Source organism: Tremella mesenterica (genome assembly GCF_000271645.1).
Source record: "Tremella mesenterica DSM 1558 unplaced genomic scaffold TREMEscaffold_25, whole genome shotgun sequence".
Classification (NCBI taxonomy): Eukaryota; Fungi; Basidiomycota; class Tremellomycetes; order Tremellales; family Tremellaceae; genus Tremella; species Tremella mesenterica.
This window is the reverse complement of record NW_006711249.1, coordinates 71,612-133,747: the sequence shown is the minus strand read 5'-3', so window position 1 is coordinate 133,747 and position 62,136 is coordinate 71,612. Positions and strand designations below refer to the sequence as shown.

The 62,136-nt window shown below is 48.7% G+C and overlaps 21 protein-coding genes across 21 annotated transcripts; 10 read left to right on the top strand and 11 right to left on the bottom strand.

The window, feature by feature from the left end:
* Positions 1–2,920: 2,920 nt before the first annotated feature.
* On the bottom strand, positions 2,921–5,290 carry TREMEDRAFT_66554 (uncharacterized protein; the record flags this gene model as incomplete). Its single annotated transcript, XM_007008590.1, has 5 exons — positions 2,921–4,229; positions 4,280–4,661; positions 4,751–4,888; positions 4,952–5,164; positions 5,218–5,290. 5 exons carry the CDS (start codon positions 5,288–5,290, stop codon positions 2,921–2,923), a joined length of 2,115 nt encoding a protein of 704 aa, XP_007008652.1.
* Positions 5,291–6,737: 1,447 nt separating this feature from the next.
* On the top strand, positions 6,738–8,195 carry TREMEDRAFT_66553 (uncharacterized protein; the record flags this gene model as incomplete). The annotated part of the gene is made up of 4 exons (XM_007008589.1): positions 6,738–6,819; positions 7,435–7,494; positions 7,622–7,645; positions 7,684–8,195. The coding sequence occupies 4 exons, from the start codon at positions 6,738–6,740 to the stop codon at positions 8,193–8,195; spliced, it is 678 nt and encodes a 225-aa protein (XP_007008651.1).
* Positions 8,196–8,715: 520 nt separating this feature from the next.
* Positions 8,716–11,377, top strand: TREMEDRAFT_36246 (uncharacterized protein; the record flags this gene model as incomplete). The annotated part of the gene is made up of 9 exons (XM_007008563.1): positions 8,716–8,785; positions 8,974–9,066; positions 9,265–9,385; positions 9,540–9,745; positions 10,001–10,171; positions 10,416–10,612; positions 10,769–10,907; positions 11,052–11,154; positions 11,248–11,377. 9 exons carry the CDS (start codon positions 8,716–8,718, stop codon positions 11,375–11,377), a joined length of 1,230 nt encoding a protein of 409 aa, XP_007008625.1.
* Positions 11,378–11,550: 173 nt separating this feature from the next.
* Positions 11,551–12,489, bottom strand: TREMEDRAFT_70561 (uncharacterized protein; the record flags this gene model as incomplete). Its single annotated transcript, XM_007008588.1, has 3 exons — positions 11,551–11,668; positions 11,944–12,022; positions 12,324–12,489. 3 exons carry the CDS (start codon positions 12,487–12,489, stop codon positions 11,551–11,553), a joined length of 363 nt encoding a protein of 120 aa, XP_007008650.1.
* A 1,331-nt stretch (positions 12,490–13,820) lies between these two features.
* TREMEDRAFT_46166 (uncharacterized protein) lies at positions 13,821–18,783 on the top strand (the record flags this gene model as incomplete). Its single annotated transcript, XM_007008568.1, has 13 exons — positions 13,821–14,175; positions 14,403–14,702; positions 14,796–14,924; positions 15,125–15,267; positions 15,518–15,692; positions 15,901–16,245; positions 16,419–16,594; positions 16,790–16,888; positions 16,935–17,012; positions 17,207–17,442; positions 17,742–17,952; positions 18,122–18,184; positions 18,264–18,783. Coding segments are annotated over 13 exons (2,830 nt in total), but the record flags the coding sequence as incomplete, so codon positions are not given.
* An 839-nt stretch (positions 18,784–19,622) lies between these two features.
* Positions 19,623–21,948, bottom strand: TREMEDRAFT_13495 (uncharacterized protein; the record flags this gene model as incomplete). Its single annotated transcript, XM_007008558.1, has 7 exons — positions 19,623–19,784; positions 20,004–20,137; positions 20,251–20,274; positions 20,449–20,855; positions 20,966–21,296; positions 21,346–21,768; positions 21,822–21,948. Coding segments are annotated over 7 exons (1,608 nt in total), but the record flags the coding sequence as incomplete, so codon positions are not given.
* A 1,303-nt stretch (positions 21,949–23,251) lies between these two features.
* On the bottom strand, positions 23,252–24,874 carry TREMEDRAFT_36224 (uncharacterized protein; the record flags this gene model as incomplete). The annotated part of the gene is made up of 1 exon (XM_007008560.1): positions 23,252–24,874. A coding segment is annotated over one exon (1,623 nt), but the record flags the coding sequence as incomplete, so codon positions are not given.
* Positions 24,875–25,747: 873 nt separating this feature from the next.
* Positions 25,748–26,792, top strand: TREMEDRAFT_36250 (uncharacterized protein; the record flags this gene model as incomplete). Its single annotated transcript, XM_007008564.1, has 3 exons — positions 25,748–25,990; positions 26,178–26,424; positions 26,590–26,792. The coding sequence occupies 3 exons, from the start codon at positions 25,748–25,750 to the stop codon at positions 26,790–26,792; spliced, it is 693 nt and encodes a 230-aa protein (XP_007008626.1).
* A 492-nt stretch (positions 26,793–27,284) lies between these two features.
* TREMEDRAFT_70556 (uncharacterized protein) lies at positions 27,285–29,104 on the top strand (the record flags this gene model as incomplete). Its single annotated transcript, XM_007008587.1, has 9 exons — positions 27,285–27,317; positions 27,484–27,543; positions 27,797–27,848; positions 28,004–28,113; positions 28,165–28,218; positions 28,468–28,632; positions 28,826–28,876; positions 28,922–28,984; positions 29,027–29,104. 9 exons carry the CDS (start codon positions 27,285–27,287, stop codon positions 29,102–29,104), a joined length of 666 nt encoding a protein of 221 aa, XP_007008649.1.
* A 34-nt stretch (positions 29,105–29,138) lies between these two features.
* On the bottom strand, positions 29,139–30,895 carry TREMEDRAFT_72592 (uncharacterized protein). Its single transcript, XM_007008586.1, has 8 exons — positions 30,851–30,895; positions 30,751–30,806; positions 30,387–30,644; positions 30,247–30,338; positions 30,173–30,202; positions 29,912–30,126; positions 29,356–29,851; positions 29,139–29,241 (listed from the first exon to the last, which is right to left on the bottom strand). Exons 1-8 carry the CDS (start codon positions 30,867–30,869, stop codon positions 29,172–29,174), a joined length of 1,236 nt encoding a protein of 411 aa, XP_007008648.1. The 5' UTR covers positions 30,870–30,895; the 3' UTR covers positions 29,139–29,171.
* A 153-nt stretch (positions 30,896–31,048) lies between these two features.
* Positions 31,049–33,278, top strand: TREMEDRAFT_72591 (uncharacterized protein). Its single transcript, XM_007008585.1, has 10 exons — positions 31,049–31,199; positions 31,317–31,404; positions 31,508–31,724; positions 31,786–31,882; positions 31,928–31,986; positions 32,028–32,081; positions 32,127–32,207; positions 32,251–32,476; positions 32,523–32,622; positions 32,693–33,278. Exons 1-10 carry the CDS (start codon positions 31,139–31,141, stop codon positions 33,225–33,227), a joined length of 1,518 nt encoding a protein of 505 aa, XP_007008647.1. The 5' UTR covers positions 31,049–31,138; the 3' UTR covers positions 33,228–33,278.
* Positions 33,279–34,360: 1,082 nt separating this feature from the next.
* TREMEDRAFT_72590 (uncharacterized protein) lies at positions 34,361–35,855 on the top strand. Its single transcript, XM_007008584.1, has 6 exons — positions 34,361–34,567; positions 34,840–34,856; positions 34,901–34,929; positions 35,124–35,484; positions 35,529–35,598; positions 35,678–35,855. The coding sequence occupies exons 1-6, from the start codon at positions 34,471–34,473 to the stop codon at positions 35,710–35,712; spliced, it is 609 nt and encodes a 202-aa protein (XP_007008646.1). The 5' UTR covers positions 34,361–34,470; the 3' UTR covers positions 35,713–35,855.
* Positions 35,856–35,981: 126 nt separating this feature from the next.
* Positions 35,982–36,949, bottom strand: TREMEDRAFT_66543 (uncharacterized protein; the record flags this gene model as incomplete). The annotated part of the gene is made up of 4 exons (XM_007008583.1): positions 35,982–36,100; positions 36,147–36,202; positions 36,322–36,774; positions 36,915–36,949. The coding sequence occupies 4 exons, from the start codon at positions 36,947–36,949 to the stop codon at positions 35,982–35,984; spliced, it is 663 nt and encodes a 220-aa protein (XP_007008645.1).
* Positions 36,950–37,222: 273 nt separating this feature from the next.
* On the top strand, positions 37,223–38,348 carry TREMEDRAFT_66542 (uncharacterized protein; the record flags this gene model as incomplete). Its single annotated transcript, XM_007008582.1, has 5 exons — positions 37,223–37,615; positions 37,689–37,957; positions 38,103–38,182; positions 38,228–38,272; positions 38,302–38,348. 5 exons carry the CDS (start codon positions 37,223–37,225, stop codon positions 38,346–38,348), a joined length of 834 nt encoding a protein of 277 aa, XP_007008644.1.
* A 318-nt stretch (positions 38,349–38,666) lies between these two features.
* TREMEDRAFT_74998 (uncharacterized protein) lies at positions 38,667–40,481 on the bottom strand (the record flags this gene model as incomplete). Its single annotated transcript, XM_007008581.1, has 3 exons — positions 39,813–40,481; positions 39,618–39,750; positions 38,667–39,454 (listed from the first exon to the last, which is right to left on the bottom strand). The coding sequence occupies exons 1-3, from the start codon at positions 40,176–40,178 to the stop codon at positions 38,667–38,669; spliced, it is 1,287 nt and encodes a 428-aa protein (XP_007008643.1). The 5' UTR covers positions 40,179–40,481.
* Positions 40,482–40,660: 179 nt separating this feature from the next.
* TREMEDRAFT_36218 (uncharacterized protein) lies at positions 40,661–42,976 on the bottom strand (the record flags this gene model as incomplete). Its single annotated transcript, XM_007008559.1, has 12 exons — positions 40,661–40,801; positions 40,854–40,965; positions 41,039–41,153; positions 41,205–41,271; positions 41,318–41,526; positions 41,569–41,650; positions 41,694–41,836; positions 41,983–42,097; positions 42,156–42,249; positions 42,352–42,441; positions 42,482–42,545; positions 42,658–42,976. 12 exons carry the CDS (start codon positions 42,974–42,976, stop codon positions 40,661–40,663), a joined length of 1,551 nt encoding a protein of 516 aa, XP_007008621.1.
* A 426-nt stretch (positions 42,977–43,402) lies between these two features.
* TREMEDRAFT_72589 (uncharacterized protein) lies at positions 43,403–45,547 on the bottom strand. Its single transcript, XM_007008580.1, has 9 exons — positions 45,379–45,547; positions 45,198–45,310; positions 44,927–45,144; positions 44,747–44,885; positions 44,591–44,702; positions 44,367–44,548; positions 43,762–44,317; positions 43,602–43,705; positions 43,403–43,550 (listed from the first exon to the last, which is right to left on the bottom strand). The coding sequence occupies exons 1-9, from the start codon at positions 45,477–45,479 to the stop codon at positions 43,507–43,509; spliced, it is 1,569 nt and encodes a 522-aa protein (XP_007008642.1). The 5' UTR covers positions 45,480–45,547; the 3' UTR covers positions 43,403–43,506.
* A 1,234-nt stretch (positions 45,548–46,781) lies between these two features.
* TREMEDRAFT_46158 (uncharacterized protein) lies at positions 46,782–49,402 on the top strand. Its single transcript, XM_007008567.1, has 12 exons — positions 46,782–46,943; positions 46,990–47,702; positions 47,746–47,844; positions 47,891–47,954; positions 47,999–48,138; positions 48,187–48,289; positions 48,327–48,421; positions 48,466–48,566; positions 48,608–48,763; positions 48,810–49,000; positions 49,044–49,092; positions 49,143–49,402. The coding sequence occupies exons 1-12, from the start codon at positions 46,834–46,836 to the stop codon at positions 49,266–49,268; spliced, it is 1,947 nt and encodes a 648-aa protein (XP_007008629.1). The 5' UTR covers positions 46,782–46,833; the 3' UTR covers positions 49,269–49,402.
* Positions 49,403–50,447: 1,045 nt separating this feature from the next.
* TREMEDRAFT_57997 (uncharacterized protein) lies at positions 50,448–51,808 on the bottom strand. Its single transcript, XM_007008571.1, has 7 exons — positions 51,643–51,808; positions 51,544–51,592; positions 51,446–51,495; positions 51,381–51,394; positions 51,266–51,329; positions 51,062–51,206; positions 50,448–51,009 (listed from the first exon to the last, which is right to left on the bottom strand). Exons 1-7 carry the CDS (start codon positions 51,765–51,767, stop codon positions 50,512–50,514), a joined length of 945 nt encoding a protein of 314 aa, XP_007008633.1. The 5' UTR covers positions 51,768–51,808; the 3' UTR covers positions 50,448–50,511.
* An 868-nt stretch (positions 51,809–52,676) lies between these two features.
* TREMEDRAFT_66537 (uncharacterized protein) lies at positions 52,677–53,626 on the top strand (the record flags this gene model as incomplete). Its single annotated transcript, XM_007008579.1, has 4 exons — positions 52,677–52,706; positions 52,865–53,006; positions 53,061–53,411; positions 53,565–53,626. 4 exons carry the CDS (start codon positions 52,677–52,679, stop codon positions 53,624–53,626), a joined length of 585 nt encoding a protein of 194 aa, XP_007008641.1.
* Positions 53,627–53,798: 172 nt separating this feature from the next.
* On the bottom strand, positions 53,799–54,359 carry TREMEDRAFT_66536 (uncharacterized protein; the record flags this gene model as incomplete). Its single annotated transcript, XM_007008578.1, has 2 exons — positions 53,799–54,158; positions 54,204–54,359. The coding sequence occupies 2 exons, from the start codon at positions 54,357–54,359 to the stop codon at positions 53,799–53,801; spliced, it is 516 nt and encodes a 171-aa protein (XP_007008640.1).
* Positions 54,360–62,136: the final 7,777 nt, after the last annotated feature.

The following is a 62,136-nucleotide window of genomic DNA, read 5'->3' as shown; positions in this document are numbered from 1 at the left end:
ATATGATGGGGGTTTCCGATTACACTCATACAAAAGGCCGAAGGACAATGGCGAATGGTCATCGACTATCGAAAACTGAACGAAGCGACCATACCAGATGCCTACCCTCTCCCTCTAATAGGTCAAATTACCGAAGAACTTGGAAAAGCAAGGTATTTCAGCAAACTAGATCTAATTGGAGCATACCAATTGTTGAGGGTGACAGGGGGACATGAACACCTGACGGCGTTCAGGACACAGTATGGTATGTTTGAATCTCTGGTTGTTCGTGATGGGCTGCGAAACGCCCCCGCGGTCTTCCAACACTTCCTAAATGAGGTGTTTAGAGAGCTACTAGGGAATGGAGTCGTGGTCTACATTGACGATATCCTCATTTATGGGAATACGTTGGAGGAATTACGAGGAACTACGGCGAAGGTCTTTGAGGTACTGCGGAAGGCGAGCCTGTACGTGAAAGCTAGTAAGTGCGAGTTCGAAAGAGATTCGGTGGTGTTTCTAGGTTTCGTGGTATCCTCTAAAGGTGTATCGGTGAACCCAGAATACATTGATGCCATCACTTCCTTCCCACGTCCTAAGAATCTACGAGAGTCAAGGGGATTCATTGGAGTTGTAAGCTATTACAGGCGCTTTGTCCCCAACTTCTCGAAGATTGCTAGACCTATCAATGACTTGACAAGGAAGGAGGTACCATTTGTATGGGGAGTTGAACAGGAGTCAGCCTTCAAAGAGTTGAAGGCTAGGATGTGTACTGCGCCGGTGTTAGCCCATTTTGACCCTACATTGAAGACGATATTACAGACAGATGCGTCGTTCTTCGGCTGGGGGTTCATAATTTCGCAGATCAACACGGCTGGTCAAGAACACCCGGTAGCTATTGAGTCTGGTGCTTTCAACACAGCTCAGCTGAATTATACGGTAGGAGAAAAGGAGTTCCTCGCTGTAGTGGAGGGTTTCAGAAGAAGGAGACACTTATTATTGCAGGTAGAAACCACAGTACTTACCGACCATCTAAACCTTACCTACTGGATGGAGCCGAAACAACTCAGTCCTCGGCAAGGTAGGTGGGTAGAGGAGCTAGCTAACTTCAGGTTTAAAATGGTTTATCGGCCAGGAACCCAGGCAAGTCTTCCAGATGGATTATCTAGACGGGCGGACTATCATTCCGGGAAAGGAAGTACCATGGTACAAGAGAGCAACCTTATCCAAGGTCTGCCGAAGTTCGACGAAGTTGACGCCACCACGTCGGAGTTGCGTCACCTCCTTCGAGCATTGCAAGGGACAAGGGAGGTAAAGGAAAATGATCTTGTGGACCCTATGGATCTAGTACTTGGAGTTCAGGAGGACGAAGACATAGAAGGGGTCAGAGAAGAATTATTAGGAGTCGTTTGCGCTGAGTGTTCTCATCCTACGTGTAACGATAACGTGCAGGAACCAGGATCAATCACCGAACTATGCCGTAGTTCGCGGTCTCCTCTAATCCTTCGTGGGGGGTGGAACTCAAGAGGTTTCCTCACATTCGACGATCGCATTTATGTGCCGAACTACGCCGAGGCTCGACTAAAGATAATGAAGACGCGGCATGACTCGGTCCTAGCGGGTCACCCAGGCTCAGCGAAGACTCTCGAGCTAGTCCTACGGGACTACGTTTGGGTTGGAGTAAGGAAGGATGTTGAAGATTACATCGCTGGATGTGCGGTGTGTCAGAGAGCAAAGACTAACAGGCAGAGACCCCATGGAGAGCTTAAACCACTGGAAGTGGCTACGAAGCCATGGTCCAGCATTTCGATGGATTTCATTGAAGAGCTCCCGAATTCCCATGGATACAATTCCATCTTAGTAGTGGTGGACCGGTTGACCAAATGGGCCATTTTTATCCCGACTACGACGAAGTTAACCGCAGCTGGCCTATCCGAGTTGATAATGGACTATGTGGTAGCTCAGCATGGGCTACCAGAGAACATAGTGTCTGACAGGGGATCGAAGTTTACCTCGAAATTTTGGAAGAACTTGACCGATAGTCTCGGGATAAGACTACATCTCTCTACTGCATATCATCCGCAGACTGATGGACAGACTGAACGAACCAACCAGTCCTTAGAGCTCTACCTTCGAATCTTCACTTCTTATCAGCAGAACGATTGGTCGAAGCTGCTTGCTCGAGCTAGCTTCGCCTACAACAACACCCATCATTCTGCGATAAATAAGACACCATTTTATGCGAACTATGGGTACCACCCTCGATGGGCTGAAGAAATCAAGGCCAGCGAAGTCGAAGTGCCCGCTGCTACGGTGGTGGTAAAAGACTTGACTGAAATACACAAAGATTGTATCGAAGGAATTGAGAAAGCTAATGAGAAGTACGCCGAAGGATACAATAGGAAACACCGGACTACGCCGAACTTCGCAGAAGGAGACCTAGTGATGCTGTCGTTAGAGAATATTAAGACGAAGAGACCAATGAAGAAGTTAGATGTTAAACAAAGTGGGCCGTACAAGGTAGTACGGCAGGTAGGTTCTCATGCTTGTAAATTGGAATTACCAGGAACGATGGCAGGTATCCATGATGTATTCCATGTCTCCTTGCTCCGTCCTTATCACCCTCCAATATTTCCTGGTCAGCAAGCTGAGCCACCTGGCCCAGTAGAAGTAGACAATGTGGGAGAGTCTTGGGAGGTAAAGGATATTGTAGACTCTAGAGTAAATAAGAGATCAGGAAAGTTAGAGTACTTGGTGGAGTGGTTAGGTTACGAAGGAACAGACGACTCAGTATCATGGGAACCAGTGGAGAACGTCGATGGAGCTGACGACATATTGGCGAAGTTCCACGAACTTCACCCTACTAAGCCGAAGGAGGGGCGACTGCGAAGGGCTAGGAGATAGAACGTACTGCATACAACATAGGATTACAGCTACGTACCGCTCACTTGTCCTTACTCTTACCCTTACCTTTTCCTTTTCCTTTCTCCTTCGATCTACTCGGTCCCGCGGGATTGGTGTGGAGGCTACCGATGACCGAAGGTAGATCGAGAGTCTCAGACGGAAACGCAGTAGAGAGAGAAGCATTCCATGCCCGATTCATAGCCCCGAAGAAGTCACCGAAGTCCTGGACATCTCGAGCAGCTTGCATGCTCGGAGTCCTCCACAGAGAACGTATGGTCCGTAGACACTCGAAGGGAAGACTGAGGAGGTCGAGAGCAGCCTGGGCGGAAGCTGGGACACGAGAACTACTACGGCGACCTAACCAGTCAAGGGACGGTGGTGGCTCATACGCCATAGGAGTGACCAGGAAGGGGGTGTCGAACAGTCTTCGGCGAACATCGGCTATCTCAGTAAGGCTTCGGCGAGAGACGTCCGCTAACCTCGTCCTTGCTCCGTCGTCCAGAGCCCCAGTGTTGACTGCATCTACTAACGCCGCAGTGAGATTGTTTAAAGCGTTAGCTTGACGAGAAGAGAAGTCAAGCAGGAGAGATGTATCATTTCGGGCGGCCTCGAGCTGAGTAGTGAGACCGAGGACGAGAGAACGATAAGTGGCAAATTCCTTTTCGTCCTCAGGAATACGGACGTCCAGGGAGATACGAGGGTGGACGAGGGACAACCGGGGAGCAGAGGGACCAGCACGCTGAGTATCTTCACCTTCCACATCACCATCATTGAAGGCAACCTCCTTCCCTTTAGATTTCCCTTTTGATTTCTTTAAAGAGGACTTCGGTGTCCTCTGGGAAGCAGAGGGAGGGGTGACGGGAGGGGCCGCCGAAGTGGCCGGAGGAACAGAAGGACGCCGACTTCGGGTGCTGTGAGCCGGAGGAGAAGCTACCACTGGAGAGGACGGACGTGGCGCCGAAGGACGGGAGGCCGAAGGACGGGAGGCCGAAGGAGCAGAGGCCGAAGGACGGCGAGAAGACGAAGGAGGAACAGCCGGGAGACGTGATGGGCCGGCCACAGGAGCGAAGGGCGACGGCGACGGAGGCGACGGGCGGAGGTCCGGCGAAGTACGGCGAACCGACCGGAGAGACGAAGACGGTACCCGCGAACGGGGGACAGACGCTGGAGTCTGGGGAGGGGGGAGAGGAGAAGCGTCGAAGGGACGGGGCGGGATGTCCCGGGCAGAGGAAACGGGACAGAAGGAGCAGGGGCCAGACGTGCATGAAGCACAACGGAGGGCCTTGTTGTGTGGCCTGACTGCCTTGAGGCAGGGCCAGTTTGGACGATTATACGTGATAATCTCACGTCTACTAATTAGCAGGAGTAACTCCGGCGTAGTACGAATAGGTGGACTCACCGGCAACGATCACACGCTTCGTCAACACCAACCGCGATCCAACGACCAGGCTCGGACTTCATCTTCTCCCACAAGTACTCTTCTTCCCGCAGTGATCTCTTCACCCGTTTGGGCGAAGGCTCCCCTCTGGGAGAAGGGGGGGGAGCAGCGACGGGGGCGGCGGGAGCAGGACCGGCGGCGGGAGCAGGACCGGCGGCGGCAGCAGGAGCGATAGCGGCGGCAGCGGCGGCAGCAGCGGCGGCAGCGGCGATGGCGTTGGGGGGGGGGAGAACCCCGGAAGAGGAAGAAGAAGAGGAAGAAGAAGAAGAGGAAGAAGAAGAAGAGGAGAGGGAACGGCGTCGTTTCTGGCCCACAATTTGAGCAGGGGGAGGGGCAGGAGCGGCTGCGAGTTAGCAATGTCTTGGAGAGCTAAAGAACAGATAAACAAGGCCAAGTTCGGCGAAGGTGTGAGAGGTTGGACGAAGAACTCACGCTCAGGACTATCTACGTTGTTGTCCTCTACACTAACCGCCACCATATCATCATCCGAGTGTTCCTCTAACTCGGTTTCACCCTCCGACACGATTCTATCATCCTCATCACTATAATCACCCCCTTTTCCTTCGAAGTCTGACTGATCGTCCGACTCCGAACCACTGAGCGACTCCTGGTCGGAGGAGGACGGAGACTCACCAGGACGAAAGGCGGGCGTCCTGCGGCGAGGGCTGGCGGCAGGAGGGGAAGCAGAGCGAGAACCAGGAGGAGGAGAAGCAGAGGGAGAACCAGCGGGAGGACCGACGGGAGGAGAAGCGGAGCGAGGAGGCGGGACATCGCCAGACGGCTCCCCCAAAGAGAGGGTGCCGAGGCCGAGGGAGGAGACTTGGCGAGATCTGTCGCCGAAGGAAACTGAACATCAGCCAAGTCCGGCGAAGTAAGGTAAGTGTCGAGGAATAACTCACGAGCAGACGACACCATACCACCAAAGTTCCTCATGGCGGCGAAAGGGTTAGAGGTGGGAGTAGGAGGGGCCATGACGTTAAAAATACTTAAAGAAATAAAAGATGATTCAAGGTAACAAATCTGTTTTCTAGGTAAGAGAGATAGAAAGTTTTGAAAGCAGATGGGAAAAAGAGAGAAGCTCGACGAACTGCTCAGTATTTAGTATAATCAAACCTAAACCCTCGTCGTCAACATGCGGCAAACTTCGCGTTTCATCAACAAAAGGCATCGCAGGGACGATCAAAATTCCCACGCTATAGTGTCTCATCTCAATATAAGCGAGGGTTACTTCGACAAACAACGGTGTTATTCGGCTGCCATTCAGGAAGCGTGTCTCACCTACAAAAGACACAGGGCTTCTTACGGCAAACCTCGACGAAGTTAGGGGAGTCTCATTGTCGGGTTTTGGAGTGAAAGGAGGCCCACCTACGAAGTGCGGCGCAAAGAGCAGAAGGGTGAAAGATGGTCATGGGGAGGGAGAGAATGGGGGTACTACGCTGCTAAGTTCTCTTGACACGACAGAGGTGTAATCGCTCACGAGGACGTTCGCGGCTAAAGAAGGGGGCGACTGTCACGAACTACGTCGTGACACCTCGATTATTCCACCAACAATGACCCTCCTTTGACCATCAAAACCCCCATCACGCCTTAACCTCTTTACTCTACACGTAACTCAGGACTTCTGAGACCAAGTGCGGCGAAGTTAGACGGAGTTAGGCTAGGTAGGGACAATGGGAGCAGAAGTGCGGCGATGTTAGGCGGAGTTAGTCTAAGTAGGGACAATGGGAGCAGAAGTACGGCGAAGTTAGACGGAGTTAGGCTAAGTAGGGACAATGGGAGCAGAAGTGCGGCGATGTTAGGCGGAGTTAGTCGAAGGAGGAAGAGGATGGCCGAGGGCTCGGGGAAGTTGGACGAAGTGCGTTGAAGTACGTCAAAGCACGAGAGGGTTGGATGAACGTCTAGGAAGAGTAGATAATATTAGCTGAGAAGATCGCTGAAGTTCTTCAGCGATCCTTGATTGTTGTCAGTAGTGAAAGACAGATAGAGATAGCTATAAATCAAGATACATCGCCATCAGTAGAACAAAACCCTAGTTAGAGTAACTACGCCGAAGTACGCCGTAGTTACACCCCTTTCGACGTCTGCGCCCTCCCGGTTGGGTGAGACATCGACTCAGAGCGTGAAGTTAGCCGAGGTTCGTCGACCGTCGGTCTATTAAGAAATAGTTGTTCGACGGCCGTGACAGGATCCTTCGCAAGTCACTCTAGTCGTCCGACCAAATCACAAGTCTACGAACAATATAATACTAACTGTCGTTGTTCAAGCTAACTAAACAGTTGTAGTCCACCTGTCTTTGATTCATTGAGGTCTGTCAAGGACAGGACCGTGACACCCACATTATGCAGATTTTGACTCAAAAATACCTGGTTCAGTCCTGGGGGTTCGGTAGAGGTTTGAGAGGTTCGAATAGAGGCTAAATATGCTTAGTAGAGTGGTTTTCGTTCTGGTTCTCTCAGTTGAGTCGTTCACACTGCTGAAAGAGATGAAACCTCTGACCATCAGTGCGTGCTTGTCAAGGATACTGCCCACCCTGGGACAGAGGACAAAGGACAAGGGGACAAGGACTAGGAGTGACAAGGAATATACTTAGATAACAAGACTGAGTCCAACAAGGAATGGGACTGTGACCCAAGGAATGTCTCTGGCTTGTCTAACAAGACTAGGTGTCACGAACTACGTCGTAACATCCCTGACAACCGCCATCACCGACCCTCCTTTCACCATCACCGACCCTCCTTTCACCATCACCGACCTTCCTTTCACCATCACCAACCTCCACTCGAACCACTGAGACGGAGTACGGCGAAGTTACGAGAACTAAGAGGGTATTATTTGTCACAATAACCCCGCCTAGCGGAGAACTACGGCGAAGTTAGGGGAAGGAAACCGAAGGAGAGCAGAGCAGGGGAAGTTAGGCGAAGTTAGTCGAAGTGAGTGGAGTAGGACATTGGGGATATGGCGAGGTACGGCGAAGTTGAACGAAGAGGACTGAGCGTGAGGCAGTGCAGGAGTTGAGGGACGTTCTATGAGAAGTGAGGAGTAGTATACATAGGTTACAGATCGCTGAACTTCTTCAGCGATTTTTGATTGTTGTCAGTAGCGAGCGATATATTCAGTAGCTACAACCATCGAGTTAAGGAGAGTTACCACCGAGCAGTTCGACGTACTACGGCAAAGTTAGCCGCAGTTCATCGACGATCATCTTATCACTTACCACTCGACCTATCACTACGCCGTAGTTAGCCGTAGTTCCCCGACGAGTACCCTGTCCTAGTGAGACATCGACGCCTCACTACGACGTAGTCAGCCGAGGTTTGTTGACCGTCGGTCAGTAGAAGAGAAGAAACGACGAATGTGACATGAAGATCGAGTTCACAACATAGTACCTGGTCTCATCTTTTGTATTTTGTATGGACCAAGTGCCTTGGACCCAGCTTCTTTGAGGAAAGAGAATAACACTGAGGTCCTCTCTGAAAGCCCTGAGATCAGCGCAGCTACAACATGTCAAGGATTGGAAGAAACATACCAGCAGAAAGTGTATGACCTTATTGCCGACTTTTTCGGCACCGAAACGAATGAGTCCATCGGGACCAGGGTCTGGTCTCAAGCGGGCCCATCCAGCATGGCTATAAGAGCTGCGGGACCCAGTATTATAGATTACTTTGCCCGTCTGCAGCGACCCGGAAGTAACGATTGGGAGATGAGCTCGCCAGAAACGGAGGGCCATAATGTGAAAGAGGTAGCTGACAAGTTAATCCCATCACTCAAGACTTTTCTCAGCGAAAAAGGCTATGATCCGAGTATCGCCATTGGTCAGGTACCTTCGGGGAGTGACTATGCACTGTCCGACTCGGGATTGACCATCGAGGAGGAGTAGAGATGACAGGTTGCACTGGTGGGCGGTAGCCAACGGTCATAGATCAATCAGTAAGAAGGAACGGAATGAGATGACAAGATGCATTTGACTTAAGGTCTGGCTTATTTGCGTAATTCACTACTAGCAGTACAAGTACTAATCGCAACTTTGAATTACCTTGGAAACGCGAGATTACTAAACCGATTAGTCTTTGGCTCCTGAGGCGGCGACCTCGTTACTTATTGGGGATTAACGAAATTCCTTATCTCGGCCCACATCAGGTCAGGCTTTCTAATACCATTTGATCCAAATTACTTACCATCAACTACTAATCTATCCACAACTCACGCTCATACATCTCGTCTTTCATGTCTGTTTTCGCACTATCAACTCTCCTTATACTCAGATAGATAGCTGACAGGGCCTTGCAGAAACATCGTTGGGGATCATACATCCTAAGCCAAGTCGAGAGAGGACACCGAAACTGGCACGGCTGTCGACGACTTACCCGCTTCTAACAGACAGCTGCACCCAGATCAAGATGAGGTTGAGCAAAGAAGAATACGAAAGGTATGGAAGACAAATGATCATGTCCCATTGGGGTCTACAAGGTGAGTGGGTGGCTATGTATCTTCGCTATATTCCCTATCTTCGCTATATCCCCCACACTCTTTCCTCTCATTCGGTCAAACTAACCTTTTTTCTCTTAGCTCAGGATTGGCATATCATTCTCTCTATCTTTCTACCTGTCATAACTCAGTATAGCCTGACCTTTTCCTGCTTGATCGCTAACCCCCAGGTCAACTCAAATTGAAATACTGTAAAATCGCCTTGGTCGGTGCAGGAGGATTAGGATGTCCATGTTTGGTTTACCTCGCTGGGGCTGGAGTGGGTGGGTGAATATCTTCTATAACGTCTTCTTCCTCCTCTAGTCCTAAAACCACTTCCAGATCCCAGTCCTTCTCTTTTCTTGAAAGCTGAGCATATGTTGTGCCCATGTCATCAACGTCCCTTCGCTTCTATCTCCATTTTTGTCCGGTTCAGTGCTCCTGACACTCTTGGTAGCTTAAGATCTCATGCTGATCCACAGGAACGATAGGTATATTCGATCATGACACTGTATCCCTTAGCAACCTTCACCGACAAGTCTTACATACCACCGAACGGGTAGGTATGAACAAATCCGATTCGGCTAGGTTGGGTCTTGAAGCGTTAGTCTCTTCTTTCCTGCTCTCCCCTCTCCTCGCTGCTTCCTCTGCTACTCTCCTCCACAATTCCCTCTGGTCAAGATTTCGAAATGCTCTCTTATCGAGATATTTGAGCAATCATGTCCGAATTAGCAGATGAGCAAGATCTGACGTCCAGATTGAACCCATTAACCCACATCATACCCCATCCCATCGCCCTCACACCGACAAACGCCTTATCCCATCTAACCCCATATGATCTCATAATAGATTGCACAGATCGTCCTCTCACCCGATATCTACTCAACGACGTCGCTGTGAAACTCGGTGTTCCTTTAGTATCAGGAGCGGCGGTATCTTCCGTTGGACAATGGTCCACTTATTGTTTTTCTTCTATCCCTCCCCGTCCTTTTTCCTATCCCTCCTGTGATTCAGTTCCTTCTACGTCTTCCTCGACCGTCCCAACTCCGATAGAGACCTCATCATCCAATATCACACCAAACACCTCACTTAGACTGCCTAGTAGATTCGCTTGGGAGACAGGAAGGGGCGGACCATCTGGGTCTAGGAAACGCGCGTCAGGACAAAATCGTAACGAGATAGACCACAAAAGCAGTGATGCAGAAGGGGAGGGGAAAGACAGTGATAGGTCAAACGGAAAAACAAGACGAAGAGCGTGTTACCGTTGCATGTGGCCAGAGGTCGTTGGTGAATCTGCCAAATGTGATGAACATGGGGTATGGGGTACGGTGACGGGTATGGTAGGTACTGGCATGGCTACTGAAGCTATAAAGGTTATCATGGGGCTAGGTGAGTCATTCGGCGACCATTCCACCCGTTATGTCTCTTTCACACACACGACACTCGAACTATTTGATTTCTCCTTATCCGCTCATGGCATCTGCCAAACACATCTTCAAGCTCATATCTCTACTCCCCTCTTCCGGATGAGTTGACAAGGTTGCTGCTCTTTATTCTCTGGCAGCTGGCTTGAACAAACAAAACAAATCTTACACATCGTCATGATGATGGAAAAGTGGGGTTGACCTAGCAGAAGAAGACTCCAATGGGACATTACACATACTCGACCTCCTATCCGTCCCGATGATCCGTTCTGTGAAATTACGTCCTCCACGAGTGAAATGTACTTTTTGTGGACCTTCGTCAACCCTTCCAGACGATCTCAATGAGGTGGACTACGAGACTTTCTGTGCTGGACTTGCCTCGTCAACTTTTGCCTCGGGCAGTGAGGTGAGACGAGTGCAGGTGAAGGTAAGTTATACTCTCACTTAATTTCTTTTCAGACCATCATGATCTGCCATGTGTAACTCTGAAGTTTTGTCCAACTTAAAACAAGATGGCAGTAGGAGTAGTGGAACACTCGAACAATCAACCAACGAGTGGAAGAAGGGGCGACACAGGGCGAGAAACGCGATGCTGAGACTTCAGAAACTTGTGGAGATTTTCGAGGATATGGAAAATACAGTGGTTATTGATACTAGACCAGAAGTGGAATATGATATGTGTCATTTACCTCTGACGATAAGTGAGTATCTTCTTTCCTCCTTCGCTGACATCCCTCGTTTCCCTTGTCCTTCTTTCTGCTCCGTCCTCTCTTCCCGTTTCCCTTTTTGATGGTTGGGCACTTGGGACTATTGTCAGTGAAAGTGACTGACTTACTGACACCGAGATATTCCTCTGAGTGACATTCTCCGCTCTCCATCGTCGATACCAAAATCCCAACAAGTGATTTTCATCTGTAAAAGAGGTAACGACTCACTCATCGCTGCTCGGTCGTATGAAACGTATCTTTCCAAAAATGTAATCCTATCCCATACCGAAAATTCGATTCCAGCTACACAAAGTGTATCAACCCCTTCAGCGAGTGACTCAGACGTCGGTTCAGCTGGGGATTGCGATGTAGAACAAAACATGGTCAACGTCTTGGTCACTGATGTTATTGGTGGTTTGGAAGCTTGGTCAAGAGAGGTAGATGAGACTTTTCCTATTTACTAGTTTTGCCTTTCCTGCACTCATGCACCCATCTTGACTTTGGTGCCAGATCTCATCACGAGTACCTTAATATCTCTAGAATACACGAGCTATGAAATGGATCCATGATTTCAAGACCTTAGTATATAGAGTTAGATGATCAAAGGATTTTTGAGATTCATTAAGCATACTCCGTCTCATATCTTTCCGGAGAACTTGAAGACCTCATCGCATGGACCTCTGACACACACAAAAGGTGGACCTTCACCCTCATCCCTCGGTCGATGATCGGGTATGACGCATTTGATATCTTCTCTATCCATCAGCTTGACTCTGCCTCACTCATCTCTCATTGGGCTCTTTCTGGAACGAATCACCTTTGAGCAGAATCATATGGATTTGAAGAGTTGGGTAAGGGTGATGAATGGTATAGACAACAAAGACATGAAGAGATCAAGTTAGGGATAGAGGAAGGTAAACCATTTTGAAAGAGGATGTCGAGGAATATCAAGACATAGAGAAAGGTTTGAGGGATAGATGAGAGCAAAGTTGGTAGAAAAGGATTAGACGAAGCGGTTAGAAAAACTCACGGATAAGGACATGGACAGTTTGCAGGTGTTGAAACACATGTTAAAGAAGAAGGACAAACGTATCCTGCTTTACAATGAACTATGTGGGTTGAGTAAATTCTCTCACGTTTTTTCCTCTTCATGAGCTGTGTCAAGTAATTTGACGGAACATATCATATATCAAGTTGTTATTTCCATTTGAGGTGGAGATTCGTTCTGAAATGAAGATGGTAGTACTATTTGAAGTGGAGATGGTAATTCTGTTTTGAAGTCAAGATGGTGATTTTGTGGAGAGTCAAGATGGTATGTTTGTTAGTTATAGAGTGGAGATGGTGACCTGTTCGAAAGTGAACGTGAAGATGTTGATGAACAGAAGATATACGAGTGAATTTCCAACGTACCATTATCCATCTCATCCCAACCTTTATGTCCCCTCCCTTGACCCTGTCCTGACGGTGGAGGTTGTTGTTGCTGTTGTTGGAAAGGATGAAACGGATTCCCTTGGAAGAAACCGAATTGAGCTAGACAGATGGGTAAGAGGAGTAGTAGTAGAGGGAATTTCCACATGTCGGCTGGAAGGTATTCGTTCGATAGTGTTCGTATTGGATAAAAAACGTTCGTGGGAGTCAAGAAAGGGAAAGAGGGAGAAGACTTGATCTGTACAATGGGACAATTGGTCCTTATGGAGGTTGCTGGCAGCTGGGTGAGTTTGATGATCCGGCGGTGGCTCTAGTAGAGACGCTAGTACGCCAGTGACCCAGAGAATATCCTTGATCTTTGAGTAGTATGCCGAGCGTCGAGTACGGTATGCAAACGTCAGTAGTAAGCAGGAAAGATGGAAGAAAGATGGAAAGAGATGAAACATGTCCCACTTTTACACTTTGCCTTTCCACCTTTTCTCAACAACACTTGACTGGCATCATGCCCACCGATTACCCAGGTATGACCTCTGCCTACATGGAGGTAAACCGGGGAAGAGGCTGACGACTAGGATACATCTACGCCGCTTTACTCATCAGTGGGGGTTTACTAGGAGCTATCAGAAGGGGTTCTCTGGTTTCTCTCCTGTACGTCTAGTCCTGACTTACCCGTGAACCCTTTACGTCCGACGACTCTAACCGTATGGTCACAATAATTGGTACGCGCTACGATATCGTCATGAAGAACAAGAAGGGCGGCTCATGTATAGTGCTGGAGGACTCAGTGGGATTGCAGCGGGATATGGAGCATATGTGAGGTTGCACCCTTTCTCTCTCCCCGTCTTAAATCATATCTTATTTCAGTATTTACTTAGGGCAACCTTCGAGTTGGAGTAAGGAAGTATGGCAGAGACAATGAACAAGGTCATCTCTGACATCTAGACATACTCCACCAACCCATCTGAAGTCAAGAAAGCTCTCAGTATGTCACATCGTCGCCCGCACTACTTATATCCACTGACGACCAGTCGTTCCCCTCGTCATGACACTCTTGATGGGTTATAGGTTCGCCAAATCTTCAAAGTTTATGCCAGCAGGAATGAGTGAGTACACGTTCTTCTCTATCCCTCAGGTAAGGTACAGTATGCTAATGGACAGTCACGGTGAGTACCCTTTCATCCACACTCACGAATAACGTCTTGACAAGAAACAGACTTTATCATTGATCATGGTCGTTCGTTATGGTGTTATCGCTCGTCAATCTGTATTACTTTGAGTGACATCTGGCCTCGACCACACATCTGTCTGTGCATAGTAGGTATACATTTTCGAAAAGTGGTATCCCTATGCATATCAAGGTTATGGTCTATGACGACATTATGTATGGAATGGACCATCACGTGATCACCTTCCTTGAGCCCCCCTACTATAACAAGTACTCACTCGTACTCTACACTCTAACCCTCTCACTCCTTACACCATGTCATTCCCAGAAACACCACCCAAACGTCCAGATAGACGTCCCCCTCAACCTACCCCTCTACGTCCTCGCGACCCAGCTATAGATAGAGCTCTTCAATTGTCAACTTTCGAATCCAATTATTCGACAGACGAATTCGTAGCCACTCTCTCTGATAAACTCATAGCTCAGTCAAAAGCAACTTCGGGGCCTTTTGATCCCAAACCTTTCTTACAGACTTTCTCTCCGGCTTTGGATAGTCTACTGGGATTGCGGGCTCAGGTGGCGGAGAGGACTAAGAGGATGGAGACGGAGGTTAGGAGGGCGGAGAGGGAGTATGGGAGAAGGTTGAGAGAGCTGGATGGAGGGTTTGAGGTGGGTGTCGGCATCTCTTCTTTCACATCCCAACCTTTCGACTTGCTTTCTTTATCCTCCCCTCCGTAACATCTATGTTCCTCAGATATCTATTGTTGAACGCTGTCTTTTCTCCCACTCTAGCCCATGTACTATCTCTTCTGTTGTCAAGGACAGGCCACTATACCCCATGAGCGAAGGGAGGAATATCCTTCAATGATGACACATGCACACAACTAACCTCTCAGGCAATAGGAAATTCCTTCTCTTCCCTCGAATCTAAAATAACAGACGTGGGTCAAACAGCGGTCCGTATAGGCGAGCAACTCGAATCTCTACATCAAACTCGTTCCACTGCTCAATCCACTTCTCTCCTTTTATCCTACTACCTTTCCCTCGTTCACATAACTTCCACCACTCCAGATCCTAATAACCCCAAGCCAGAAACGACAAACCCACTGGAACAACTCTTCGCAACTCGGACCTCTCGTGAAGGTAGGGCGAGGATATCAATCATATTACGACGTCTCATGGCAGTCGCAAAGGACGTGGCGGACAACGCGACGACGGCTTTGGTAGATGCTGAAAACGCTGAAGGGGAAGGTGAGACACCGGCAGGAAAGGGGAGAACGGTGTTGAAGAGAAGGACAGAGAAGGAAAAGGCAGAGAGGGTGAGAGATGAGGTGGAGAGATATTGTGAGAGGTTTGAAAAGGAATGTTTGCGGCTGTTCGATAGGAGTTATAGGAAAGGAGATCCGAGAATGATGGCTGTGAGTAAGACTTTCTTTAGGGTTGCCCCTCATCCGAGTAGTCATCATGAACTACTGAGCTAGTCGCGTTGGAGGGTAGATTGTCGTAGGGAATTTTACCCGGCTTGGGGTTGATGCGCGCTGGGGTTGGATCATACACACATTCTGAGAGGCTAGACAACAGAATGATCCAGAAGTATGATGGAAGTACTGACCCACAGCACTGCGCAAAGACCTTGCAAGATTTCAACGGTGGAGCGTCTTGCGTGCAGATATACGTCAATCAACACGATTTCTTCATCTCAAAAGATCGAGTATTGGAGGATGCCGCAAAGGGAGACGGAGATGGAACGAGGGCAGATATGTGAGTATTTCTTCGCGGTCCATCAGAGCAACTTCTTTGACGCATCCATTCCCCGCCTATGTCATCGGGAAAAACTCCAAGTAGCCGTTCAACTTCCCATGCCTGTCCGCACGGATACGCCTGCACAGCGATTGATGTATTCGTGTCCTGACTGTACCTCTCACGAGTATCCACCTGGGATTGTTGATTTCTCTTTCCGACGTCGACTTTGAAACCCGGATGAGAATGGCGAAAGTGGCTGATCATTTAGCTGGTCGACCATTGGCGACCCTGACAGTCCACCACCAACATCCGAACCAGGCATGGAAGCGCTATTCAAAGAGATCCGTTCTACTGTAGCTCAAGAAGCTCAGATTGTAAAAGCTGTCTTTCCCAGTCCTATTGCCGTCATGCAAGTTTTCTTGCAGCGGATATTTGCTCAGGTTGTGAGTCCGCTACAGCTCATACACCTACGTTGTTCTTCTCTCATCCCGACTTACATCCGTACCACGTTTCACTCTCATACACTACGTTACATTTCGTCGTCCCAAACTGGACGATCTTCGTTTCATCTCTCGATACTCAGCTCACGGCCCCTCGCCGTGTTATCCAACGCGACTTCCCAGAATGTGGAGAAGTCACAGCTCACCATAGATCCAACAACACCTCGAATCCCTCGTCTCAAGAGCCTCCACTATCTCCACCCTCGCCGTCCTACGTATCCTTTCCATGGTCCATTCGACATGTTCTACCCTTGTCGAAGATCTCAAGACATACGACGCGACTCTTTCCGGAAGCATGGGATCACTCGGTACGTCTACCATGTCGCTGTCCGTTGTGGGGGCAGCATCAGGAACTGGACCATTGGCAGTGATGTTGGATCATGCACTGGAGGAGATCTTCGTTCCGTGGCTCGAGGGGTCGAGGTATCTGGACAGCGAGACAAAGAATCTTGTGGAGTTGTATGCTGGGTTGTTGAGTCGATTCACACGGTATCATGTGGGTTTCTCCTCTTGTACCAATCCTCTCATCCCTTTGCTCCCCCGCTCTGGTCTCGCTCTTTCTATGTCATCGACCTGGTTTGAGACTAATTTGCAAACTCACTGCAAAGAGCATGGTCTCGGTACTCGAAACTGAAGTGGAGAAAGAGAGCTCGGAAAACTGACTTCTAGGAAACCGTCCTCAAGGCCAAACCCAACTCACTCCTTGACAAGGTAGTTCACCAACTCTCTTCCTCATCTTCCGCCGCCACATCATCCTCAACCGCCCAAGCGGCCGCAGCAGCCATGTCAAAATACGCAAACATGTTCACTGCTTCTGCCGAGCGAGCTACCAAAGCACTGCAAACGTCCAGTCAACCACCGTATCAACTCCCAGGATCGCAACGTACCAGTCAAATCTCTCAAGCTCCCGGATCGAAAATCTTGAGGGGTACCGACTCACCGAAAGGGGCTGTCACGCCTCTGGGCAAACCAGAGGTGAAGAGGCAAGATTCAATGAGGGGTGAGCTGGTGAATCGAGGGTTGGAAGATAAGGTTTGGAGTACAGATGGAGTGTTGACCGTTGAAATGAGTGAGAGGATGTTGAAATGGCATGCAGAGGCGGTGGGGAGGATCGTAGAGCTGAGTCCCAGTGGGGAAGTGTGAGTGATCGCCGCTGATTCCATGTAATGTGGAGCTGACTGTCAGACCCAAAAGCGCCTTTGCTTTATCGCGGACGTTGGCAGAAGCCATCGGTCGGTCTTTTGTTGAAACTGCTCTGGATTCGTGAGTGATGTCTTCCATCTCGACACTGTCTCCATGAGCTGTCACTTCCACCGCCATTGACTTTCGCCGAAAGGCCCGTGGTATCAGATTGACAATACCCTTTCCCCCTCGATGCTGGCCGCATCGTTACCTGTGAAAAGGGCCGGTTCACATGGTTTTAATCAGAGTTGTGGGTATGTATCGCTAACACGCAGCGCCCTCGCCCGGTTGGATCAACAAGATCCCAAGTCGGAACCTGATTTATCGCCTCTGGCAGTGCTCAAACCTGCCGACCTTATCTTTCACCTCTGGCAGAGGTACGCGACGACGGCGTTGTTACCTCTGGCAGGTAGCACCGCTACGTCTCGACGTGAGATAGGGAGTTTGAATTCTCATGGTGTGATGAGGATGGAAGGGAAGGTGAACGCTGTGATACAGCGAGGGTTGGATCGTGGGTTTCTCTTTTGATGCGATCCCATCATACACACCTACTCTCTCTCTACCGATGTTTCCCCTTGCCCCCCACCCTCTTATCAACCTCCCTCTCACTTTCTCCGGTCTTGTTGAAGCTTCGACCCATACATACACAATGATCAACTGCTATGACCCTACGCCACCTTGCTTCGTGCGTGAGCGTTGCATCATGGGAACAGTCTGTCAGGTATCTAGCGTAGCATATCTACCAATATCAAGAAAAAGCGTTGTCATGTTTTTGTTGCATCACATCTTCGGTCGATTTGCTGACATCAGTGATCCTCGGCTGGATCTCACAATTGCTCACGAAACAGAAGAAAAATGACTACAAGCCGAAAAACGACGAATTGTCTTTCGCGCGTACTACGACGGAACCGTGTGAGCTCATCTGTGAGTTTCTAGGAACGGTGAAGGAGGTGGTGGATGAGGGATTGAGTGGGAAGAATGCAGAGGTTTTCTTGACGGAATTAGGGGTGGCCTTTCACAGGTGTGTCGTCCTTCCTTCTACTTGATTTCTGAGATGATTCATCCTCTCTGTGGTCTTCTCGTTGCGATGAGGCATGTTTGAGTGTGTGTGTGTGTGTGAACTTGAGATTGTTTGGGAATTGCAAACGTATCTGAAAGTCGTGTTTAATCGAAGATAGTACTGACTATAGTCTTTTGTTGGATCATTACAAAAAGTTCCCAGTGAACCCAACTGGAGGGTTGATGTTGACAAAGTGAGTTACTCTCACCTCTTCTTGATCATATCAGACATCTAGCATATGTACACCGTCATGGACACTTGTTGATGCCCAGGGATCTAGCAACATACCAAGAGACGGTCGCTTCATTCGCCGTTCCTGCAATAAACGACAGATTCGACATGCTTCGACAACTCGGAAACTCATTCATCGTCCAACCTCACGTTTTGAAATCTTACATGACTGAATCGCATTTGGGTAGGATAGAACTTTCTCTCCTCCGACCTTATTTGCAACAACGTTCGGATTATTCTACTTTCTCAAGATCTTTGAATCTCGATTCGGATGATACGGTCGGTTCTACCGTCATCGCTTCTACATCATCTCACTCTCATGTCCATGGAGGAGTGGGAGGAAAAGGAATGTTCAACAATAGATTCAGTACGATGAGTGGAGTAGCAGGTGCTGGAATGGGTAAACTGAGAGAAATGTTACGTGAATTGGAAGGTGATACGGAAGAAGAAAGAAAAAAGAGGAAAGAAAAGTTGGATCAATGGGATAAAGATCATCCTAAAAGTGCAAGATTACCTCCTCAAGCATGGCAACCTATGCCTTTGTATTATAGTGGATTGTGATGTATATGTACGTTTCTGTGTGTGTGACGTACGTCCGATGAAATGTCTCCATTGCAGGATGAGGAATGTTGCAAGCCGCATACATGACGTTGAACGGATGGGGTTTTGTTACTTCTGTTCCTTCACACACAGTAACTTACTCGGTTGACGTGTGTAGTACTGATTCTACATGTATCATTCGTAGTAGAGTACTCGTATTCGTACTCTGCTCGTACTCTAGGCTCAAGCATGCTATGAGCATGTTGAGGACTGCTGATTTTGAGAATATTTGACAAGATGATAACTGAAGTAGCATTATTTGCATAGCATAAAATAGACAAGACTCGAACACGATCTAAGTGGTTTATATCACTTTCGCTACTCGCTACTCCCCTACTCGCTACTCCCCTCTTTCCCTCTTTCCCTCTTCTTTACGTTCCCCTAAGATCCCACTGAGATCTCACGTGGAATATGACTGACTCTCCTATCGAACCATTCAAATCATTCACTCTGAGGCACCTTGGGAAAGTCGACAGATCAAAAAGAAACAAGCCTCGAAGGAAAGAAGTACGAATAAATCACGAGTTACTTGCTCCGACCCCGATAAGACCCAACTCCAAATTGTAACGTTTTTTCCTTCTTCAAACAGGACTCTTCCCCTCTTGTTTGGCCAAAACGACCTGAGCATCTATCCCTCCATCCACAGCAGCATCCGGTACTGCACTAACAGCCGACATAGCTTCCGCTTCTTCTGCTTCTGTACGAGCAGATTGAGCATCATGTATGTCTTCTTGAGAAGGACCAGCTTTTTCGACAATCTGACCATCGGCTTGGGTTGGGTTTTCAAGGGCAGCTTTTTCTTTGGCTTCTCTGATAGCTGCTTCTTCTTCTTCTTTCGTTTGCATCCTAGAGTTCCTGATCAAGAATCCACCAAAGAAACCGAGGATGGCACATGGTACTCCGATTATGTATACGTCTCGAAGTGTTTCAGTGTATGCCATGAGGGTTGGTTCTCTCATTGCCTGGGCGTTAGCAAAGTTTTCAAGAGTGGAAGCACATCACGTGTGTCGTAGGATATACTTGACCCAATCATGTACCGGGGAGGACGAGCGGTAGAAAACATGCTACAACGATGTGCTATGACAAGAGGTTGAAGGGAAATTAGAGATCAGTGGAAGAGGAGGGAAGGAAAGGAAAAACAAGAGAAGGAGATAAGATGAAGAAATAGTGAAGAAACTCACCTCGGGTATCACGGTCCATACTGCTCTAGCATCATTGACGACGGATAAAACCAACTCTGGACTGAGGCCGGGTGCGTACTTGTGCAAGTTACGAGGGAGCATATTTTGGAATACACTGGTAGCGAGACTGATACCTAGAATGTCAGCTTATTGTATATTGTGATCATGATACGAGATGGCAGGGGAGTTTGATGTAGGGGTGATTGGGGTTATGAGTGAGGGAGCAGAGTGACGATGCAATACTAACCAATAATACGACCCATGAAACCCACTAAAATGTCAGCACTAATATTCTCAAAATGGAGATTCGGACGCCAAGCATAAAGCCAAGAAGATTTGACGACAGAATGGGAAAAGTGACAAGCACAGAGGTCGCTTTTGTTCACAATCAATGTCGGTAGGTATGACAGGAAGGAAGGACAGGATTTAGGAAACAAGGACTCACAGAAGATGACAGCACCAGTAGCAGCAGAAACCAACCAAGGTTCCTTCTTCACCTCAAACTGAACAGCCAACATGGAGTTCTGCATAGCCACCCCCAATCCTATCCCGAGCAAGACTTGGAAACCGTATATGTGACTTTGAGGAGTTCCATACTTCACACTGTACAAACATCCACTACCGATGGCGAGGAAACATGGACCGGCCAAGATGACATACTTGAATCTACCGATCCGACCGATGACTCTGGAAGAGGCGATGAGAGTGAAAACTTGAAGAAGGATGAGTGGAAGGAGTTTGACACCTGCAGCAGTTGCGGAATTATTGTATACGGCTTGGAAAGCTTCGGAAAGGTAGTAAACCTCGAGCATGAAGATTGCGAATAGGAAGAAAAGAACTAATGAGACTCCACTGCGAATTAGTTGGACCCTCATTCTTATTGCGGTTCCGTTCATATTACATACAATGAAAGGGTGGGAGAAGGGGGGGATGGGGGTAGGAGGGAGAAAAAGCAGACTCACACTATGGTCCGACGCTTTAACAATCTAAGTTTGAACATGGCGGCCTCACCCATCCACCATTCATACCCAATGAAGATTGGAATGAGAACAACACTCATGACCAAGGTAGCGATGACACTTCCATCGTTCCATTTCTTGGTGACACCACCCCATTGAAGTGCTAGAATGATACAGACTGACCATGCCATAGCGATGACCATTGCCCCCCAATCGCATCTGACGACAGCCATGATCATATCTTTGTTGTAACCCTTGTATGTCGCTTTACGTCCTAGAGGAGCGGTCGTGGGTAACAAAAAGAATAGCATTGCGAAAGCCAAACCACCGAAGGCTGTGAGTCAGCTATCTAAAAGTCCCACGTCAGAGATGAAGAGACTTACGAAGATTGATATAGAAACACCATCGCCATGAAACATGATCAGCGAAAGCACCACCGATCAATGGTCCGATAACGGAAGCGATAGCGAATACGACCCCCAAAAAACCCAAAGTTTGAGCTCGATTGTGTAGCGGAGTGATCTCTGCAATGATGACCATTCCAATACCGAAGATCCCTGCTGCACCCACACCCGTGATTGCACGACCTAGGATTAGGACGGTCATTCCTGGTGCTAAGGCGCAAATCAAAGATCCTACTTCGAATATGAAAACGGCGAACATCATGACATGTTTCGAGGGAAATAGTTGTGACCATTGAGTGTAGAGCAGATTGAAAGATAAGAGAGTCATGAAGAAACTATTGGTGAGCCATGGTAATTCGGTAAGGGATTGGAAGGCGACCGTGATTTTAGGAATAGCGGTGGCTAGAAGAGATCAGTACTCGTATGCAGTGTTCGTAAGTATAAGAGTAACTCACCGAGAATGAGTTGATCGAGAGCGAAAAGAAAGACGGAGAGCATGAGGGAAAGGATAACAAGCCAGAATCTCCATCTTGGAAGTTCAAGAGGTGCTTGGAAACCTGATACACCGGCAGGTGGCGCTTTAGGTTTATGTGGCTTTTGCTTCTGTTTGTCTTTTTCTGCTTGTATTGAAGATGGAGGAGAGGTGGAATGGGATTCGTGCGATGGTCGTGGAGAAGATTTGGGTGGTTGGGAATGATTCGACGCTAATGTTTGCGTACGGGACTGCATGACGGAGGAAGTGGTGCTCATGGAGAGGGGGGGAGGGGGACGGTCTTGCGTGAAGGTGGAGTTGGTTGCCGAGGAAGGGACCTGGGACTATCGCTGGATAGCAAGTAAGATACGGATAGATGATGTGAAGACGATAGATGGGACGAGGGAGATGACAAGAAGATTATAATAAGTAAAAAATTACACAAAGGTAAGTAACGAGGCCGAGTGTTTTTCAGAAGATGACGTTCAGACGTCGGCACCGAGGGAGACAGCCGGCGCCCGCGGCGGAGATCAGATCGAGGCGCACGGGCTAGCACTAATCTAATTTCGGCTGATTACCAAAAATGCTACGTCCGGAAATTCACTAGTCGTGCCTTTGGAAATTCCGGCGACTCCGCTTCGATCCGAGGCACGAAACTGCTAACTGCTGTTCCGGATCGTGCGGGGTGGACGGCGGGAGACTACAGCTGGAGCAGTAGGTGACTTGCTAGGGACATCACGTAAGCAGGAGGATGTGGAATGAGGGTAGAAAAATAGTGAATCGAGGGAGGGTAAAGATAAGGAATGAACAAGTAAATCAGGGGGAGGAAACGTTCGTAGTCAAGAGACAAGATGCATCCTTTGACTCCTTTCCACGTTGATTCATACTTGCTACCCTGTCGCAGTCTGTCAGCGAAGAGTAGGGCCGCATCGTGAGAGGCAGAAGGAAGGCAGAGAAGGGATTCCTGAATGCGTGTGACCGACCATGGCCGAGGTGCGTGCGCCGAAGGCCGAGGTAAATTTGTGACGCGTCAATCCGGCGCGATGGCATGCCATGGGCGGTTTCATTGTGCTGTTGCCTGAGACTGTGACTGTTGACATTTTATCAATCTTGGCTGTAGGAACAGTGTTTCTATCACGCGAGAGTCGGTCACCGAGCTCTGTCATCTGAATGTTCTTAATGTGAGACCAAGCCACTATGTAACCTGTGAGTCATGTGGAAAGTACAAAGGGAACACGACAGATCTACGCTTCACCTTCCCCACCTGTTCCAGGCGTCACGACCATACGACAGATCGCTATAGCTTGACCCAACACATCACATGCCTCTGTTTCGGCCGATCAAGCTCCACCAGTCCCATCGAAACAGAATCATGCATCTCGAAGCTTTTTGTATCTAATCACCCCCCACATCTCATACTTCTGGCGGCTCAGAAGTCAACCTAATCCGCCCCGACACCGCAGCAAGTGGTACCAACGGCTGTACAGTTTCCGCTGTCACATTATTCTGTTTGTCCTCCGACAATCTCCTATCAGGTAAGAACACACACGCCACAACACCAATCCCAGCTATAATGATAGCCCCCGACAGAATATCGTGCATGTTTTCCGACCAAGCTTGTATCGTCGCCGTCCTGATCGGTGTCCCTAATGGATATCTCGCCAAAGCTCTCACACCACCTCCGTATATCTGAACCGCCAATGTTGAATTTCCTGCGATGGGATCGACATATTTGTGTAAAGCTACTAGAAGTCTTTGTTGGATAGAACCGACCACAGCTGAACCTAGAGCTGATCCCAAAGCGATGGTGAGAAGGACGAAACCTGTAATAACTCCGACGTTCGCGTGTGAGACCGCCGCTTGAGCTGCTACTAACAAGGTACAGGTCATAAACCCCCCTCCCATACCTTGGATGACTTGAGGCATGACGATTTGGAAAGTTGAAGAACCGGCGGAACGATAACGGATCATCAGGCCTAACCCTAGTAGACGGAGACAAGCGCCGAAGACTGTGAGTCGTTTGTAATGTCTCGTATAAGCTGCAATAGCTCCTCCTACGACACCGAAGATGACGAGCGAAAGGGATTGAGCGTAGAGGAAATAAGTAGCCGAGGTGGTGTTCCAATTGAAGACTATTTCAACCCAGTTGAGAGCTGGAGTGGACGTCATGCCGTAGGAGAAATCATCGAGGAAGTAAATGACACAAGGGAGGATGACATCAACGTTTGTGAATAGTGTTCGAAGGTTGACTAATGGTTTAGATACACGAAGTTCGATCAACGGCCAAACGAGAAGGAGTATACCACCAACGACGAACATTGCGATGATGTAACCTGAATCGTATCCGTTTGGTGCTCTATTGGCGATGGTGAGAGGAAGGAGAAGGAGTAGAAATCCACCGGCGAAACATAACATTCCAAGAATATCGATATCAATCAAAAAAGCTTTGACGGCACCTAAGAAACCTCGACCTTCATATGGAAAAGGTCGAATGATGCCTGCGCGAACAGTGGCTCGTTGTTGAACGCCAAGAACGATAATGATAGGGAGTGTGACAATGGGATTAAGAATAGAGAACGTTGCTGGACCCCATCTCCATCGATCAGGAATGAGAGCGCCAGTGATTTTAGAAGATATACCAAAGTTTATGACGAAATGTAATGTTACCGCTTGACCAACTAAAGCTCTCCAACGAGGAGGTACTAAATCTGCCAGAATCAATTGTTGTACAAGGGTAAGACCACAATTTCCCAGAGCGAAGAATACTACGCCACCGGCGAGAGTGTTGATTCCTTGTGAAGTGGCGATGACGAGGGTGCCGATGGTGAGGAATAACAAGGATAGGGCATAGACGAAAGCTCGACCGAATATATCGGCGGTTTTGGCGTAGATGGGTTTGCCGATGGCGAAGATCATGGATTGAATGACGGCGAGGGTGGTCCATTGTACCAGACCGTTGAAAACTGTGGCTCCATAGATGAGATAGACGTTCATGGTGAAGTTATCTAAGCCGCTGACATAGGCAGTGAGGATGATCCTGTTGTTCAGCTGGACTCCATTCGCCCCGTGGAGGGACAAGTTGGGGGTGAGTGAACAAACCAATGATCAAGTAGACATGTCACATGGGAGTAGAGAAGCGATATACTCACCCAGTCCAAAGCACAATCTTCTGCCATCTCGGGATGGGCGGAAGGGAGGTCGGTATGAACAGCTCTTCTTCCACCACATCATCATCTTTGATATCTTCCGCCAGACGTCTAGAGTGTGTTTCTTCTGTATGTATCTCCGCCATGGTGATTTTCCGAGAGACTTTTGTGTCTGGAAGTCTGGGGCGGATGAAGAAGAGATTGATGACGGGAAAGGGTTGGGGATCTTATTGCACTTCTCACTCTTCACCCATCTTTTCACATTCCTCGTAGCCTCGTAATCCCTTCCGTTCCACCTCTCCACGGAAGTCGGCCGATCAGGGGTACCCGGCGAGGGGAGCAGAGTACTGGGCGCAGTCTCCAAGCGAGAACACACGCTCAGTCTTCTGAGTTCGGCCTTCCCCCGAGACTCAGCCTCGACCCAGACCCTCTCCTCAGGGTTCGAACCACACACATACTATCTCTTCTCTGATCCAGTGAGGTGCGGTCCGCTTGAGCGGGGTATCTCATGTCTTTTGTCTTGATACGTGAGGCCCTTATCAGATTAGAACTTGGACAGGGATCAGGGATTTCGTGACGCCATTCTGCCGGCCCGAGAAACCCGATGTCGCTTCCTTCTCTGTACCTTAGTCGTACGCTTCTTGGTATTGATGACGGTCGACATTGAAACACGAGGTAGTTACACTCCATCAAGTCTCTGGATCTCTGGGCTCGTGTGGTCGCTATTTATCATTGATTTACTCTCAAACACGCCAGAGCCATGATGGCTTCCTCCCTTCCTAATCCAGTTCAGGCTCCTCCACACGTTCATGCCCTCCTCGATAGACTTCACGCTCAGTCGGTGGAACAGGAGAAGACGGCTACTGCTGCTCAGCTTCAAGCTGTTGGGTTTGATGATTTCATGAGGGATAAATACATAGCTTTGGATCAAGACAAGTCACAGTTTGTGTATCAGTTGATACTTTCTACTGGGGCTCGGAATGTGGTTGAGGTGAGTCGATATTTCGTCTTCTTCTTTTTTCACTGTTCTCTTTGTCCTGTCCTGTCGTGTTGTTGGAGAGTACGTCCCAATTGATGGAGCGAAGTCACTTGTTGAGGGTACACGGTGAATCGCAAAAAACGCTGTTGGGCGAGGACTGGTGGATATGGAGATGTGGGATAAGATGGTTGCGAGACTGTTTGACGATCGATAGGCAGGAACAAGCTTCGGGGTCAGCACCATCTACCTAGCACTTGCCGTCTCCCAAAATATAGCCAAATCCGGTGAGTATGGAGTGGTGATAGGGACGGAGAACGAGCCCTCGAAAGCTGCTCAAGCAAGACTGCACTGGGCGGAAGTGGGTGAAGGTTTGGAAGAGATCATCGAATTGAGAGAAGGTGATTTGAGGGAAACATTGAAAGTTGATTTACCTGAGACCGTTGATCTTTTGTCACTCGATAGTGAGTCATTGCTTGTCTCATCCAATCTCCGTATCTACCATCCTCAGTGAAACTCGTCTGTATCAACGTACTGCAACTCGGTTCGCGATATGACTATACCATCAGCTCATTATCCAAACGTGAGGCCGAGGTAAGGGGGGCGATTTGCTGTGCTCACTTTTCCAGTCTGGGCCCCGATGGCTCTACCAACTCTTAAACTCGTTCAACCACATTTCAAACCTGGCTCGACGGTCTTGATAGATAACACCATCGGTGCCGCTTCAGGCTACAAAGACCTTCTGACTCATCTCCGCGCACCGGGTAGCGGATTCACCAACCTGACGCTACCATATGACAAGGGATTGGAGATGTGTGTGTATGTAGGGTGACATTATCCTGCTCATAGGCGTTGCATAGTTACTGTCAGTATGAGTAGTGCTTCACTCGTACTCACAGTCGCTATTCGTATCAAACATAAACGATCCAGATTCTCGGTCATCGATCGATCTCTACGCACAGACCTCTTTGTTCCTCCGCCCTGACGCCCGCACTAATTCAGCCCTCCTTTGAGACAATTAACCCCGCTTTGACCATCAATCAAAACCATCAACCTATACTTTTTCCATGAAACGGGTTCTTTGCCCTCTGACTTTGTGGGTGTAAAGAGGAAGGGGGAGGGATGTAGCTTGAAAGGGGTAAGAGGGACGTGCTCTTTGCTCTTTGCTCTTTTGGCGTAGCTTGGGTATGACAAGGGAGTGAAGGGGAGGATGAAGAAATAAAGGTTTTATCGTTTGGGTTTATCATATCCGTTTGTACGACGACAGGAATAAGAGATAACTGAACAATTTTGATAGATGGAACAGAGGTTTGCCAAAATGACAATGGCACAATCTTCCCTTGACTATCCGGAGATGGTGAGTTTTCTTCATTTTCGTTCTCTCTGTTGTGCAGCAGTTCCCCATTACGGCTGGAATTGTGAGGAAAGGGATGGAAGATAAAGCAGGTCATTCTCAACGATTCAGGGTGATGATTGAACGGCCACAGGATCAAGAGGTCAACATTTGAGATGCTAATGTTCAGAGAGAACTCTTCGAACGGAACGCAGCTTGGTCAGCGACCGTTAGGAAACGTGATCCTGGTGTGAGTTTCTTTCCTCCACACACACCCTCTAACTTTGGGACTCTCGGTCTGCCAGAGAGAAAAACCATCAACTTGATAAATTCGACAATGCTCGCAAAGCAGTGTATCTTCTCTTTCGAACCAGAATTTTATGCTGGGAGATCTCTGTTCGAGAACCGACCCAATGCTCATCCAGACTCAGGGGACTTGATCATGCAGCAGGAGAAGATGTAGGGAAAGGCACAGATGATAAGATCAAGAAGCTTACCAACAGTTCTTCCCTCGACACTACCCCGGTCAACGTCCTGAAATCCTCTGGATAGGATGTGAGTCTCTCCATATCTCTTCACACATATACACATCCTCTCATGCCGGTCATATCTCAAACAAAGGGATGGTGTACATGCACGTCATTCCCCGGAGCATAGCAGCTTTGATCAGAGACAAAGTGACCATGAGCGAGATAGAACTGACCCACCAGGCTCAGACGCTAGAGTACCCGAAACTACCATCATGGGCTGCGATCCCGGCGATATCTTTTGCGTTCGAAATATCGCAAATATGTATTCTCCGAAAGACGACAGTGTCAATGTGAGTATCTCGATTGTGTGTTGTACACGGAGAGGTGGGTTGATATATCAGGGTGTCATGATGATCGCTTTGCAGAATTTCAAGGTCAAACATATTGTCGTCACTGTGAGTCTTACGATACACTTTCCCCCTTCAAATTCGGTATACTCATCTCTCTCAATCACTCACCCCCTCAATCCATCGTTCGCCCGTTCTTTCGAGAAAATTGACTGGGTGGAAGCGATCTACCACGGAACACGGGGCGATTTGGTCAACAAGATATCATGAGAAAAGAAGTAGACATGATCCGGAAGGAAGAGGCAGAAAGACAAAGAGCTGGAGAGGAAGAAACGGAAGTTCTCACCTGACATAAAGGGGCATACCAATTGCGTAGGATGTCAACAAGCTCTCAACGTCACCAAATTACCCGCCGTAGCCCCTACGACACCTTTGCAGAGGTACATCCAACCTCTGGCCACGTTGGCACGTACGCTATACACACCAGATGGTCCACCCACGTTGGATTTATTGGTAGAAGAGGTAAGTCAGCCTTGTAATCTGTACACACTTCTCTGCATATGCTACCGCCGCATATTCCTTTGGGTCTGAGTCGATGAGTGGTATTCAGGCTTGGTCGCTTGAAGTCATTCCGTGGGGAACAAATCACTGGAGAGGTCTTGCGTACTTCGAGGAGAACCGAGGTGTGATACGATCGGAAAGCTGATACTGGCAGAATGTCGTACAGCAGGTCAAAAACCTATTGGAATCAGACGTCATAAAAAATGTCAGTCCTCCTCGAGTTTACTTATATGTGATGTTGACGTAACAGGACTGGAAACGCCGTGGACCTCAGGGTGTCGTCATCCACGGTTGGGTCTATCACCTTGAAGATGTCAGTAGTTTGATCTGTTCGTCAAGTTGACTGACGTATCAGGGAACCATCCGAGATCTCAACATCTCTCAAGGTCCTCCCGGCAGTGTGCCAGGTCAGAAAGCAGAAGCTTTCTTCTGAATATAGCATTTAATAGATCTTGTCAGTTCCAAAGTTGCGAGTCAGATGTATGCGATGCATGTCGGTGTTATGGGACGACATGGTATGCCTTCGGAGGTTTCAGATTGCCCAATTCGACAGGACGGTCGTAGTTGGATCTTACTGTCAGCTTCATTCCAATGTTTCAAACAGTCACACAGGTGCAGAGTGGACGTAATCCAGACGGGGAAGGAGGAACGATGAATCGTGCGAAGTGTAAAGGAGACACTGACGCGCTTCTATATCGTCGGAGATACTTGATTGCGTGCTCCTCAATATAATCCGGTGAGATGTCCAGATCTGCCCAACCCTTGACAGGTTCTCCATCGATGCCTACCGCTCCATCACTTCGAGATGTGGCCCAACCACTAGGTTTCTCCTCGCCCGGACTGGCAAACAGTTCCGTACCCATATCGTCGATGAATTTACGTTCAATTTCATCAGGACTGATCACAGGCCACCAGATGGCTCGGTGAATGATGGAGGATACGAGCTTTGCAACCGCTTTTGGTACCTCGGGAACGCCGGAAACGGGTCTCATGGTCATAGCGCTTGTGAGTGCGAACAGAGAGTTGAACGTGTGCATCGCGGGGCCAGGAAGGGCGAAGGTTGAGGCGACAGATGTGACGGGTGCGGTGAGCATGACGCTGAGTGCTGATGCGACGTCAAGAACGTGAACGGGGAGGATTTTGGTACGACCCTGATTGAATTTGAAAAGGATAGGATATTCTATCTATCAGTACGTAGTTGGTTGATGGGTGATGTGACATGTGTAAGGTGGTAACTCACGCGCAATAGCGTTCAATAACCAATCTTCCGCACCATACATGCCTGCTGGACGAACAATAGTAGCTTCTGGGAAAGCCTCCCGCACCGCCCGCTCTCCAGCGTACTTTGTACGATAAAATTCCGAGGTTGAGCTGGGTGATGCATTGAGATGCGAGACGTGTATCAGTCGAGGGACGTTGGCCTGTGCCGCCACTCGAGCAATCAAGCCAGCAGCCCTGGAGATCAGTTAGAGTCTTATGTATTGAGCTGGTGACGATTCACTTGACGTTAATATCCTCGAAAGTGAAATTTCTGATGATCAGCTATGAGAGGCCGGAGTCAGATCAGCTACTCACTTTGTCTCCCAATCCCTCCCGGCAAGGTTGTATACCGTATCTGAATGCTTGACACATTCATATATCTGATCAGGGTTCCTGGCATCCCATTCCTGTACATATCAGTATCATTTCTGGATGGTAATTATCGGTCCACTTACCATCGGAACGATCTGTCCTAAATCCCCCATGACACGCAAATGACGTTTCTCATCTTCGTCACGATAAGGTACGATGACTTGTGCACCTTGTTTTGCGATTTTTGCTACAGTGTATCGACCGAGAAAACCGGTACAGCCAAAGACAGTGACTACGTTGCCAGAGACTGAAGATCGACCGCCGGTGGGAGGTCCGCGTTTGATTATCGGTCGAGGGGTATGAGAGGAGGGAGAATGCTCGACGATGAGATCATGAGCTCCCTACAAGGGTCAGCAGGACTGGTGGCAGTGTATTGGTCGAGATGCATGACGCAGAACAAGGCCAGAGGGCAGCAGAGAATGAACAGAGATATAGACTCCAACTGACCCGACGAGGAGTGGCTGTGCGTCTAAAGGAGACAACCGGCGCTCTCAGTCTGTGACCTACACGTCAGCTCGTGTCAGAACATGGTCGCTTGATAGCTCACCGAGTCGTGTCAAGGCCATGGATGTCGGTGTGGAGAGTATGAAGAGATAGTGATAGGGGATAGCTACTCTAGGTTTACGGAGGGAACGAGTAGGAAGGAAGAAGCCGAATGTGGCGGAAATTGATTCCGCTATATTCCATCCCATACAAGTAGTCCTCACCGCTCTCGCATTCCATCCCTTTCTCTCCTGTCATCCAACCTTGTTACTCGGCAGCTGGCAGGGATATCCACCTCGACATTGTGGCGAGAGTCTCATTCGCCGTCTAGAAAGAGTTGTTACAGATCAAGATGTTGTCTTCTGGTTCGGGACGGCCTTGGCAGAGCTTGTCCCCGACTCAGGCTTTGGTCGGTGGGTGTCTTGGCTTCTCTTACGATCCCCTATCACCCCTTCCATCTATCCTTCTCTAGTCATCGCGGTCGTCAGTATCAGTCATGGGCAAGTGATTGCGACATAGCTGACCCTCAGAACAAGCATGTGATCCGACACTCCCAGCGCCTAATGAGACTGTCAATCTCGAGTTGGCAGAGCTCATCAACCGAAAGAAAGCTAACAGGTGTGTTTTCTGCTACTCATTTCAGTCACATGACTAGATGTAGAGGTCCTATCTACTTGGGCAGGATTGCGGTGCCCAAACGAACAGCCAAGCTAACGATCAGCGCCCGGGAAGCCACCCACGCCCTCCTGACTCATATCAACTCTCGTAATCCTAACCAGTCCCTACTCGCTCTCAACACTTTAGATTGTCTTGTGAAGAATTGCGGATATCCTGTACATCTTCAGATCAGTACCAAGGAGTTCCTCAATGAACTGGTCCGACGCTTCCCTGAACGGCCACCTATGGTCACGGGCCGTGTCATGGCACGGATCTTAGAGGTGTGTCCCTGTCACTATCTTCAGTGCCGATGCGGGGTCGACGTCTTGAGCTAACCCATAGTTGATACATGAATGGAAGAATACGCTTTGTGTACATTCCAAGTATAAGGAGGATTTGGTACATATAAGAGATATGCACAGGCTGTTGAGCTACAAAGGTGTGTCCATCAATCCTCAAAGATCCAAAAGCTAAACAACGCAAGGCTACAGGTTCAAGGCGTTCGACGCTGCGAGAGCGATGGCCAATGAAAACCCCAACGAAGTCAGTTGCGTCACGGTCAAGGTGTCAAGCTGATATGACAGAATCTCAAGTCGCCCCAGGAGCTCGAAGAAGAAGATCGGGCAGCGAAGAGTGCCGTCAGTCCCTCTTACTCGACACTGAGCACCTTGCTGACATGTAAGAAGCTGCAAGAGTTGATTCGTCGAGGGACACCCCGAGATCTAGCCGCCGCCCAGGAACTGATGAAAGCTCTCGCTGGAGCAGTGCGTCATCTCGATTACTTCATGCCCGACCGCTGACAAGCAGGAACCGGAAAAAGCGCCAGATTACGCGTCGCAGACCTTGAGCGAGTTGGACAAGGTTCAATCCAAGGCTATTCTGCTCAATGACATGCTCAACAACGCTCGTGAGGGAGAGAAGATTGGCATCGAAGGTGATGTCTATGATCAGGTCGCCATGGCTTGTAGAGGTGCAAGACCGAAGATCCAGCGCTGGATCGAAGAGGAGGACGGGGAACGAGAGGGTATGATGGGTGAGTCATTTGTGAATGAAAGACACGTCGAATCTGATAATTGCAGACCGCCTTTTGTTGTGCAATGATCTCATCAACAATGCTTTGGACAGGTTCGAAGCATGTAAAGCTGGGGACTGGGCTGCTGCGAAGGCGTTGGTGGAATCGTGAGTTCTATACATTACCATATTCTCATAGGTCGTCTGAGACGGTGGAGAGATCTTGGCTGACACACAGTGCCAACCCGAACCAGAAAGCCGCCGATCTGATCTCATTCGACGCGTTCGCGGATGAAGACCTGGAAGGCCGGACTGGTCAAGGTGGTCTCTCACTGCCGACCGACATGGCAGGTTCATCGACTTCGGCTGGACTCACATCCTCCGGGCTTCCTCTCGACCTCTTCTCTGCACCTTCTCCTGCACCTTCACCCAACTCATCCGGGAAGGCTTCCACTTCGGGTCATGCCAGACAAGACCCCATGGCGTTCTTCGCTACCAAGCCTGCTCAATCTCCGAGTGGTCCAGGCGTTGGGTCAGACACTGGGTTTGGGAATCTACTATTCCCTTCGGGATCCACATTTTCACCACCTCAACCTTCCACAGGATTCGCCCCGTCTCTTCAACCGCCAGCTCCCACCGTTGGGTATTCGCTATCACCACAACCGACAACACCGGGCACGAACGGTACTGGACAATCGGGATCGCAGGGGCAAGGGCAAGGGAAGGGACAGAAGAAAGATGCGTTTGCGGATCTTGTAGATTTGATGAGTTAGGTCAAGGTTGTATACTGCTTCGCATGATATGGTTGCATAAATTATGATGGGTTTGATCTCACCAGCCGTTCTCTACACAAGTCCCAGAGGGTCAAACAAAAGCGGAGATAACGTAGAAACGGAGTGAACGATGAGAAGAGAGAACCCTCAGTGGATCAATATCGCTACTTGCAAGAGGACGACCTGATAGCCTTTGTCAAATGGCGTGTCATCCTCTGCTGGCGTTGAAGAAATTCCAAACATCACGGGGTATCTATCTTCCAATCTTCTCTCTTCCTCGTGCGTGTGTGGAGGGGAGAGAAGGGTAGGTTGTGTGGTGTAGGTGGGAGGGAGGGTATGGTAGGGGGAGGTGGATAGGGGAGACCAAGTGACAGAGTAAGCCCCATCGAGTTACCTTCCATCTTGAATCTATCGATTCGAAATGTTACCAGGCAATCGCATGACTATAATCTATGAGCCATTCTCAATTTTCTCTTTTTTACCTATTCCCCCTCTTTTGACCAAAGATACATCTCCCATACCGATCCTCTTCATATATCACAACTCGTATCTTCGCCAATGAAGAGAAAAGGAAAGGCGAGAGATGAATCATGGGATCGTAGGTCCTCGACAAGATCTTTTCAAGGGATCATGTTCGATCCGGATGAGAACCGTCGATCGAATTTCATCTTTAAGATTTGTCAAGTCATCTTGTTCTCCAGATCCAAGTGAATGGAAAAGAGGAGAAGATGAGAAGAAGAACAGATTTGTGACTAGAGATACTTGATTTCAAGCGCTTTCCTTTACTGTTCGACCTACGATCAAGAAAGGGGGAAGAGAAGAGAAAAAGTAAGCTCCGGGGACTTTCCCCACGGTAAGATAGTGTATCCGTACGTCGATTCAACCAACAGGTATGATAGAAGATGACGATGGAAAGTGGGTGGACCGTGATGACGATTCTTGTGACTTGGTCGAGAAGAGATAGACAGTTGCTCAAGTTTTTGTATGGGGGTGGGTGAGAGTGACGTGGCATTTGGTTTTGAGAGGGCGAAATGTGGGGTAAGGGGGAGAGATAGCGTTGATTCCGGTGGGGTAATGAATGACGTATTTAACGGGAAAACCCACAGCATCTTCAGAATGAGCTCACTAATCACCGTTGAGAAAGAACACTCGTTCAGTACAACACTACACTAGTACTCCACTCGGAAGTCACAGTAACTCAAGAGTGATAAACGTTTTCAAGTGGTTGACGAGTAGCTCCGAAATGAGCGGAACCGCGGGAGAGCAGGAGGGAGGTTACACCATCAAGATCGCTCAGACTACCGAAGAGGTTCAAGCTTGTTATGACATGAGGGTGGAAGGTAAGTCATAAAATCAGCATATTTTTTGATCTCTCACGTCATAACCCTTCAAAGTTTACATCACCTCCTGTTCCAATCTGTCTCGTATCGGAGGAGGCCTTGGTGATTGCGGTTTTGATCCCATCTAGCTAGACTTGCTGGGGTATCGCAGGACTACTCGGTCGACCGAAGGCTTGGTTCAACCAGCCAACCGTCATGCGTGTTTGAAGAAAATCCTGGCGGAGGAGAAGGTGCTCACGGTGCGTCTGGTACGAAGAGGAGCTAAGCTACAGTGTTCGTCGTAGAGCATGTGAGTCGTCCCTGGAGTCGCTGGTAGGGTGTATTCATCAAAAGGGGTTCCAACTGGAAGATGAGATTGATGAGTAAGTCAAGCTTTCCTCTACATCACCTTCATATTCAGCAAAGAGCTTGCAATGTCCTATCGGAGCGTGGGCTAGACTGCAAAAACTATGTGACCCTGTCGACACTAAAATGACGTTGGCAAAGGGCTGCTTTTTGTGAAGGATACGTCTTCCACCAGCAGATCTTATGTGTGAGTATATAGACTGAAGGACAGATACGACCCTCAATCCCTCCAATTTCTCTTGACTATCCCCACTCCCTCCCCAACGTCTACCGACACATCATCACTCCTTCCACAACTCGCGCAGTCTGAACACTCGACGACGGCTGTACCGGTAGGAACGGTGCGATATACTCCGAGCATAGGCAAGATCTCCAGACTGGCAGTGCTAAAATCGTTCAGGGGAAAAGGGTACAGTGTGGGGCTGATGCGTGCTGCGGAAGAGTACGTTCGAAAGCATCGAGGTCGAGTTGGGGACTCAAAAAAGGAGCATGTGGGTGATGATCTCTCTGCAGCAGGAGAGGTAGAATCGAGTACGAAGGAGCACAGGGATAGTTTATATTTGCACGCTCAGGTGAGATGGGTCATATGGTATTTCGGTGTGAGAGCTGACCGTAGATCTATGTCGTGCCGTATTATCGAAAGTTGGGGTATGAACCAGAAGGAGACGTGTTCGATGAGTGCGGAGGTGAGTGGCTTATGACGACAGGACGGGCGATGCTACTCGTGGAGGGGGCTGCTCAAGTCGCAGAGAGACTGACAAGTAGAACCTCATCAGAAGATGGTCAAATATCTGAACTAGACTTGATACGTCTGAAAGTGAAAGCGGAACAGTAGCACCCGATGCTTATCGAGCGTAAAGAGAACGGGTGGACTGGTGCTGCTTCCCTTTGCCGAGTCGCCGCAACCATATTATACACAAGATGCATGAGCAGATCTGTCATCACTCCCCTGGTTGTCTTGACCCGAGCTGTGCTGTGAACATCGTATGTTTACAACTTCGTAGCCACCTTTGCCTTCTTAGCGGCCGCCTCCTTCGCAGCTTCTAATCGGTCAGAATTCCAGTTCAGCTCAAGAGAGACGAAATGACTCACCGGCGGCCTCAGCCTCCCGTTGTGCCGCAGCGGCCTCACGACGTTTTCGGATCTCCTGCAAACGTGCGAGATCAGACTTGGCTTCTTGAGTTTTCCCTAGGATATGTCAGCGCAGGAATTCCGAGGCGGATGTGAATCTTACCCTGGGCATGTAGTTTCTGATACCTCTCTTGGGCTTCTTTCTTACTTTGCGCCTCCCTATCCGTCAGTGACAACATTTTGCCTCTTGGACCCATGTCTAATTCAGAGCGCAAGATTCCCTGATGAGACAATTAGAGTCGGAGAGTTTGGCTAATGAGATAAAGCTTCGGACTCACCTTTCCTTCCTTGACATCTCGGGGGCCCGGACAGGTTGAGTGCTAGCTTTCCCCTTTCCAGCCTTCGAAGCCACGGTTTTATCCTCATCTTCCACGCTTTCACTCTCACTTTCCTGAACAGCGACCTTCTTTTTCCCAGTACCGTCCGTTACTTGGCCTTTCTTAGCTGCCGCTTCAGCCTGGGCCTTCTTCTTAGCCCTTCTCTCGGCTCTGCTAATGTCAGGCTCTTCTGTTACCACTTCCACGGTGTTGCCCAATTTGAGATTCAGCGCAGCCATCTCGGGAGTGAGGACTGCGACGGGGTTGGGTGCGGGAACGGTGGGGCCTTCATCGGAGGAAGAAGATTCTTCGTTATCGTCTTCTTCGGATGATTCTCGATTCCGAATTTGGTCGAGACGCCCAGTGACGGCTGAGGAGAAGTGACGACCACCACCACGATTAGGCTTGTTGTTACTGTGACAGTCAGCCTTGTGTGATCGGCGAGGGTGAACTTGGGCTTGTTTGGATTTTGACTGGCATATGAAGATAGACAAGAGGAGGTGAAGGAAAGCAGGAGAGAGATTGTCATGTAGTTGGAGGGGCGACCGACTCACCCTCTTCCACGAGAGGAATAACCACGAGGGGGCATGATGACGTGAGATAGCTTGAATCACGATCGGTAATGGATGACGACTGGCTTTATACTTGGATTGGTTCTGCCAGTGTTAATCCAGCCGATGAGCAGGGAGGAGATCTTGGATGTGAGAGAGAAAAGAACAAAGTTGTATGGAGTGAGGTGGGAAAGAAGCGACAGAAGGAGAGAGAGAAAACTGCAAAATTTGCCCAAGTAGTTACAGTAAGTTAGACCACGTCGCAACCTCGTGTCTATCTCATAAGTAACTACAAGACTTCATATGTAAACATGTCATCTCCATCCCCTTCTTCCTCCTCAAAGACCTCTCGAACACGAAATGAATCCTACTCGCCCGATGCAAAGCTGCAGAAGACTCGATATGCGACTTATCGATCTCTCGTCCGTGACTTGGGTATCAAGATTCAAGGTGGACTGGCTGAACGTCTTCTCCCTCCAGCTCTTCACCAAGGCGAGGAGGCAGACCTTCAAGGTCATACGAATGGACCCGAGGAAGCGGCCAAGGACTTTTCAACGTTATGGCCTGACTTACCAGAAGATGATCCACCGGGTGTCAGTTTGGAGGACACCATTGTGGATTTCGCTAGTGCTTATATACGTCGGAAGGGGTTGCTCTTACCAAATCGTCCTACGTCCACTGATCGCGAAGACGAAAACGAGAATGTGAGTGGTCAGGTGAGTTTTTCAAAACTCTTTTGAGATCGGCAACATGATGTCCTGCAAGCTTATGCAATAGGCCCCGTATGATACCGTCGGCCAAGAACACGGCCGCAAGGGAAGACCGAAGAAACAATGCGAATCATCAAGACTATACGACGAAGCTTTGCAGGACGTAGACGAACCGCCTTTACCCCCCGAAATGGTCCGACGAGTCGTCGAGAGGCTCGATAAGACCTTGGTGGGACTAGCTGTGATACGCCCGGCTCAGGTGGGCTCTATGCGCAGGAGATTAAAGACGTTGGGATGGGAAGATGTGTTAAGAGGCAGTCTGCTGGTCGAACAAGAGTACGTCGTATTTTCTCCTCCTCTCATACTTGAATGAAAGATCTTTCCACCATCTGACAACACTTTTGAGACTTGGTGCGGATTGATTCGTCCACGTTTCCTTCTTACTGAGCTTGTTTTGGTGACCCGTGAAGCTAACATTCAGTCCTACACAAGCTCATATCCGCCTTCGTGAGATGTACCCCCATTCAGCGGACCCGGATGGTACCCCAATGGATCCAGGTCGTACGTCCTCCCTCCTCTCTCCCACCTGCTGAGCTGAATCGATAGTCCTATCGCATCGTCGGAAAATCGTCGCCAACGCCATGGCCACCCGTACGCTAACTAACGTCAACATTTTTCAGCCTGTCCGACCGCCGAAGAAGATGACGATTCCCCATATATCTGCTGAAGGTGTGTTCTTTGGTGTCACCCAGGGGAGTGGACTAATCTGTAGAACTTGCTCGACGACAAGAACAAACACAGACGACATTGACATCCCCTCGGAAGGAAAAATCTGGTACCAAGCGGAAAAGAGGAAGACCACCTGGCGTTCGTAAATAGTATGCATTCTGATTCCTATGGTGACTATCTACAACAGAATCTACATTTATCAGCTGGTGATATTCCACCTCCAATGATCCAAATACGAAGATATGACGAGATTATGTCTGACTTCGTTGTCGATACTGCCCGTCTGACCCCCAACAACTGTCTGCCAATCTGCACTCTAGAACAACTCTCCCCAACGCCTTCCGCAAGCTTCAAAATCACGGACATGCTCCAAGAAGTCGACCCCGAGAACACGCCCGCTCTTCCTCATGGCGTATTTCTTCGCGGCCCTTCGAATTCTCTCAAGTGAAAACAGATCGTCATCGTCTGCCGGACGCAGTGTCCGATTCCGCCGACGATCTCTGCCCGAGTTCATGTCAGCCGCCTGCCTTGTTACTTGAGGGACACATGATGAGATTGAACGGGGTTGGAAAACGAGACTCAGAGGGGAATATCGTCTTCTCCAAGCTTTCGTGATTCTGTTAGGTCCAGTCGAGGCTGAGGAAAGAGGAGGGTCTGGTACGGAGTCGGGAAATATGGACATGATGTGATACGCTTGACCTGACCGTGCGAGATCGAAGTCTTGCTGATCCGGTGGGAAAGTACTGGAGGACCCAACGTCTGTCTCCTCACGTAAGCCTATCGGTAAGAATGGGACATCATCGTCCCGACGAGAAAAGATGAGCATCTTGATTGCCTCACGCGACAATGGGGGAGATTGTGACTGAGATCGAGATCGGACCTTCCTCCGAGACGGTTCGTCCGATTTCGTGAGAGATTTAAACCATGTGGGTCGGACAGGGGATAGAAGAAATGTGGGGATCTTTTTCGGAAGGATCCGAGGAGGCAGAGGCGGTAGACGAGATGAGAAAGGTCGAGGAAGAAGGGACAAGGTCCATGGTGTCTTGTGGCTGCACTCGGCATGGACAGAGAGTGCTCGAGAGGAGGGAGAAGTGTACGAGCATCCTGATAGTCAGTCACACGCATACCCAACGGTCCAAGTGCTCTATGGCTGAGAAGTAAGTACAGGATGATTGTGCGCAAGGTCCAGGAGGTGAGGAGGAACGAATGGAGGGGAAAGGAAGACACTCAGGTGGGGATCATGAAATCAGCCAATGGTGGTACGTACCAGCAAAAGGACACCAAGAAGAGATCAGGGGATCAATATGCTCCTTGATGACATGTCCTGCGAGCGATTGCGAGTTGTAAAAGCCGAATTCTTCACACTTATTCCATTCGCAACCTGCATCGGCAAAACCGCCCTGTATGGTAAGCTACTTATCGAATGGCAACTGGGGTTTAGAACCTGTTATCGCCGACTCACCTTCCGTCTCCGCATCGCAGCAATTGGTATGGCTTGGGCGCAATGTACTTGCACATGTCTTCTGAGCAGATCCGGGTCGGCCAGTACAGCGTCGCAGTTCCTCCACAGACAGTTAATTGGGCGCAACCGATCCGACGCATATCGTCGAAGTTGATACCAGGTCAACGGGACCGACGACGGCGAGCCCAGTTGTTGAGACTGATGATAAGCCGGCTTGCGTTTGTCCCTTGCAGAGCGTATGGAGGGCGGTTGGAGAGGTTGGGCGTGCGCATGATGGTTGTTGGAGGTTTTTGGGATGATTGTAACGACCTCGTCGTCACTGTCACTGATGACTATTGGATCTTGGTCGCTCACACCGTGTGACATAGGGTATGTTTGGATGGATTTGCTGAGTTTGGCTGATATCAACCGCTCCGTGGCCTTTGTTGACGTTGACGTGGAGGAGGGGAATGTCGAGGTTCAGTGAGGACAGCCCAGTAGACCCAGAAGGGTGGACATGAGCAGTGGTTGGTGGGACCATGATCACATGCTTGGATATATCAGCATGGGACAGGCGGTTCTCAATCATCCACTTTATGCTGTCTGGGCTGATGCTCCTTGTCAAGGGTCCTGTGATTGGTTGGACAGGAAAGGAGAGCAAGACAGAGATTGCTAGATACGATGCTGACCTGATGTGGACAAGAACAAAGTCCAGAAGAAGATTGAAAGCCATTCACCATGTCGATTCGCGCCCGTCACAAACCCCTACGTTTCACTTTCCAAGTAGCAGAGGTAACAATTTACACGTCTATATATACCGAGTCCTCCACTGACATCTGCTCTACAGTGCGCCCGAATGCATACTCCACTCAAAACACCGGAGCGTCTTTGAGAAACAACTTGCCCTCTTCGGCCTGAACCCATTTGAATACAGCGTTGGCCACACTCACTACCACCGACTTTGGCAAATGAGGGGGGACTGTGAGGTACATCTCAAAGGGTTTTGTGAACTAACAATGTCAGCGGGTACACAGTTCTTGTCGTTGATCGTGAGGAACGGACCCAAGCTAGACACGCTTCTTGATCCGACCGAGTATATACTAGCTTTAATGGAGTTGATTGGCCAGACCTGGCGTGGACCGCATCGTGAAGACATTGGTACGTTGTGATTATCCTGATACATCAGCTGCTACCACCTTCGTCCTCACCGAGACGTGTTCATACAGGTGACAGCGGGGAAGACGAACCGTTTTCGATCTGGCCCGTCTGGCTCGTATGACTCCTCCCATTCTGGCATGGTAATCTGCACCAGTTGGCGTGATTTGTAGATGAAATGTCGCAACCCCGGACAGCCTAGAGCAGCTGTCCTAATCAATCCGAGACTTCGTACCATAACATAGGCAGACCACTCACAGATAGAGTATTCATGATACGGAATGCTATCACGGATCTTCCCCAGTGTGTCATCCATCTGCAGTTTCTGCCGTCATTAGCTTCAGCAAATATGAAACCTGAAGTGAACAAACCTCCACTACGACCTTTTTCCAAGCACGTAGAACGTCGAACGCTTCCCGATCCGCGCTTACAAAAAGTAACCCAACGTCTGGTAAGGGGAAATCGACGTAGGCGTGTACGAAGCCGGCAGGATTGAACTTCGGTAGACATATAGGAACCCAAGCCTCGGATGATCGGAGGGTTTTAGAAGTGTCGAGCATGTTGAGCAGAAGATGTAGATCTGATTGTTAGCGGCGCCCAGACAAGAACTGGTCGAATGTACCTGACGGGTGAACAGCATGCTTGCGGGGTCGAAGGAGGGTGACTATCCGTCCCCCAGCGACCAGGAGGACGTAGAGTAAATCCTTGACTAGTCAGCAAGCTGCAAGCCGGGCTTGAGGCACGCACTTGTATTCTCGAAGGGGGCATTAATGCCGCAGCGGCCGCCTCTCGTAGTGCCGGAGCCATTCGAAGAGGTTGAAGGGTTGATGTGAGGTAGCTAAAGTCGTGCTGGGATCGAGCGATCAGGTTGTGAAGGAATTGGTCTGTCCCTGGGGACGTCAGCATTCTCTTCCTCACTGTGAAGCTCGCAGCTGTTGATTCGGGTAGTAAGCTGGGAAACGCCCGCATCTGAAGTGCGTAGGCTAGGGAGAACAGGAAGCGGGAAAATGGTCCTGGTGTGAGATTATGAACTGACCCTCCAGAAGCCGTGTGGGATCGAAGTTGCTCCTCCTCTGAAACGCTCGAGCCAGCTGCGTGGACGTAGCGACCGACAATACCTGAAGATATATGTAATCTAACTGCACACGGAGCTACAGTGTCAGTCACTGGTACGGTCCTCTAGTGGGTCCAGCACGTAAGACCACTCACAACATTCTCCGGTTCTCCCCAATCGCTCACGCAGACCATATATAGGGGTGCTTTGAGTAGGAATACGATACGCTTATCACCTCTTCTTATAGATCTGATCTTCAGCTGGACCCATGATATCATTTCAGACTCCCGGGATCCTTTCCTCTCACCAGTTCGCCAACATCCGTGGTGAACCCAAGGGGTTCAGACTCACCGTAAACGGTCGTCATCTTCTGCGAAGATGGATATGAGAGCCTGAGCGACTGCCATGAGGTTTGAGATGTCTTCTTCGGTATCGGAATGGCTACTGATCAATCTCTAGCACGGGAGCTTCAAGGACTCACGAGGAAAAGACTGGTTTACCAGCATTGGTGAGGATGTAATAACGTCTTGGAGTATAAGCCCGATCTGTGTTCCATCAGCCCTACTTTTGTGACCTCCTCAGGCGGTTTCGGAAGATGACCCTACTTCTAAGTGGATCCAGGGTGTGTATTTCACCTATATAAGTCAGTCAGGCTACCACTGGATGAGACCGACACAAAGTTGCAAACTCGAGACATGAACGCACCTTCGATAGACACTGCTCTCGATTCATCTCCACGCAACAAAGGCCGTTGGCCTCCCATCGTGGACCGACGTACCAGTTCCCGAAGACCCTTACGAGCATCATCAGAAGTGGTCACCATCTCACCCTCGACCCCTTCCACCAAGTCTGTGTTCAGGGCCTTTTCTTTGCCCTTCCGGGTGCCGGGTGACCGAGTGCCGGCGAAAGCGCCTTGGAGGGTAAGGAGCGGCGCCGAGGGGGATCGAGAGCGCGATGGAGAGAAGCCTTCGAACATGGAGGAGGGCTTGCTAGAGGAAGGAGTGGCGGATCCTGTGAGTCGAACGGTCATCAGGTCGTACGTGGCTCGTGTTGGGGTATGGGGGAGATGAGGAAAGGAGGAGGAGGAGGAGGAGGAGTGACGACGTGGGGCAGCATCAGCGGATATGGTAGAGAGGGATGATGTGGTTCTGATGGGCGTGGGGGGAATAGGGGAGTTTGTACTCATCTGCGTATGGGTAAGACGAGACATGATAGAGAAAGAGAAAGAGAAAGAGAGAAAGTCGACGAGATGGTGATGAGGATGGTGAGTGGATGATATCATCTACTTATGTACACTACTTATGTACGTCCACGGTGATACTCCAACACTCGGTCGAGGCAAACGGCAGTCGTCTGCTCGCTACTCTCTACGGTACTTACTCTACTCTTTCAAACATGCTTCGCGAGATATCAACATGCATGCAAGAGTGTTCACAGTCTGCGATGTGTGTTCCGATGTGACATGGGAATTCTGATGAGAAGTAAGTACAAAATTGACACGGCGGGTCAAGCCTCTTGGCCGGCCACCAACCTCTCCCCTTTCAGATTGGCTATACGTCAGTGACGATGTGCAAAGCTCAAAGAAGAAGGGCGACACTCACCACCTGCTTTAGCCTCAAAGCCAGTCCCGAACTCGCAATCTTTGACTGACGTCTTCTCGCCCAAGCGGACATTGGAACAGAGTATTGAATTCTCGATCCGAGCACTGGACGTGAGCTTTCGAGTCGACAAACTCGACTCATCACAGACAGATATACTCACTTCTCTTCCACTGTGACGAAATCCCACAGGATACTCCCGGTAATCTTTGATCCTCGTCCTATGACACAATGTCTTCCCAAAATTGACTTCTTGACACTTGCTCTTTCTCCAATCCTCGTACCCTCACCTATCATGCTGTCCGGTGATATCTGAGCGGAAGATGACACGGCGGCGTCTTCAGAAGGGGTGCTAGGAGGAGATGGTGCCGGCTCAGCCGATAGTCGAAGTGGGTTTTTCCGCAACGCTCTCCTATTCATTTCCCAGTAACCAGCGAGTGAGTTTGATCGGATCAGATATTCGGGTTCCACGACAGGCGTAGGTTTACTCTTGTCTTTCCCGCCCTTCTTAATCGCTGGCTCAGGGGCTGATCGGGCTGCAGGAGCTGAAATGACCAGTTGGCATTTCCAAGCGGGGGTTTCACGTCTAGTGGAAGCGGCGGAAGGATCGAAAGAGCCAGGGGAAGAAGGTACAGAGAGATGGGTAGGGTGATTGTGTGTTAATGTAGTGGATCGAAGCAGCGCAGAGGCCAGTGGGTCACGACCAGGAGGGTCAAGGGCTGCGAAGGGTCTGGTAAGCGCCAACCTCTTCTTAGATGTAAGACTCACTGGGCTGCCATCTACTGGAAAGACCCTTCTGCCAAGCCCCTTTCACCAACCAAGGGACGACCTGTTCTCGTACACTATCGAGGTCTCTGGTTTGCCGAGATGCCAAAAGCTCCAAAACGGCATGACGAAAGACGTATATGTGGGCATCGAGGAGTCGGGTGGTGAGGGATAGGGTTGGGTGACTGTATGTCAGAGTCTAGATACAGCGTGAAAAAGGAGCATACGAAAGCAGGAGAGACATTCGTAGATCTAGATCATCCTCAAGACAGTCAAGGGGAAGGACGAGCAGGAGCTCCTCGCTTTCTCGGTCGAGCGCGACGAGGACTTTCTCTTCGCCTACACGTGTCAATCTTAGGAACTGCTCTTGATGAGACACTCACTTTCTCTGACAGAATCTACCGGCTCGTAAAGGACACATGTCATGACGGCGTCAGGAGCTGCACGATGTTTATCAAGGATGGAAGATAAAGGGAGGTTGGCTGGTGTTGAGATGTCACAAGGTAGGAGCACAAAATCGGTCTGGTCCGTCAACAAGCGTATCCTTGAAGAAAACTACTGACCTCGATGAGATGTCGAAATTGCTTGAGCAACCTGGCAGTCCCGTCCCTTTCCATGGCCATACTGGACTCTCCACGAGGCTCTTCGCCATCTTCGTCCTGACCCTCATCATGTTGTTTGAGTGTGATGCGAGCTCCAGGGTGTGTGGTTGTAGAGTAATTCTCGTTCAGATGGTTTGAGATGGAAGAGTGGAATAGTGGCGGCACTATAAGGAGTACGTCTGCAATGTTAGTATCAGCATCGGTGTCGGATGAAAAGGACGGCAGGACTGACCCATGATACCTGATTGAAAGACCCAGTCGAGGACGAAGCTGATGATGGGCCGATTGGCGACCGGTATGAGAGCTTTGGAGACTACATTTATTCCTTCATTGAACGGGTATAGACTGTAAGTAAGCGATGGTAGAGGAGCAGAGATCAGGCGGGGAGGAAGGCAAGCAATGCAAAGACCCACTTGTCACCATAGCCAACCAGGATGACAGCCATGAAATCTTGACCCTCGGTGGCCTTGCGCTTGTGAGAGCCCGAGGAGAGATGGAGCCTACGAGAAGGCATGATTGGTCGAGTAGTGCGAGTGGGCTGCAGAGGCCTTTTCACTTGTGACAGTGGTCGATACAGTAAAGGAGCAGGGTAGGTAGGAAGATAGATGGCAGCAGGAGGAAAGAAAGCATCGTTGCTTCGAACCTCACGTGACCCCACAATCTCCGTCGGAAAAGAGCTGCCACTGTCGGCGTTAAAGAGCGGAGATTCGACCAACGGAGCGAAACTGTCGGCGAGCAAGATGGAGCATGGAGCATGGAGCATGAGCAAAAGAGCAAGGTGTGCATACAACAAGAGCAAGATGTCTACTGGCTACTAAGCTACTGGGTAGATGAGAATTCCATGGCCCACGACTGTTCCTGCAAGCCATCCCCTGCCGACGTCATGCGACTCGAACAGACATGGGGTCATAACTATAACTGCATCAATCAGCTTGAACTCAAAACACAACGACAGACATGGCGTCCGGAAATCAGAGATCGATGGGTATCATCTTGACCCACTGCGCATCTATCCGTCTAGTCTCTGTACACATTAGACGTATGGCGCAAAGACGCTCAGTCAAGGCTGATGTTACTCGCTAATCACGGCAATGCCGCCAGCGTACGGCGAACGAACATGGTCAATTATCGTCATGGCGTCTTGTGCGTGGGCTTCTCGATTTCACAACAGAAGAGAGAATGATGGACGAGGCAAGGGAAAGACTCGCCTAGACATGCGGACGACCGGATGAGGCCACGAGTCATGATCGGGAAAGAACGATCAACCTGTCTGGTCTGGCAGCTTGCGGCCGGCCGCGGCCGGGCTGGCGGTCAGCAACCGTTGTAACCCGAGGATCGAGGAATGATATCAAAGAGACATGACAAGATCAGGTCATGTGTATGTCAAGTCCTCTAGCACTCTGGCGAGACCAGAGAGCGAGAGCGTCAGACGTAGGAACCTTGCGAGAGGTACAGATACGTCTGACGGCTACTTAGGAGTTGGATTGTGAGTTCATCAAGTCAAGTGTTTGGAGCGAGAGATGAAGGCTCGTTAAAGGTACATGCACTCACAGATCACAGAGACCCTCACCGTACTTGACAGTAGCTAGCGTACGAGTACACTACAGAGTCATGGTCGAAACATGTTGACAAGAGGAGACACTGCACTGGTTACCGTAATTCCATCAAGACTGACTGTGACCCATCCCTCGGCCCCCGTCCCGGTCACAATGACGTGTTTTAACAACACGTGCTGTGTGATAAGAAAGGTTCCGCTTCACCTGGAGCGTCGCATCCCTTCCCCAGCCGCCAGCCAACGTATCTATCTTCCCTCTTCATTCCTTCCCCTCCAATCACTCACCATATCACCATCTCCGACTCGGCTCGCCATGTCTCGTAAAAGTGGGAGCATGGCGTTTGCTAGCAGAACAATGTTCGATGCTTTCAGCGACGGGAACAGCCTTGACGAGGACGATGTGGAAGAACAATCTCAAGCCGGGTTGGTCTTTCAATGCCGTATGGTGTCTCTGCTGACACACTCTCAGTTCTAGTAAGACTCCATCTCCGACATCCCCTAAGCGACTCTCAAAATCAGCCAAGAGAAGACAGGCTAAACAAGCTGCCACACCTTCCTCTCCTCAAACTCCCGGTCTCCCTCAGCCGAATGGGAGCACCCCGGTGACGAACGGCACCAGCTCAGTCCGACTTCCACCTGCTCCCAGTACTCCTTCAACCGTCCTCGAAACTGGAAGCGCAAAGCCGCAACCATCTACCACTCTTGAAACCTCAACTAGTTCTCAAATACCGGGTATTCCTATCCATCCCGAGATTGGGACACCGAGCGGTTCGGATTCGAGAACTGCAACGACAATAGCGTCCGAGAAGCTTCCCTCGAGACGATATGACAAAAACGCGTCCAACGGCGAAGACCTCAAACCCTCCACGTCCGGTGTTCCCACATCCGATTTCTCGCCCAAACTCCCAGCGTCCCTTCCCGTGCCGAGTGGGGACCCGTTGCCGGACAATCGAAAGCGGAAGATTCCACAAGACTTCGTCCCTGTTGGCCCTGGGGACGCTAAAATTCCTTCAAGCCCGAGCAATAATGCCGTCAAATTCGAAAATGGCACGGTCCCAGGCGAGGAAAAACAGGACCAGAGGACAATGACACTCAAGCCGTCTGTGCTGGCTCCAAAGATCAAAGATCGGAATGCTATCGAACGGACCATTTGGACGTTCATCATGATTGGAGGGTTTATCAGTGGGTGCTGGCTTTGACTGACGTCCCAAAGCTCACTAGCCAGCATTATTATGTCTCGGGCATCCCTACATGATCCTACTGATCATGGTATGTCAGACCCTCGTGTACAAGGAGGTGACCGCCCTGTTTGAGCTTCGAGATCGTGAGCACATCCCCCTGTTCGCTGTAGACCGAGCTGAGGTGGTCAGAAGGGTCTCCCAAGGCGGAAACGCATCCTGAGGATCGCGACAAGTGGAGTAAAACCTTGAACTGGTATGTCAGACTGTCTGGTAGGGAAAATGCTGACCCCCCTCAAGGTACTTTTTCGTCGTCACGAATTATTTCTTGTATGGCGAGTCTATCATCTACTATTTCAAGCACATCGTTTTCGTCGATCGACACTTCATACCTTTTGCTCGCAATCATAGATTCATCAGCTTCATGCTTTACATGGTCGGTGAGTAACTCGACACCTTGATACATGGTCTCTAGCTCATTATCACAGGCTTCATGGGCTTTGTCGGTAATCTCCAACGGCAATATCTACGTCAACAGTTCGGCCTGTTTTGCTGGGTGCACATCACTCTGCTGCTCATCGTGGTGTCCAGGTGAGCTCGTGTCGCTGAAACCAAGTTGATCATCCAGCCATTTCATCGTCAACAACATCCTCGAAGGTCATGTCTGGTTCTTTATCCCTGCTTCTTTGGTAATCTGTAACGACGTCATGGCCTACGTATGCGGTACGTCTCTCGTCAGTGCATGTCGTCGGTCTGACACTTTCTAGGCAAGCTCTTCGGTCGAACTCCTCTGATCAAGTTGAGCCCCAAGAAGACTGTCGAAGGTTTCGTCGGGGCATTCATCTGCACCTTGATGTTCGGCCTGGCCGTGAGTCGCTCGTCCTCAGCTAGTGCTTGGCTGATTGTAAGTGGGGCACGTATTTCATGCGTTTCCCCTACATGATCTGTCCGGCTACCGACTTGGGTACGAATGTCTTCTCGCAGGTCTCTTGCAAGCCCAATCCGGTCTTCTTATGGCGTGAATTCGAGTTGACCGGGGTGGCTCAACAAATTCTGCAAACTGTGGTGAGTCAAAGGAAATGTCAAATCCGGACAGAGGCTAATGGGTCAGCTCGGCCGCCCGCCTCCTGCCATACCCTACGCTCCGTTCCAGATCCACGTACTCGTCATGGCCACTTTTGCCTCTCTGGTGGCACCTTTTGGCGGCTTCTTCGCTTCTGGCTTCAAGCGCGCCTTCAACATCAAGGACTTTGGTCATTCCATTCCTGGGCACGGTGGCATGACGGACAGGATGGATTGCCAGTAAGTAACCTGGTGTTGCTTCAAGTGGTGCCTGATAGGACAGATTCCTCATGGGATTATTCTCATATGTCTATTACAGCTCGTTGATCAGGGTAAGTCCTTCGAGACCGGTGGCTGCTGGATCGACGCTGACGGTGGACAGATCCAGAATGTGACCGTGGGCTCGATTATGCAGTCGGTAGTCACGTCGCTCACCGCGGCTGAGCAGGTCGACTTGTTCTTCGACTTGAAGAGGTTTCTCGAGGGTCAAGGGATACGGACAAAGTGAGCGGGGGGTGGGATGTATGAAGTCGCAGCGTTCGCCTCGTAGGGCCAGAGCAGCATATATAGTTTACTCACCCACAAACACACACACACCAGACAAACAAAAGTTCTCACATGCAATCATGACCTATCCTCTTCCAACTCGCACTACTCAAGTAGGACGCGCGCCCAATTGCCAATTGTTTACTCCTTCTGCTTTCATCCAAACATCACTCTCTTCTCACACCTGGAATGTTTGTCTCCTTGCTTTACATCATTGTCATGCCGTCAGTACTGTAGTGTTGCCAATATCCACCTGAACCGCTGGTCATCGTTCCATGCCCACCCAACCTCTACCCCTCTTGCACGCTCTCCTCCGGGCACTCGACATTCCCGTCTATCCCCGTACCCTCTCCAGTACATCCCCCTCGCTACTTCTACTCATCCTCGAGACTTTACTAGACACTCGTCTCGCCCTCCCGGACGAATCACGAGAGTGCAAGACGCGTCAAGACGAGATAACCATTGTAAAGTGTATCCTTGGCGTCTTGGCTGATGACGTGTTGGGTATCGATCTGACCATCATCAACCCGATCCGTGTGGTCCAAGGATCCGAGTCGGAATTAGCTGTGGTCGTCATGGCTTTCGCTGTCTTAGCTAAACGATCCGGTCTGATCCTCCACATCAAGGACAGATCAAGGGAAGAAGAAGAGACGGAAGAGTTGGATTGGTCTGCCGAGTTAGGGACGATGCCGACCACCTCTTCGTTGCCTGAACCTATCTCTCCCGACACGTCTTTCTCTCCCCTTCTACCGTCCGTGGGGAAGATACATAATGACGAATCATTCGACGTCTTTGGGAGTTTGGGTAGGAAGTCTCGGCGAGGTTTGACGCCGAGAGAAGGTGGGAGCGTGAAGAAAGGGTTAGAGAGTGATGATCTGGTTGACTTTGACCCGACTTTGAGAACCATGAGCGAGTCCAGAGGGGACGAGGGGGATAGACGACATACACCTGGAGACCACGTCATGCAGGGAGGAAGGCCGAAGGAGAGCATACAATCATCCACTTCCGCTTCATCCCACATCGAGGGACGAAAGACTGTGTTGCAGCATATGATGGATGAGTTCGGTTTAGGATTGGAAACGTGAGGTAAGTAAGACATTCCTCTCAGTCGCTTTCCCTTGCAGTCCCATAAGGCAAACAAGGACAGTCAATGATGCATTGCTGACGTAGTTTACAGGTTTCGCTACATGATGTCGGCATCGATATCAGCCGCGACGGAGCGCTCCGTGGATCAAACCCAACGCTCCTCCTTTTAACACCTTTTCTGCATGGCGGAAGGTCAAGCTCGTCCGGGTTCCTCGTATACCTCGCCAACTCCCGGCGTCGCGTAAAGCGTCCCCCACCTCTGGATCGCCTATCAAATCGGCATTCGCAATCACAACTCCTCCTGACGCCGACGCCGACACCGGTGAGGACGAACTAGACACGAAGTCCTCGGTTCTTGCCGATATACCATGTAGGTGTGAAGCATACAGACTGGACGACAGCACGAGGAGAGAACGGGGCATGAGTAAAACATGAGCGAAAGGGACGGCAGCTATGGGACGACCTTCGGTCGAGTCTTGAAGGTCTGAGGAGGGTGTCGCGGTCATGGGTGGAGAGGGAGAAGTGTAGGAGAGATATTGATGGAGATCTAGGACGGTATGTGATCCGAGTGAAAGAGTGACGACTAAGGGTCGGAAAGCTGGCCCATCTTCGTGAGGCAATCATGTCAGCCATGACGATGAGGTATTCTGATTGATGATGTAAACTCACAGATATGCCGTCTCCCGGGCCATACTCATTGACGAGTACTTGATTGATCCCGAGCATGTGTTCGGTCGTGCCGTCAGAGCAAGAGGCATCATCTCGCCCCAGCGTACGATCGAGGAATGTCTCTATCCGCTGGATGATATCAGGGCTATACGCACATGAGCGACGACTTGATTGTCTAGACCCCCTTACAGCCGTGGGACTTACAAGGCTGTGAGGAAGTCAGGCAGAGGCTCGGGTAGTAGAACACCTTTTTTCGAGACATTACCTCCTGCGCAGAGATTAGTCGAGTATTCAATTGCGAAATCGAACAGCAGCTCACCCCAATAGTGAAGCCTTTTCTATCAGCATTCTATATCTCCGAACACAGCCATGTGAGAGACTCACCGTCGACCGGAAGACATAATCTTCCATTTCGGCTGTGGAGTTTCGCCCAGCTTGACCCATAAGCATGTATGACCATACCATTATACCGGGGGACGAACCCGTTTTAGTAAAAATCCTTCCTCATCGCGAGTGATAAAGTCGGGAACACTGAAGGTCAATGTCGAAAGTCTGGCTTGTAGGCCGAGAGGAGGGCTCACTAGTAAGCCGCAGGAGGGATGTTTTTAACTCTGAAATGGTCTGGGGTGGGGTACGCCGCCTGATCCCTCGACGATAGCTCTGGGAAATCCTCTTTAGGCTCGTCGTCGTGTATGGCGACTGGCATGACGAGCTCGACATTCCACGATGTGTGAGGGGAAAGCGAAGGAGAGCAGGATATAGCAGGAACATTTGGGTCAACACCAGAAGAAGCGTCTCCCATCACCGAGAGTCACGTGATACCTGTCTGAAAGTAAGATGTCTCCTCCTGATCCACCTCTGTCACCCCTTGTCATAAATCTCGAATCTCGGTCGCAGCACAGGCAGTTTATAAAGGGTCTCAGCTCATACTATGAGCTGAGCATTGGATCTTTAATTCACAAGAGCTTAGTGCACGTCACCCTTTAGGCGTATGCATTACACCCATAGGGTGTCATGATCTTTGTTTCTCCTCTTCTCAGCAGACCGACGGCCAACAAACCTTGGCTGACTACCTCAGCGGGTGTCAATTACAGAAAGCAAACGTACAGCTACAGCATGCATGTCCTGAAGCGGTAATCTCTCCAAGCAACTTGTTCAATAGAACAAACACGATTTTCGGTGCGTAGGAATCCGAACGAGCACCAAGGTCATTCATCAATATATCCAACCACCTGTCAATACACATCAAATCACCTCTGGTGAGTCCATGAGACAAACAGAAATAACTGCTGGATCACACTGATAGTCATAGGATGCCACATCAGTCGGTCTTGCCTGTGCGTCAGATTCCCATCACACCAACGTCCAACAGGCATCAGCATCCGTTGCACTGGTGTTGGACTAAAACCTCCTATCACTACTACTACTCCACTTGGTGCTGCTTCCTCTGCCACTATTGTTGATACCACTATTACCACCCCTCAAGAAAAAAACAAGAGCGAAGCCAAGGGTGAGAAGAAAGGGAAGAAAAGTGCAGTCAAATGGGATGATGAACCAAATCCGGCCGGATACACCTCCATAGATCTCGTCATTCAACGGCTTGAAATTCCTCACAATGTGGATCACTGGCGCCATGGTCATCAGGGTAAGAAGAGTCGAGAGGTCATGAGGGAATGTGCCCAATGGTTAGCGGAACATGATGTACCAACACCTTGAGACACCATAGCATCTGAGAATAAAGTGAATCTCTTTACCTCTCATGTTTATTGTCTGCTAGACTTGTTTTGCTGCTGACTCCATCAGCTGTGTTCCCTTTTCAAAGAATGGAGAGAGGCATACTTGTATAAGAATGAAACTGGCAATGGGCAAGGTGGAGAAAAGCTATGTTTGGCAGAGCAGAGTGGATTGGCAGGAGACTATGACAAAGAGGTTGCGGCGGTCGAGTGTAAGTTTGAATCCAGTCAGAGTCACACGGAATGTCAGCGTGCTAAGACTATAGGTACTGTGCGGCTGATGTGTCCCCTGTGGGACCATCTCAATCCTATCTTCCAAGACCAAGATGCGGGGAATGCAGCTCTTAGAGCCGACACAGCTTCCTCCTACAACCCTGTCTCTGCCAGCCTCAAATCCACCCTCAGACCGGGTGGGAGGTTGGCTGGAAGTGCTGAAGACACTGCCAGCACTTTGAGCGCATCTCTTGGCTTTGATGGTGAGGAGGGGGAGGGGGAGGATGGGGACATTGGCTTGGGTGACTCTCTTCCATCTGATACAACTCTCAACAACATTGTTCAGATCACCAATGTTCAAAGAAGCACCATGGAAGGGGCAAGCATCTCAGACCAAAGTCAAAGTGAGTCTCATGTCTAATTGGCCGACAAATGGTGAAGTTCTTTCAGAGAAGCGACGGAAGGGTAATCAGACTCCAGTGGAGGGTGATCTGAAAGATTTACTTGAACAAGATTGTCAATAACAGGATGCCAAGATCTCACAACTTGATAGAAAGAACAATATCAAGGAGGCCAAGATGCGTACACATCTGGTACAGGCCATGTTTGCTTCTGCTAAGATGATTCAGGAGGTGAACCCACATCAAACCTCATATGAGTGCAAACTTGAAGCGGTGATAGCATTAGGTCTTCCCCCTTCAACTGCCGGATCTCAACCATCTCCTGAATGGGAAACTTAGTCACACCCAAGTTTGAAGATTTTCATGACTTGTGTACAATGATGCATACATTCAAAAGATGTACTCATCAATCTCATATTCCAGCATCTCTTCTACCAGACGCTCTCTCCTAATGTAATCCTCTTTGAGTCCAGCATGTCCCCTTTGGCCAACTAGAAGTTGGTTCTTCTCCCTTCGCTCAGTCCCTCTTTGTCTTTGTAAATCCTCATTGCTAACATAGTCTGATGCTGTTGAAACAGTGAGGTTATGAAGGATGAAAGCGGCTTGTATCATTCCATACACTCGTGCTTCATCCTCCTTGGTCTTAACTTGCATCTTTGCTCCCCTCAAGAATTGCCAACAGCCTTTCAAGATACCAAAGGCATATTCAATTGTCACACAAGCGGTTACACATTTGTCATTGAAGTACAACTGTTCATCAGCGGTCAGTCAGACAGATAGACAGAATGATCTTACTTGTCTCCCTGGCAGATCAAGTTCCCCTGAAGCGCATTTGTACATTGGAATAATGACAGTGGTACATTGAAAACCAGAATCGGCTAAGAGATACTCCCCATCCTGAAAGAATTCAACAGGAGAAACCTGAAGCCTCATAGAAGCTTGAAGTCGCATATCCAAAGCCCTTGCAGAGAATCCCCGGGGTATAAATGTAAAGCGCTTCTGATGGTCACAGACAGCAAGGATGTTGAAGCCATATCTCTTCTTTTGTCCGTGATATGCACCAGAGGCAGGTCCTTGACTTGGTGCTCAGTCTAAATTGACATGTGTGCCGTCAATAGATCCAAGGCCTTCCGGGATCCCAAAATCATCAAGAATACGCCCCAAAATCATCAAGGACATGCCCTTTGATACCATCTCTACGGCTCAGACCTGGCCATTTGATGTATTTCCCAATGTTCTCTAAGAGAGCAATTAGACTACAAGTTGTCCAAAGTGCTACGGTCCCCCCTAGCTGTTAGTTTAGTAGATGTGTGAGGCATAAGCGACTCACTTGATACTCCAAAGACTTGTGCTATAGTGGTTGTGCAGTGACCGTGAACCAATCTATACACCAACAGCCCAAGCTGATATCAAGGGGGAGCTTGAGGTTTGGGTCCTGTGGAATGGAATACAGAATGTGCGCCAAAGAGAGTACATAGCCGATCTTGCTCAAGAGGTGATATGCAAAACAAATGGTTGTGGTGATGCTCATTTGACAGATGAAATCAAGCGCAGATTGAATCAAGATGAGTGGGTGGAATGGACTTGAAGGAAAGGTACGAGCTATCTAGGGACGGTCCTCTGTGGAGTTGTGCAGATCTAGAAGAGCAAGAATGAGGTTGCAATATCAGCGGATAGGGGATAGTGGTAGTAGAAGATCAAGCGTGAGGTCAATCTCTTTCAAGAATATCTCTTTTGGGTATGTTTTGGGCATGGTGAGAATAGCATTGAGTGTCACGAGGACCAACTAACCAGCATTGGCTCGATATAACAGTGCCCAACGTGACAGTGTTGTTAACCACTGTGACGAAAAGGCCTATTAATCGGCGGTTAAGACTACCACCGATCACTGGTTAAATACCCTTCCCCGACATTCGCTCGACTTGTCACACGCTTTGTGACAACTGACTACACTCGGCTTTCAATTTCGCTTCAAATTGTGTTTCACTCTCACTCTATCTCCTCCAATATTGTCACAGCCTTCAAACAACTACTTTCCAACAGACCGACGGTCAACGAACCTCGGCTAACTTGACGCTCCTAAGTCAATGTCTCACCCAACCGGGAGGGCGCAGATGTCGAAAGGAGTGTAACTACGGCGTACTTCAGCGTAGTTACTCTGACTGGGGTTTTGTTCTACTGATGGCAATGTATCTCAATTTGTATATAGCTATCTCTATCTGTCTTTCACTACTGACAACAATCAAGGATCACTGAAGAACTTCAGCGATCTTCTCAGCTAATATTATCTATTCCTCCTAGACATTCGTCCAACCCTCTCGCGCTTTGACGTACTTCAACGCGCTTCGTCCAACTTCCCCGAGTCCCCGGCCATCCTCTGCCTCCTTCGACTAACTCCGCCTAACAGCGCCGCACTTCTGCTCCCTTTGTCCCTACCTAGCCTAACTCCGTCTAACTTCGCCGTACTTCTGCTCCCATTGTCCCTACCTAGCCTAAGTCCATCTAACTTTGCCGTACTTCTGCTCCCGTTGTCCCTACCTAGCCTAACTCCGCCTAACTTCGCCGTACTTGGTCTCAGATGTCCTGAGTTACGAGTAGAGTAAAGAGGTTAAGGCGTGATGGGGGTTTTGATGGTCAAAGGAGGCTCATTGTTGGTGGAATAATCGAGGTGTCACAACGTAGTTCGTGACAAATACTGCTCCGATTCACAATATCTCTTCAGATCTGAACAGAGCGTCACTGTCTCCACCATTGCCGAAAAGAGTAGACCGACAGCATTAACGTATAGCAAGATAGATTGAATGTGAAAATTTTTCGACTCCAATATCCTCCCTCATTGAACCAACAAAATCGCTTTTTCAACACCACTCAGTCAATTCCAAACGAAATACGACACTCTTTAAACCATTAGAAGCAAGACAGTAAGAGGTACTTCAAACAGGAAAGAGATTGATGTTTGGAAAAGCAGTTGGGACAGGAAGTTATTTACAAAGTCGGAATTTTTGTGAGCAACAGTAAGACAGCTTCCACACTCAAAATTGAATTCTTATCCTCATCACCTCAATTCTGCACTGATTCCATTGATCTTAACAGCTCCTGGACTGCCTCGGTGTGTTCTCTCTACACCTGCAACCAGATTCAACTTTTGTGAGGCGGTTGAACCAGCAGAGCAAATGTACAAAATTGAGTTTTCAAACCCCACCGTTTGAATCTCAAATTTGACTTTTGTTCTCATTTCCCCAATTCGCCACCAATCCTATTGCTCTTTGTCTTTCCTACATCACTCTACCGCGCTCTATCTATATCCGAAGACAAAGGGCAAATCGGACCAGTGGTTGAAGCAGGAGACCAAAAATCTGAAATCAAAAGCTCGCTTTTTAATTATTCCATCATCACCTTTTTAAATTATCGCTTTTCTTATTCCTCAAATCCACACTTCACAGCAAGCCTCTGGTATCAACGCTATCGGCTGGGGGTGAAGGCAAGTGCTGCAGAAGCGCAGGTGAAGACGCATTCACTTCCACACTTTTGTTTTCTTCTCTCATCCATTACTCCTTTCTATTTCAAAACCGGACCTGCTTTATTGTGGGAGGTGCATTGTGTATCACTTTGGATACAGCTGTATAGACGAATGTGGACACCCCAGTGGCGCGCCTCTGAGTCCTAGGACATACCAAGCGCGCCTCACAATCATCTGAGTCACTCTGAGAGCCTATTCTTTGTTGCTCAAACTGTTGCTGATTTTACATTTCACAAAATATCGTTTCTTGATTATCTCAATCAATACTTCCACTTTGGTCCTCTTATTCGTACTACATATCCAGTTTTGCTGCATCCACCACCACACTTAAAATCAGCTTTGTGCCTCCATTGGTTATCAAGTTATTGAATTTTGAAAAATGTCCGACTCATCTGACACCGAAGTAAAAGTCAAAATCATAAAATTGCAAGGTAGCAAGAATTGTGCGCAATGAGAAGCTCATATCGCTACCACACTTTTGGGCAAGGGATTTCTACCGTATATCGACACTGAACCACTCTCTAAAGACTTGAAAGATAAAGAAAAGATCAAAGAATGTCTGAAAAGTGCAAAAGTGTACTCAATCATCTTTCAATCGCTTTCCGAAACAATCTCATCCGCTTTAATTTGGTTGTGATGTTGAATTTACAAAATTGCAATCACTCGGAGAGGACAACAGCTACGATACTGAGATTTCAGGTGGTGGTAGACGCACTGATAGCAAATGTGTGGTAGAGGTAAGAGGACGAGGCTTGAAGTATTGGGTGAGATAACAACAAAAAGCGATATCTCAAAAATGTAAAATCAGCTAAAGTTGAAACAACAAAGAATAGACTCTCAGAGTGACTCAGCTGATTGCAAGGCGCGCTTGATATGTCCTAGGGACTCAGAGGTGCGCCACTGGGGTGTCCAGATTCGTCTACACCGCTGTATCTAGAGCGATACACGATGCACCTCCCACAATAAAGCAGGTCCGGTTTTAGGAGCAAGAAGAGAGTAATGTAAATGAATGAGAGAAAAAGCGAAAGTGTGGAACTACCATCTGATGTTAAAGACTGGAAATTGCCAGATCCGAAATCACTTTGGGACGAGCTCAAGAAACAATACTCTGCAGCTGTTGGAGCTAGACAAGCTGCACTTTTTCAAGAAATGGCACAAAAAACGATTTTGGAAGGGGAGGATCCAATGCCAGCACTTGCTGCGCAACACAGTGCACATGCTCTGTTGAATTCGGCAGGAGAAAATCATTCAGACAAGATGTTGGCCTATGCTATGACATTGGCGCTTCCAGAATCAATCACAACACTCAAACAGACGCTTTAGCTTAGGGAATCACTATCTTCAAGTGAAGTACAGGCTGGAGTTCAAGCAGAATGGAGTAGGAGGAAAACTGAGGGAGAAGGCGCAACTGGGATGTTTGCAAAATCGAAATTTTGCTCTAAATCGTCTTTTAACAACCCAAAGAAACCATTTGATCGATTTCCACCAGCAGATCATTCGAAATAATGCTCATTTCATCAAAAGACCGGTCATTCAACGGAAGATTGTAAGACTAAACCAAAGACTTCAAAAAGAGCAAAATTGGCAACAAAAGAAAAAGACAAAGAAGTCAGATGTAGAAGTAAAATGCATAAAGAGTACAATATTGACAGAGGTTAGATATGAGACGAGGGAATACGCGGAAATAGCGATAGCGCACCAATGTGGCAGTTAGCCGATTGTACCATTTCCGACACCCCCACTCAAGCGGATCTGCCACATACCCCTAATAGCTCCCTCAGTCTATCAAATGTATCTGAAGGAAGAGCCTTTGTCAACAAGTCAGCCATATTCTCTGCTGAGGGAATATGTGACAGAGAGACAGTGTTATCTTCAACTTTCTCCCGAATATAATGATGTCGCAGGTCAATATGTTTTGTCTTGTTATGATGAACTGGATTCTTGGCAAGAGCTATAGTTCCCGCATTATCATTGAGAAGTTTCAAAGGTTCTTGACCAAGTCCAAGTCCCAAATCATCCAGAAGTTGTCTTAACCATACAGCTTGGCGTGTAGCATCTGATGCAGCCATGTATTCCGCTTCTGTTGTTGAAAGCGCAACTGTGGGTTGTCTCCTACTTTTCCAAGCAACAACTCCACCATAAACTTTAAAGACATATCCAGTGGTTGATCTTCTAGTGTCCAAATCTCCTCCCCAATCTGCATCTGCATAACCTAATGCAATGCGATTGCTATTCTCTTTGTTGAAGGTGAGACAAAGATCAGAGGTACCACGGATATAACGAAGTAGGTGTTTGACCGCTTTCCAATGTGAGTCATTCCATTTACTAAGGAATCTAGATAAGAGACTTGCTGGGAAAGCAAGATCAGGTCGCGTTATGGTTGAAGCATAAAGAATAGCCCCCACTGCTTGGGCATATGGGTAGTGTTTTGCTTCTTCATGTTCTTCATCTGTTGCAGGGATTGGACGAAATCCAGAAGGTAGAGGAGTTTTTGCAGGATTGCAATCTTTCAAGTCAAACCTTTCAAGAAGTGATTCAAAGTAATGTTCTTGAGACATAAACAGTTTGTGATTTGTTCTATCACGATGAATGTTGAAACCAAGAAAGTATCCAACTGGACCAGAGTCTGAACACTCAAATTCTGAATTAAGTGCCGCTTTGAAGTTGTCCAACATAGTTCGATTATTACATGCAATGAGTTGATCGTCGACATGTACAGAGAGCATGAGGATGTTATCGCCTTCACGCTTTGAATAGAAACAAGGATCCGCTTTTGTAGGAAGTAGTCCTTGAGACTGTAACCACTTATCAAGTGCTTTGTTGAAACATCTTGGTGATTGTTTTAAACCATAAAGTGACTTGCGTAACCAAAGTACTTTGTTTGCTGGGATGTTGGATCCTTCTGGAGGTTGCATGTAGATTGTTTCTTCTAATTCCCCATTCAGGAATGCTGCTTTGATATCAACTTGGTCACATTCAAGATCAAAGTGATTGACAATTGCTAGAAACACCCGAATTGAATCTTTGTGTGCAACAGCAGCAAAGAGTTCATTGTAATCCAATCCTTCCACTTGATTGTAACCTTTTGCCACAAAGCGAGCTTTGTAGGTAGATGGGAGACCAGTTTCTCCGTCTATCTTGCGAGTATACACCCATCTCCCCTTTAGAATGCGCATCTTTGGATCCAAGTCCACAACTTCCCAGACTTTGTACTTTGACATTTTTGCAAGTTCTTCATCCATGCTTTTTCTCCAACATTCCCATTCACCTGTATTTTGCGCTTCTCAATAGGAGTTGGGTAGATTTGTGGCTGCAAGCGCATGAGCTGCAAGACTGAATGAGTTATCATCATCATGGAGGTTTAGTTCATCTGAACTTCCAGATGAGGAAGAGGATTCTTCATCTTGCAAATTTTGCGCAAATTGTCGTTGCGCAATTGCATTCTGACGTCTAGGATCACGTTCAAGATTTCGTAAAAACTCTTGATTCTGTGCGTTTCTTTGCTCCTCGAGTTGCTCAAAGAGAGTTCGTATGCGCCCCAATGGCTGAGCTTCATTTCGGTTGATTTCGTCTTGTGGGTCTTGCGCAATGTCATTTCTAATTTTTTCAACTCCAATTGAGATTGTTGTGAATTTTGAATTTGCTTTTTGAATATCTAAGTCCCTGCAAGACGGATTTGACTGATTTTTGCGGTGAATATCCGCCCCACTACCAATAACCTGTGGTGTAAGTTCTAGATCAGAAACCTCAGGAACTTTGGAGAAATCTGATTTTGTAGCAAAAATGACATCTCTTGTGATCCAAATTTTCTGTGTGAGAGTGTCCAAAATGCGAAAGTTGTTTGTACCTTCTTGGTAACCAAGTAGTTGTCCCTCGCGATAGCGTTGCGCAAGTTTGTTGCTTTGTTTATGGTCACGGTGGTAGACTTTACACCCAAATGGTTGAAGATGAGAAAGTCGCTTTTCGCTTTTGTACCAAATGTCATCTGGAACTTGTCGCTTTGGACCACCAGGACATCGATTGCGAGTATAAGCAATGTAATTTGCTGCTTCTGCCCAGTACTTAGCAGGAAGGCCAGAATGCGCCAAAACTGTGCGAACTCCATTGAGAATTGTAAGATGAAGTCGTTCTGCACGTCCATTTTGTGTATGCGCATCTGGAGGTACTTGAATGTGCTGAATACCATGTGTTGTGCAAAAGTTCCTCATTGCCATAGAACTGAATTCTCCACCATTATCAGAGCGAAGTGTTTTAACTTTAGTGTCAAGTTGTCTTTCTACTTTTGCAATATGATGTTGTAATTGCGCAAAAGCGTCTGATTTGTGTTTGAGAAAGTAAAGATGTACTTTTCGGGTGAAGTCATCATAACAAGATAAGAAATAAAGCGCTCCACTAAGGGATGGAGTTCGGGCTGGTCCCCACAGATCAAGATGAATGACTTGTAGCGGTTCAGTAGCACGAATTTCGCTTGGAATTGATGGTAATCTTCTCCCTTTTCCAACTACACAACTTCTGCACTGAAAATCTTTTGCATGAGAGTTTGTAAATTCACATCCCAACCGTCCTGACTTTGACAAATTCACTAAAGCGCCAACATTGAGATGTCCAAGTCGCTCGTGCCAGTCTAGGAGTAGGTCAGTTGTGTTTGCAACATTTGCAGAAGGAGAACTTGCTTGTTGTAGTAGATAAAGACGATTTTGTTTTTGCGCAGAGAGAAGAACTTGGTGATTCTTGCAGAAAGTCGCAATCCCCTTTCTAAATCGCCATTCTGAATCTCCCCCATCTTCTGATGCGCCTACAGACAGCAAATTTCGGTCCAAACCAGGCACTAAAAGCGTGTTTGGAAACTCCACCTCGTTTATGACTAGTGTACCTGCTTGTGTACATGGTAGAATAGCAGAATTTCCGAATTTTACGCGAGTTGGAGGGATTGAATGAATTGATGAAAGCGAATTTTTGTCATTACACATGTGGTGTGAAGCGCCAGAGTCAACCACAAACACTGACTTCGATTTTTCAGCTGAAAAAGCGATGGGATCGTCTGCAGTAGCTACAGCAGTGAGGAAAGCGCTAGCGTCGGAAAGATAAGCGATATCGGCTGTTGCTTTTGATTCCTCTGTTGCTTTCGGTTCTTTTAAAGCAACATTTGCGCTTTTTGAACTTTTCCCTCGGTTTTTGAAACAGTTTTCGGTGGAATGACCGGTTTTC

Bases quoted from the DNA above. Each gene is read 5' to 3' on its own strand.
- TREMEDRAFT_57997 (XM_007008571.1), bottom strand. From the start codon at position 51,767: ATGCCAGTCGCCATACACGACGACGAGCCTAAAGAGGATTTCCCAGAG. The intron at 51,496-51,543 runs GTTCGTCCCCCG...TTATGGGTCAAG, and splicing joins AAGGATTTTTACTAAAACGG to CTGGGCGAAACTCCACAGCC. The intron at 51,207-51,265 runs GTAAGTCCCACG...ATGTGCGTATAG, and splicing joins CCTGACTTCCTCACAGCCTT to CCCTGATATCATCCAGCGGA.
- TREMEDRAFT_72589 (XM_007008580.1), bottom strand. From the start codon at position 45,479: ATGCCTTCTCGTAGGCTCCATCTCTCCTCGGGCTCTCACAAGCGCAAG. The intron at 44,549-44,590 runs GTATGCTCCTTT...TCTGACATACAG, and splicing joins CGAATGTCTCTCCTGCTTTC to TCACCCAACCCTATCCCTCA. The intron at 44,318-44,366 runs GTGAGTCTTACA...GACCCTTCGCAG, and splicing joins TTCCAGTAGATGGCAGCCCA to CCCTTGACCCTCCTGGTCGT.
- TREMEDRAFT_46158 (XM_007008567.1), top strand. From the start codon at position 46,834: ATGTCTCGTAAAAGTGGGAGCATGGCGTTTGCTAGCAGAACAATGTTC. The intron at 46,944-46,989 runs GTTGGTCTTTCA...ACACACTCTCAG, and splicing joins GAAGAACAATCTCAAGCCGG to TTCTAGTAAGACTCCATCTC. The intron at 48,764-48,809 runs GTGAGTCAAAGG...CTAATGGGTCAG, and splicing joins AACAAATTCTGCAAACTGTG to CTCGGCCGCCCGCCTCCTGC.
- TREMEDRAFT_72592 (XM_007008586.1), bottom strand. The intron at 30,645-30,750 runs GTCAGTTGGAGT...TGACCCTTGTAG, and splicing joins GCACAGCCACTCCTCGTCGG to GGAGCTCATGATCTCATCGT. The intron at 29,852-29,911 runs GTGAGTTACCAC...ACTGATAGATAG, and splicing joins GTTATTGAACGCTATTGCGC to AATATCCTATCCTTTTCAAA.
- TREMEDRAFT_72590 (XM_007008584.1), top strand. From the start codon at position 34,471: ATGAGCGGAACCGCGGGAGAGCAGGAGGGAGGTTACACCATCAAGATC. The intron at 35,485-35,528 runs GTGAGATGGGTC...AGCTGACCGTAG, and splicing joins GTTTATATTTGCACGCTCAG to ATCTATGTCGTGCCGTATTA. The intron at 35,599-35,677 runs GTGAGTGGCTTA...ACTGACAAGTAG, and splicing joins CGTGTTCGATGAGTGCGGAG to AACCTCATCAGAAGATGGTC.
- TREMEDRAFT_72591 (XM_007008585.1), top strand. From the start codon at position 31,139: ATGTTGTCTTCTGGTTCGGGACGGCCTTGGCAGAGCTTGTCCCCGACT. The intron at 31,200-31,316 runs GTGGGTGTCTTG...GCTGACCCTCAG, and splicing joins CCCGACTCAGGCTTTGGTCG to AACAAGCATGTGATCCGACA. The intron at 31,883-31,927 runs GTGTGTCCATCA...AAACAACGCAAG, and splicing joins CAGGCTGTTGAGCTACAAAG to GCTACAGGTTCAAGGCGTTC.